Source organism: Malus sylvestris, chromosome 9 (genome assembly GCF_916048215.2).
Source record: "Malus sylvestris chromosome 9, drMalSylv7.2, whole genome shotgun sequence".
Taxonomy (NCBI): domain Eukaryota; kingdom Viridiplantae; phylum Streptophyta; class Magnoliopsida; order Rosales; family Rosaceae; genus Malus; species Malus sylvestris.
The window spans coordinates 31,416,786-31,471,657 of NC_062268.1; the positions used below are offsets into that span (position 1 = coordinate 31,416,786).

Below are 54,872 nucleotides of genomic sequence, written 5' to 3' on the forward strand. Positions count from 1 at the left end.
GCGTCTTGCGATTGCGACCGAGGAAGGAACACGTCTCGGCCTCTTGGGTTCTCGAACCTGAAGACAAGGTTACTATTCTTACGAAGTTCACGAATCGCCGTCGTCGGATTCGGTCACCGTGATGTTATTCGTCAGAGTAAACTCACGCCGAATTGACACCAAAATGTAAGGGCACAAATACTCAAAGCGAATATAAGTCTTTATAGTGAACGTGGTTCGGCCGTCTGAATGCCGAACTCTGAATCCCACTTGAGAGTATCCAATCATAAAACAACTCGGCATGCAATGCGCCGAGCTTAGTAAATTGTAACACCTCACTTCGCCGGGAAGGCTAATGAGATGACCTCAATCAATAAGGATTCAGAAATCCTTCTCGACCAAGACTTGGATAGGTAACCAACCGTCCTCGCCGCAGTGCTGTTGATGCAAACGGAAGATACTGCGAGATCGGCTGATTCTACGGCGACAGAGCTATCTATGCCGACTTAAGGTGTCACCGGTTGCTTTCACAGTGCTGTTGATGCCAACGGAAGATGTGTCAGCAAAAAAAGAAAATAAAAATCTCAAGTTGTTGAGAGAGTTTGCGTAGGGCAGTTGTGTGTTAAATTTTTGAGAGCCTTGAATGATGCACAGCCTCTTCTATTTATAGCAACGGATCCCCCAAGGTCGAGTTAAAACCCTATTCAGACTAGGACTTCTTCTCCTGATCAAACACTGACTCGACCAATCCTACTTTCATTATGACTGTGAACCTAGCCCCTTATTGAACCGGATTCGCTTTCGGGTTATTAATCCTGCCGAGACTCCTTATTGCACCAGGACTCGACTTGTCTTACGTCATGACCTAGCCGACCTAGGTTTGGAGGCCCACGTACTGAACAATCCATAGTACCCTTATCGCAAGGCCTTCCGGGCCGAGAATGATTCTATACTCGGCCCAAACTATCATTTTGGGCCTAAACAATAATAAACTAACTCTAACCCTTAATAAGTAAGAAAAGGAAAACCTAATTCTAACAGGCTGGGCCCAAAACCCAAATGATAAAATTAACCCAAATATAAATATTTTCCAACACTTTTTTCTTGGTCAAGGAAAATTCATTCCTAACTACAAAGATACAAACTAACAAACTAAAGGCCCAAAAACAGAAAAACATAAACAAGCAAAAAATGGGCCAACCTAACAAACCAACAAGAGCTCAACCAAACAGCTGAGGCCCACAACAACAACAACAACAAAGCCTTTTCCCACTAAGTGGGGTCGGCTATATGAATCCTAGAACGCCATTGCGCTCGGTTTTGTGTCATGTCCTCCGTTAGATCCAAGTACTCTAAGCCTTTTCTTAGAGTCTCTTCCAAAGTTTTCCTAGGTCTTCCTCTACCCCTTCGGCCCTGAACCTCTGTCCCGTAGTCACATCTTCGAACCGGAGCGTCAGTCGGCCTTCTTTGCACATGTCCAAATCACCGGAACCGATTTTCTCTCATCTTTCCTTCAATTTCGGCTACTCCTACTTTACCTCGGATATCCTCATTCTCAATCTTATCCTTTCTTGTGTGCCCACACATCCCACGAAGCATCCTCATCTCCGCTACACCCATTTTGTGTACGTGTTGATGTTTCACCGCCCAACATTCTGTGCCATACAACATCGCTGGCCTTATTGTCGTCCTATAAAATTTTCCCTTGAGCTTCAGTGGCCTACGACAGTCACACAACACGCCGGATGCACTCTTACACTTCATCCATCCAGCTCGTATTCTATAGTTGAGATCTCCATCTAATTCTCCGTTCTCTTGCAAGATAGATCCTAGGTAGCGAAAACGGTCGCTTTTTGTGATCTTCGCTAGATTGCTCCGGTCATTAGTGTGGATAAGTATATAAATGGATAGAGATAGGAAAGCAAACACAAGATGTACGTGGTTCACCCAGATTGGCTACGTCCACGGAATAGAAGAGTTCTAATTAATTGTGAAGGGTTTACACAAGTACATAGGTTTAAGCTCTCCTTTAGTGAGTACAAGTGAATGATTTAGTACAAATGACATTAGAGTACAAATGACATTAGGAAATATTGTGGGAGAATGATCTCGTAATCACGAAACTTCTAAGTATCGGAGTGTGGTATCATCTTGACTTGCCTTATCTGTCTCATAGGTAGATGTGGCAGCTTCTCTGGAAGTACTCTTTCTCCATCCAGGGGTGGTATCTTTAACTGGTAGAGATGCACAAGGTAATGTATCAATTTCACTTGAAGCTTACTTGTAGTTTCAGGCTTGGTCAAGCGCGATACAAACCATGTAGTAGGAGTCCCCCAAGTCGCCGAGCTAGGGGATCTGCTGAAAGAGGTGACAGACAAGGTAAGCAATCAGAGCTCCGGCTGATTGTTCACCTTCTCCCCATCTTGCAGCAGCATGAAGGATAAAGAGAAGAAAAATGAGAAGAGATGATATGGGATACTTTTGCTTTTGAAGAAGTAACTTTCCACAGGCTTATTCTTGAACTGAGCTGGAGGGTTTTCTGGTTTCCTCCAGAGTATAAGGCCGACTGAAGAATTTGAGGGTCAAAACAAGTCCATCAAATCTAGAGTACGTTCGACCCTGCTGATATGGGATACTTTTTCTTTTGACAGAGTAATGGATGTATAGGCACGTGTGCTGTTACGCTTGTCTCCACATGCTTCCTTGTATCCTTCGCACTTGCCCTATCTGTTCCTCAAGCAGATACGGTATCTTCCCTGGAAACATAAGATGTTGAAGATGAGTACTCGAGAGCAATGCCAGGTAAGTAATCAGGTAAGGGGTTCCAGGCAGTCAGTTCCTGGTTGGGAGCTTGATTTAAAGTGCTGACTGATTGCTCTCTTTCTCCTTGTCTTGCAGGTAAAAACAAGGCCAAAGGAAAAGACAGGGAAAAAGCATGATATGGGATACTCTTGCTTTTAACCCTGATGATATGAGATATTCTTGCTCTAGTATAGCTTGTTTGCAGAGGTATTATCGGGGGAAAGAAAGCTGAATATTTCAAAAGGCTTCGTTGGGAGTGCCCTCTCAGATATGAGGAATGGTTAAGCATTTTTGCAGGTCTGCCTGTCCGTTGGGGATGAAGGTCAACATATATAGGAGTCTCCCTAACAACAAGTAGTAATGCTATTCCTTTACCCTGCTTGGTCATAGCACGGTAGTGGGAGCTGCCAGCTTCACATGTTTTAACTCTGTCAGAGCACTTTGAAAAAGTGGTATGTGGTATCTGGCTCTCGAGATTCGGAGAACGATGCTTCTTCGATTTTTGAGAGAGCAATCATACTGGGGGTTTGGCTCTCGAGATTCGGGGAGCAGTGTCTCTTCGATTTTTGAGAAAGTAATCATGTTGGGAGTCTGGCTCTCGAGATTCGGAGGGCGGTGCCTCTTCGATTTTTTTTTGTAAGCAATCTTGTTGGGAGTGTTTTCTCGGATGTGAGTAAAGGTTGGGCATGTTTGCTAGTCTACCTTGCCACGAGGCACAGAGGTTGACACACAAGGACTTTCCAATTATCCAGCAGTGGTACTGTTCCTTTACCCTTGTGGGTAATAATATGGTAGCTAGACCTTCAAAATTTATGTGTCTAAACTTTGTTAGTGCTGTTTCTTTGCTATTCTTTTACCTTTCTTGGTTAGAGCGATGTAGTGGGAGCTGCAAGCTTCACGTGCTCAACTTTGGCAGAGACTTTGGCAAAGTTATCTGTGGTACCCATGAGCTATTGTTGCGTGTGGGAAGTGGGTGATTGAACAGTAAGATTCATGTGCTTTCGACTTCACCAGAAGTCTTCGACAGAATGCCCATAATTTCCGCAAAGCTGAGTGTGCGTGTGACAGGTGCTGACAAGGCTAGAAAAGTAGGTGCCTCTTCGATTTCTGAGATCGGCCCTCGTGATCTCTGAGCAGCCCAGCTTTTGAGAAAGCGAGCGCCTCTTCGATTGATTCGGAGAACGATGCCTCTTCGATTTTTGAGAAAGCAATCATGCTGGGGGTCTGGCTCTCGAGATTCGGGGAGCAGTGTCTCTTCGATTTTTGAGAAAGTAATCATGTTGGGAGTCTGGCTCTCGAGATTCGGAGGGCGGTGCCTCTTCGATTTTGGAGCAAGCAATCTTGTTGGAAGTGTTTTCTCGAATGTGAGTAAAGGTTGGGCATGTTTGCTAGTCTACCTTGCCACGAAGCACAGAGGTTGACACACAGGGACTTTCCAATTATCCAGCAATGGTACTGTTCCTTTACCCTCTCTTCGATTTTTGAGAAAATAGTCATGTTGGGAGTCTGGCTCTCGAGATTCGGAGGACGGTGCCTCTTCGATTTTGGAGCAAGCAATCTTATTGGGAGTGTTTTCTCGAATGTGAGTAAAGGTTGGGCATGTTTGCTAGTCTACCTTGCCACGAGGCACAGAGGTTGACACACAGGGACTTTCCAATTATCTAGCAGTGGTACTGTTCCTTTACCCTTGTGGGTAATAATATGGTAGCTAGACCTTCAAAATTTATGGGTCTAAACTTTGTTAGTGCTGTTTCTTTGCTATTCTTTTACCCTTCTTGGTCAGAGCGATGTAGTGGGAGCTGCAAGCTTCACGTGCTCAACTTTGGCAGAGAACTTTGGCAAAGTTATATGTGGTACCCATGAGCTATTGTTGCGTGTGGGAAGTGGGTGATTGGACAGTAAGATTCATGTGTTTTCTACTTCCCCAGAAGTCTTCGACAGAATACCCATAATTTCCGCAAAGCTGAGTGTGCGTGTGACAAGTGCTGACAAGGCTGGAAAAGTAGGTGCCTCTTCGATTTCTGAGATCGGCCCTCGTGGTCTCTAAGGAGCCCAGCTTTTGAGAAAGCGAGCGCCTCTTCGATTTCTGAGATCGGCTTTCATGGTCTTTGAGCAGCCCAACTTTTGAGAAAGCAAACACCTCTTCGATTTATGAGATCACCATCGTGGTCTCTAAGCAGCCCAGCTTTTGAGAAAGCAAACGCCTCTTCGATTTCTGAGCAGGCGCCTCTTCGATGTCTGAAGCTCCGTCGAGTGCAGCTTTTTATAGGGGCTGGCATTAAGTTCCAAAGCACACTTGAATCTCCACCAGTAGAAGCTCCATTCTTGCACTTCTAAGATCTTGATTTGTCCGACTTCTTCTCTCTTCAACACCTTTGAAAATGTCTAGCCCCTCCGACCGTCGTTTTGACTTGAACCTTGTTGAAGAGGCAGCCCCGCCTTCTCCAGACAACATATGGCGCCCATCCTTCGTCTCCCCTACTGGTCCTCTTACCGTTGGGGATTCCGTGATGAAGAATGATATGACCGCTGCGGTGGTGGCCAGGAACCTTCTCACTCCCAAAGATAACAGACTACTTTCCAAACAGTCTGATGAGTTAGCTGTTAAGGATTCGCTGGCTCTCAGTGTTCAGTGTGCAGGTTCTGTGTCTAATATGGCCCAACGCCTATTTGCTCGAACCCGCCAAGTTGAATCATTGGCGGCCGAAGTGATGAGTCTCAAACAGGAGATTAGAGGGCTCAAGCATGAGAATAAACAGTTGCACCGGCTCGCACATGACTATGCTACAAACATGAAGAGGAAGCTTGACCAGATGAAGGAAACTGATGGTCAGGTTTTACTTGATCATCAGAGATTTGTGGGTTTGTTCCAAAGGCATTTATTGCCTTCGTCTTCTGGGGCTGTACCGCGTAATGAAGCTCCAAATGATCAACCTCTTATGCCTCCTCCTTCTAGGGTTCTGTCCAGTACTGAGGCTCCGAATGATCCCCCTTCGATGCCTTCTCTTTCTGGGGCTCTACCGACTGCTGAGACTTCTCCTAAGCAACCTTTGTGAAGGCTCCATCTTGTTTGTTTATTTTGACTCATGTATATGTACATATTTGTAGCTTATCGGGGATATCAATAAATAAGTTTTCCTTCATTTCAACGTATTGTGTTAAATACACCAAAGCCTTCTTCGCTAAGTTCTTTGAATTTTCTTTTGTTGAAGCTTGTATGTTGAAGCTTTCTGAGTGGAGCATGTAGGTTGGGGTAGTGTTTCCTTAATTTTCCGAGTGAGGAAAACTTCTCGGTTAGAGACTTGGAAAATCCAAGTCACTGAGTAGGATCGGCTATATGAATCTTAGAACGCCATTGTGCTCGGTCCTGTGTCATGTCCTTCGTTAGATCCAAGTACTCTAAGTCTTTTCTTAGAGTCTCTTCCAAAGTTTTCCTAGGTCTTCCTCTACCCCTTCGGCCCTGAACCTCTGTCCCATAGTCGCATCTTCTAATCGGAGCGTGAGTAGGCCTTCTTTGCACATGTCCAAACCACCGTAACCGATTTTCTCTCATCTTTCCTTCAATTTCGGCTACTCCTACTTTACCCCGGATATCCTCATTCCTAATCTTATCCTTTCTCGTGTGCCCACACATCCAACGAAGCATCCTCATCTCCGCTACACCCATTTTGTGTACGTGTTGATGCTTCACCGCCCAACATTCTGTGCCATACAGCATCGCCGGCCTTATTGCCGTCCTATAAAATTTTCCCTTGAGCTTCAGTGGCATACGGCGGTCACACAACACACCAGATGCACTCTTCCACTTCATTCATCCAGCTTGTATTCTATGGTTGAGATCTCCATCTAATTCTCCGTTCTTTTGCAAGATAGATCCTAGGTAACGAAAACGGTCGCTCTTTGGTATTTCTTGATCTCCGATCCTCACCCCTAACTCATTTTGGCCTCCATTTGCACTGAACTTGCACTCCATATATTCTGTCTTTGATCGGCTTAGGCGAAGACCTTTAGATTCCAACACTTCTCTCCAAAGGTTAAGCTTTGCATTTACCCCTTCCAGAGTTTCATCTATCAACACTATATCGTCTGCGAAAAGCATACACCAAGGAATATCATCTTGAATATGTCCTGTTAACTCATCCATTACCAACGCAAAAAGGTAAGGACTTAAGGATGAACCTTGATGTAATCCTACAGTTATGGGAAAGCTTTCGGTTTGTCCTTCATGAGTTCTTACGGCAGTCTTTGCTCCTTCATACATATCCTTTATAGCTTGGATATATGCTACTCGTACTCCTTTCTTCTCTAAAATCCTCCAAAGAATGTCTCTTGGGACCCTATCATACGCTTTTTCCAAATCTATAAAGACCATGTGTAAATCCTTTTTCCCATCTCTATATCTTTCCATCAATCTTCGTAAGAGATAGATTGCCTCCATGGTTGAGCGCCCTGGCATGAACCCGAATTGGTTGTCCGAAACCCGTGTCTCTTGCCTCAATCTATGCTCAATGACTCTCTCCCAGAGCTTCATTGTATGACTCATTAACTTAATACCCCTATAGTTCATGCAATTTTGTACGTCGCCCTTATTCTTGTAGATAGGCACCAAAGTGCTCGTTCGCCACTCATTTGGCATCTTCTTCGTTTTCAAAATCCTATTGAAAAGGTCAGTGAGCCATGTTATACCTGTCTCTCCCAAAACTTTCCACACTTCAATTGGTATATCGTCTGGGCCTATTGCTTTTCTATGCTTCATCTTCTTCAAAGCTACAACCACTTCTTCCTTCCGGATTCGACGATAAAAAGAGTAGTTTCTACACTCTTCTGAGTTACTCAACTCCCCTAAAGAAGCACTCCTTTCATGTCCTTCATTGAAAAGATTATGAAAATAACCTCTCCATCTGTCTTTAACCGCGTTCTCTGTAGCAAGAACCTTTCCATCCTCATCCTTGATGCACCTCACTTGGTTTAGGTCCCTTGTCTTCTTTTCCCTTGCTCTAGCTAGTTTATAGATATCCAACTCTCCTTCTTTGGTATCTAGTCGTTTATACATATCGTCGTAAGCCGCTAACTTAGCTTCTCTGACAGCTTTCTTCGCCTCTTGCTTCGCTTTTCTATACCTTTCACCATTTTCATCGGTCCTCTCCTTGTATAAGGCTTTACAACATTCCTTCTTAGCCTTCACCTTTGTTTGTACCTCCTCATTCCACCACCAAGATTCCTTTTGGTGTGGGGCAAAGCCCTTGGACTCTCCTAATACCTCTTTTGCTACTTTTCGGATACAACTAGCCATGGAATCCCACATTTGGCTAGCTTCCCCCTCTCTATCCCACACACATTGGGTGATTACCTTCTCTTTGAAAATGGCTTGTTTTTCTTCTTTTAGATTCCACCATCTAGTCATTGGGCACTTCCAAGTCTTGTTCTTTTGTCTCACTCTTTTGATATGTACATCCATCACCAACAAGCGATGTTGATTAGCCACGCTCTCTCCTGGTATAACTTTGCAATCCTTACAAGTTATACGATCCCCTTTCCTCATTAGAAGAAAATCTATTTGTGTTTTTGACTACCCACTCTTGTAGGTGATCACATGTTCTTCTCTCTTCTTAAAGAAGGTGTTGGCTAAGAAGAGATCATATGCCATTGCAAAATCCAAGATAGCTTCCCCATCCTCGTTTCTCTCCCCAAAACCATGGCCACCATGAAAACCTCCATAGTTGCCTGTCTCCCTGCCCACGTGTCCATTTAAATCTCCTCCTATAAATAACTTCTCCGTCTGAGCAATTCCTTGCACCAAGTCTCCAAGGTCTTCCCAAAATTTCTCCTTCGAACTCGTATCCAACCCTACTTGAGGTGCGTACGCACTAATCACATTGATAAGTTCTTGTCCTATTACAATCTTGATTGCCATGATTCTATCTTCTACCCTCTTGACATCTACAACATCTTGTGTCAAGGTCTTGTCCACGATGATGCCAACACCGTTTCTCGTTCTATTTGTGCCCGAATACCAAAGTTTAAACCCTGAGTTTTCTAGATCCTTTGCCTTACTACCAACCCACTTAGTTTCTTGTAGGCACATAATATTTATCCTTCTCCTCACCATAACTTCCACTACTTCCATAGATTTTCCCGTTAAGGTTCCTATATTCCCCGTTCCTAAACGCATTTTGCTCTCTTGAACTCTACCCTTCTGTCCTTGCTTCTTCACCCTCCCCCGTCTAATAGGATCAAAGTACTTCTTTTGTGTGTCCCGTGCATCTTAACCTGCACAAATCCATGCCCACAACCGATTGCCTTGCCAAACTCATCATCCAACCCCAAATAGTTCCCCGAGCACAGCCACAAAAGTAAAGATAACCAACAACGGAATGAAATGAGTCGCCTCTTAAAAAAAAGAAGCCTATGGAAAACCATGAGCAACACTGTTAGAAATGATAGACAATAGAGAGAAGGTGGTGGTGTGGTTGAAGCACCAAAACGCTACGCACAATCCCCATGGAAAGTATGATTGAAGATCACAGCTTAGATGAACAAGGAGGAGAGACGCCAATGAGGAAAGAAAAGGAGAACAAATTGAGATGGAGAGCAGGGAAAAAGCAGCATAAAAGGGGAAATTAGGACACAAAGAAAGAAAAGGGAGATCGGCCACCAACCCTAGCCAAAGCTAGAGTCGGCACCACTGGATTTGATTAGGGTCGAAAACCCCCACGCAACTGTGGGATATACTCTCACAAGTAGAGAGAAGGTCTCTCACAATTAGGCCTTATATTTTCCAACACTTGTAAATATCATAACATTGACAAAACTTATGCGAGAAAATTGGAGCAATGATCTCTAAATTTTGGCTCAATTAGAGCTTTTGTCTATGAATTAACTGTTAGTGCTAGTTCCTGAACTTGTTATAATGTACAACAATGATCATTTGGCTAACTCTATAAGAACTTCCATCCAAAATAAAGGGTTTAAGGGGGCCAAAAAAATTGTGGAAGTTCAATAGAGATAGCTAAAAGGACCATTGCTCAACATTATTACAAGTTGAGGGAACAATATTCACAAATTTTTAGTTTAGAAACCAAAGTTCCAATTGATCTAAAATTGAAGGATCATTGCTCCAATTATCTCAATTTATGCAGAGGACTTCAATCGGAATTTTTCAAAAGTACTTGCACCTGTCTTATTCAGTATGGAGGGTATCAAAACATGGACTGTGGCTTTGCTTTAAATTTATTATTTATTTAGAAAAAGAACCCGGAATAATGGCTTCTAATGGATCATGGAATAATCTATCCAAAATTACAGGACGAGAAAAGGAGTTGTGCAGGGAAGGGAACAGCTCCACCCAAGACCCAGCCCAGCAACTGCAGCCGACGCCCTCGCAGTGGCAGAAAACTCAGTGCTGCGTATGTCAGTGACAAGTGATGACGTTTGGGTTTCTGCCATGAGTAAGGCACTTCATCGAGCTAACTAGGAAACGTTCATTGCTCCTCAAGTACAATGGTTGCAGCAGAAACGCTTTCTTTTGGCGTTGAAGAATTTTCAGCAACGTGGTTGGCAACATGTCACTTGAATTTATGCGACCAAATGTAATTGATAGTGTTGTTTTCTTTTAGTATTATCTTACAGAGGTGATTTTCACACACACACTCCTTATTCTAGCTGTCGAATTGAATAAATCAAACAGAAACAACAGACATGATTGTAAATCAATTCCCGTTATGTTTATCATTTAATAAAAAGAAAATTACCAACATTTCGATACAAACCAATGGAAATCTTGTTCTACTTGTCCATATTTTGATTTCACTAAATCAAATTGGTATCTTTGTACCATAGAGATCAATACAGGAAGAATTCCAATAAATATCACATGTATTTCCAATAAAATTAATTAAAAGAATGGGGGTGTATAAAAAGAAATACTGATGATGAAACAATGCTACCCAACAAAATTGCTCAAACCTTTAAACTAACTAGAATTACCGTTTACATTGGAAGCACGGTATATCTTCAGTTTTTGACCACGCAAACCATTCCAGAAGGCAGCTGCACTTATTGCCTTCTTACCCGGAATCTGAACCTCCAATACCTAAATACGTTGTCAAAAGCATACATTCAGTTTGAGAATTGACGGACCAAATGTATCATCCTATACATACCTTTTCCAATATGTATTTAGATTGAAGACAGTAAAATTAAATTAGACTCGCCAAATGAGGTGTTAGTACGCATCAGCATTTAATTTGTTAGAAAGAAAGAGAGGGACAAAGTGTGCGTAGCTTTGGAAAAATCTAGATTTGGTAAGTAAATACGAGGAGCGTAGCAATACGGTCAGTTAGATTGTTGATCCCATACTTTGAATGTTTAGGGAGGGGGGAGGACTTAAAGGGCTATTGGGATAGAAGTTGTTTGATCATAATTTTGGCCAATGACTTGCAGAAATAAAAGACAACAAATTTATAGCTCACAGAGAAATAATGTCAGGAAATGAAAATACATGAGCTCTGCGTTATAACCGCTAAGCTAGCAGTAGCAGCAAGACTAGACAATAACAGAAGCTGACAGAGACAGGAGGTACCTCAAGCGCTGTGCCCCGTCCACAGGGAAATACTAATGCAGGCTTTATAAAGGTGATTTCATCCGCTTGGTTGACCTGAACATTGCTCTGGCTGCAGACTTTAGTTGTCATAATTTTGAATTCCATGATATTCTCTTGACCAGTTTTGTTGTCAATAATGACAACTTTAGCTCGAGTTCCAGGCCACCCTGCAAATGCACGAATCTGTAGGGGTTGTGATTCATGACTCCGTTATCCAATATGAGGCAAAAGAAGAGAGCATACCTTATTATGTAGAACTGAAGCCTCCTGATCAAAGGACAGCCACGATTCTTCCGGAGCAATCTATGCAAAACACAAATGAACTCAAAATTAAAATCAAAGGCAACCCTAGAAAACATATCTGGTCCCCATTGTGTCGTAGCATAGAAGTCACTTCAACTGCAATGTCTACCTTGGGAGCTAAGGTAGCTTTAGAGTCATCCTGGGGACGTGCTTTCACCTTAGCTGACCCATCAAATATAGAAGGAAGCTCGTTGATCAATAGTTTAGATCCTGCAAAGTATAACAGTAGGTTACATCAGTGAAGTGTAGTTGAACCAAAGCTGCACTAAATTGGTAAATATGGCTGCACTGGCGTAGATCCGACTTAAAACCAATTCGCACAGGTAACTGCTCACAGAATATGTACAGGATAATGACACATGAGAAAACAATATATGCCAAGGACTAAACACCATGTTTCAGGAAGACTTAAGGAAATGTATAATGCTTAATGTCAAATAAGATTCTCAGCTTGATAGCTTAGTAATTTATATTCTGCCACTGAACTCTAAGCACCAATAGATTAGACTGCAGTATTAAACTAAAGTATAAGTAAGTTATAAACTATAATTAGCAAAACCGAAATTAAAACTATAGAACATATCAGAAAAAGGGGGAGTAAAAGGAACAAAGCACACCTTCATTAAATAGTAGTGCAAGTAGATCCGGTGCCTGCATGAGAACCAGAATAAACATTTACTAAAAAAAAATGCGTTGAAAATGGCAGCAACCCTGAAACTAGGCTCAATAGGGAAGATGAAATTAGTCTTGAACTAGGCTTTAATACACCTAAAAGTTTCATATTTCCCCAAAATATAAACTCAATTTATGGCCGCAAAAAATCTCCCTAACCAAAAGAAATGTTTCCAATGTACTCTCACTGTTACTATTGAAGTTTGCAACTATGCGTGTGCATGGGTGTGCATCCACTCATATTGCACTCACTAAGATTAACCTTTTTCCTCCCTATTTGGTGGGGAAGTGCTATTAACTTGTAGGCCCCAAGATACACATGTACATACAAACCATCACATACCATGGACCTTGCACCTCAAGGATGTCAGATACTACTTGATCCAGACAAATTGTTACTGACTCAAACCCAGAAATAAAACAGCTCAGATGAACATCAAAACATCAACATCGTTACGCATGAAGATCAACTTTTTTTGCTCTTCTTTTTTACCAGGAATGTAGTTTACTTGTGGGTACATAGATATATAGAACGTGTACATAAACCATTGTGTATTAAAAATCTGGTACATTTTTTATTTCTTTGATAGGAGAAGATGTTGTACCTAAGGCATGTTAGTTGCTAACTTACTACTTCATCTGTCCTGACAAATCATTACTGACTTTGACCCAAAAATAACACAGATGAGATGGGTCCTAAAACTTTTGCATCCATAACTTCACTAGATAAGCATCATTCATACCTTAATTTGATCATCAATTTCCATTCTTTCACAGGCAATGACAGGCCCAGCATCCAGTGCACGAACAGTGAACGCTAAGGATACTCCTGTTTCATTAACACCATCCTAATTCAAACAAGAAAATGTAGAACTTCTTATTCAGATATAATAAATGTGACTATAAAACACATGCAATACTTTATAGCCTACGAGATAGGGAACATCAAAACCTAAAAACCTGCAAGGCTCTTTGAACAGGTGCAGCTCCACGATACAATGGAAGCAAACTTGGGTGTATATTGACCGTACCTGAGAAAATTGTCACTTTGGATTGAGAAATAATGCTACCAGCTGATTAGGTTTGAAGATAGCAATCTCAAATTTAGAAATTCATTTATGCTCACTCAAGATATGCAACTCGCGAGTTCACATTGTGAATAAAAGATGCCGTATCAAAGTAAAAACAAGCATGGTGGAATTAAAGCATACACTGCAGTAAATAATCATTAACCATCTATTATGATCTTTAGACCACCAATTGTCTCGAAAAGGTTTAAAATGAATGCAGAAAAAAAAAAATCTTGATCTGCTAACCAAATTATTAGGAACAAAGTTCATCTGCCAACCTTCCTCCCCCTCAAAAGTTAACTTAAATATCCCAGGTACAGATACTGAATAATCTAATAAGTGTGCAATATCCCTTAAAAGGCAAGCTCTAAGAGCCAAGAAACATTTCGAGTTCAATTACTAGTCTCATGCCTCCATATCACTGATTTACCCTTGGTACATGACTACTAGCTGGACAGGGCGTCTCATATTTGAAGCATTGAGAGGATTACCCAAATTGAAGGAATCAGAATGAGCAACTCTCATTCATCGTCTGGATTGCAATGAGAATAAGGTTGGTTTCTGTTAAGATGTTTTTCGTTTCTTCTTAATTCTTTCTATTCTAAATAAATGTTGGAATGGGGACAAATGGCAACAATTCCCCATTCCAAGTAACCGTGCTGAGATTATACCCATCTGATTCCAAAGTCAAATGCAGAAAAGTGCATGGAAAATTGATATGCAGCAGAGAACAAGAATTCACTTTTGTCAGGGAAATTCATTCGACTAACCCAATGTTGGGATATTGAGAAACTTGGTAGGTAAAATGTTCCCATAAGCAGCAGTGATGCAAAGTTGTGGCTGCAAAGCTCTTAAGTCGGACAAAAACACTTCCTGCACAAACATTAATAAAAATGAACCCTCTTCATCTAAATTCACTCCTAACACTATCAAAATCTTTGAGAGACAATAATCTAATGAGCACTGGGAATATATGGAAACCCATTTTAATCATATAGAGCAATAAGAAGCAGTATTGGGTTGTTTCTAATGCACATGACCTTTGGCATAAGAAAACCTAAAATGCAGCTCTACAGAAGGTGTAGTACCCAATATCGGAGATTTCTACAGATAACTCCATGGTGCTCATAAGCACATCTCTAGTCACTACATGGATTACCCGTAAGGAATAAATAAAGAAATCATTTCCTACAAAAATATGATAGAAAATTACCTCTCCAGCCCGTTCAGGTGTGAAAATAAGGTTTGAAGGGAAGCCTCTGTCAAGAGCATGCTGTGCTAAAGGAGAAGGCATCAACTTTTTCCCCCTAGACTTTCTGGATGGTGGCTGTGTAACAATAGCTGCAACCTAAATCAGAGCAAATTATTCATTCCTAATCTAAGCAATGACTCTGTATTTTTACACTATATCAATAGCGAAAGTATGCATCACCATTTTTCTTGGCCTACGTCAGTCCCTACTATCTTCCCCCGAAAAAAAAGAGTAAATATGAAAACAAGTTTGACATAAAACTGATATGAAATATTAGTCAGCTCATATGCAATAAGCCTAGGTTCGACAAGTTTGGCATAAAACTAATCCAATTGAACCTTTAAGATGCCTTATGATGCTGCAACACAAGAGAAAGCAATGACCGAAACACAACACAACCAGCTAAATGATATGTCTACTGACTATCTAAATTCCACAGCACCAGAAATTAACCCCATTCACAATTCAATCCGGCACGAACGCTTCTTGGACATAATGTGCTTAATAGGCATGTAACATCACTAAACTATGTAACCCAATAAACCAAACTCAAAAACAATCAAATTGTGGAATTCTAATGGCATCATAAAGTGAAGAAAACCCAAAATGAAAAAATGAAAAATAAAGAAGGAAGAAGCGAGAAAAGAAAACCCGTTTGAGGTAAAGTTGAAGGCATGGAGAAGGGCATCCATTGAATACCTCAAAGAGTGAGTCTGCGGCAGTGGATGCATTGAGAAGGGCATCCAGAACAGTTGATGACACCTTCAAAACCAGTAGACATTTCATCACCTCATAACCACAAATGTATAAATATATATATATATATATAGAGAGAGAGAGAGAGAGAGAGAGAGAGAGAGAGAAAAGGCAGCACCTGAGGAGAGCCTAAGAAGACGAGGGGCTTCTTGTTGGAAGCGAAGCATAAGGTAGAAGAAGAAGAAGATGAAGATGAAGTTGCGGCACTGAAGCACCAGAAGCGACGAAACACCAGCGACGAATTCATGCTCACAATTTCACTTGCCTCCTCGTACAAACCTACCAACTGAGAGAGCTTTGGAACTATATGTACTTCTGCTTATCCGCTTCTTGCAATTCTAACTTCGGCTTATTTTCTTTTGTGCCCGATTCTCTCCCCTCGTCTTTCTCTCCCCTCCTGTGCCCTCCCTTCATCCACAGCCGTCCAAAGCATTTACAAGTCGATCAAAACACAAGATTGTGCCACGTAAGAAACAAATGAGGCGCTGAAATAAGATAGTCCACAAAGGCGCCATCAACCACGGTGCTGCCGAGGCCCAATACGATGAGGTCGAACCAGTGGAGCCTCTTCTGCATGTGGGAGCCGGAGCGAGCTCGGACGGCGCTCATTTCGTCATCGGAGACGGAATTGGCCTGGTGACCGAGGCGGGAAGGTATGTGAGCCATGGATCGGAGGTAGGCCTCGAGGCTTGAGAAAGAGGACAAGAAGCTATTTCGACACTGACTGGATTGATTGCAGCCATGGCATTAGTGATGGAGGCAAATGTTGGAGACGACGGGGGGAGAGAAGTAGAGGGGAATATAATTGGGGTTGTAGGAGGTTGCATAGCTTTTACCCATTGGATCTGGTTTGAATGGTCCCGATTATAAGGAGGGAGATAGGAGGGAGAGAATCCGAGTCTTCTCAAGCTCCATTTTAATGTTCTCTTTTTTGATCGAACGTTATTTTACTTATAAGAGACCATCTACGGAAAAGAGGTTGAATTACGCCACATAATAGCGATATTTAAAATATAATACATTTGTGTTATCTTAAAACTCTATTTTATTTAAGTTGAAATTTAGATCTCTGATTTAAGGAGAGTTGTGGTAACCCTTATGTTATTTACTTAATTTGATGTAGAAATAGGCTAAGGGATTTGTTTAAATACGAGTGTGCCACTATTAGACACTAGAAATTGAATGATTTGCTTCTTAAAGAAAAGTAACACTAACTTCCAATCAAGTAATTGTGCTCCAATGAATAAATTAACTTAATTTTATCTTTTCAATGCCTCTGATGAATGAGGACTTGACAATTCAACTAGTTTAGAGGGTAATTTAGCAAAAAAAAAAAATTTCAAGTGGCTATATGAAACAAAATATGTTTAGGTGATAATTTGACATGAAATAGTGATGATAATGATTCAGACATAACTCAAATTTTAGAGTAAATCTTAACGGTTTTGACGGTAGGTGGTATTTATGCAAACAAGTTTAGTTTAGGTGGCAAATATCACAAAACAAAATTTCAGTGGTCGAGTATAACACTGTCTAAATTCAAGTAGTATTGCTAAAATTTTCCTTCCTCTTTTTTGAAGCAAGCCTAACATCACTTTATCTTGATGGCACTGCAAACTTGACATAGAAAACTATAAACTGCAAACATGTGTGTGATTTCATTAGAAGTACAACTAGATGAGAACCCGAAAGAGAAATAGAACATATATAATACTGAGAAACACACACCATAATACCAACATTTATACAATATAACATGATATAGTTTGCAAGTTCGACAGATTGAAACAGTAAAGAGAAAGAACGAGGACGATATACTTAGCGCTTTTGTGCTTTCCTCCGTCTAGATTGTACTTTTTGCCATTTCTTTCTAGCAACTAGTTTGCTCTTTGGTTTCAACTTCAACTCAGGTGAGAACTTATAATTAGGATCTCTCATACGCGTTTGTATATCCTTGAAAAACTGCATATTCAGTTTCTTAGGCCCTCCCTGTCTAAGCTCTGCATATTCCGGCCCTGATACTATATTTTCAAATGCTCCTACCAAAATATCCAAGTCACTCATGACCTCCCACACGTTAATATAACGCCCGTCTGGCCCTTTCTTCAACTTTTTCAAGGCATTCTCAACTGCAATTTTCCTAGCTTGCTTTCCAGGGGACAACTCCTCTGGTTCCTGCTCAGCTTTCAATAATTCGGAAATTGTCCGATACTTTGATGTTTCTTCAAACTCAAATAGTTTGTCTATATGTTTATCACTACTTTCATTTGGGTAGGCTTCAATAGGAATATCGTCGTCATCATCATCTTCACTCCCAGTCCACAGAGACTTCTCCTCGTCGCTTCCAGACCAAACACTTCTCAACTCATCACTATCATCGGCATCAATTAGGTCAGAGTGCTCCCTCGCCTGTTGTCTTACTTTTCGAATCTCTTTTTCAAGACGACTCTTTTCATCCTTTTCATTGTCACTTTCGTCTTCACTCCCTGTCCATAAAGTATCATCTTCATCAATCTCTTTCTTCCAGGCTTCCCTGAATTCCTTGTCACCAGGTTTTCCATTTCCAAAGAGATCATAAGGTTTATGACCACCATGAGCATATGATCGCGAAGCTGCAACAGTTCGAAACAGTCATACAGGGCACAAGTACAAAAGTCAGAGGGAAAATGCACGTCTATTTATACACCTTTTTCTGCAAATCTAAACTTGTAAGGAAACCTATTTTATATAGAATGCATCATATTATGTAACATGTATATTAGTTTACAGAGCAACATACTTGGCTTGAACTGCTAACCAAATTATTAGCATACACTGCAGTAAATAATCATTAACCATCTATTATGATCTTCAGACCACCAATTATCTCGAAAAGGTTTAAAATGAATGCAGAAAAAAAATCTTGATCTGCTAACCAAATTATTAGGAACAAAGTTCATCTGCCAACCTTCCTCCCCCTCAAAAGTTAAACTTAAATATCCCAGGTACAGATACTGAATAATCTAATAAGTGTGCAATATCCCTTAAAAGGCAAGCTCTAAGAGCCAAGAAACATTTCGAGTTCAATTACTAGTCTCATGCCTCCATATCACTGATTTACCCTTGGTACATGACTACTAGCTGGATAGGGCGTCTCATATTTGAAGCATTGAGAGGATTACCCAAATTGAAGGAATCAGAATGAGCAACTCTCATCGATCGTCTGGATTGCAATGAGAATAAGGTTGGTTTCTGTTAAGATGTTTTTCGTTTCTTCTTAATTCTTTCTATTCTAAATAAACGTTGGAATGAGGACAAATGGCAACAATTCCCCATTCCAAGTAACCGTGCTGAGATTATACCCATCTGATTCCAAAGTCAAATGCAGAAAAGTGCATGGAAAATTAATATGCAGCAGAGAACAAGAATTCACTTTCGCCAGGGAAATTCATTCGACTCACCCAATGTTGGGATATTGAGAAACTTGGTAGGTAAAATGTTCCCATAAGCAGCAGTGATGCAAAGTTGTGGCTGCAAAGCTCTTAAGTCGGACAAAAACACATCCTGCACGAACATTAATAAAAATGAACCCTCTTCATCTAAATTCACTCCTAACACTATCAAAATCTTTGAGAGACAATAATCTAATGAACACTGGGAATATATGGAAACCCATTTTGCAGCACTATTGGGTTATTTCTAATGTGCATGACCTTCGGCATAAGAAAACCTAAATTGCAGCTCCACAGAAGGTGTGGCACCCAATATCAGAGATTTCTACCGATAACTCCATGGTGCTCATAAGCGCATCTCTAGCCACTACATGGATTACTCATAAGGAATAAATAGAGAAATCATTTCCTACAAAAAGATGATAGAAAATTACCTCTCCAGCCCGTTCAGGTGTGAAAATAAGGTTTGAAGGGAAGCCTCTGTCAAGAGCATGCTGTGCTAAAGGAGAAGGCATCAACTTTTTCCCCCTAGACTTTCTGGATGGGGGCTGAGTAACAATAGCTGCAATCTAAATCAGAGCAAATTATTCATTCATAATCCAAGCAATGACTCTGTATTTTTACACTATATCAATAGCGAAAGTATGCATCACCAATTTTCCTGGCCTACGTCAGTCCCTACTATCTTCCCCCCAAAAAAAGAGTAAATACGAAAACAAGTTTGACATAAAACCGATATAAAATATTAGTAAGCTCATATGCAATAAGCCTGGGTTCGACTAGTTTGGCATAAAACTAATCCAATTGAACCTTTAAGATGTCGCAACACAAGAGAAAGCAATGACCGAAACACAACACAACACAACCAGCTAAATGATAAGTCCACTGACTGTCTAAATTCCACAACACCAGAAATTAACCCCATTCACAATTCAATCCGGCACGAACGCTTCTTGGACATCATGTGCTTAAAAGGCATTTCACATCACTAAATTATGAAACCCAATAAACCAGACTAAAAAACAATCAAATTGTGGAATTCTAATGGCATCATAAAGTGAAGAAAACCCAAAATTAAAAATTGAAAACAAATAAAAAAATTAAATAAAAAAGGAAAGAAGAAGAAGCCAGAAAAGAAAACCCATTTGAGGTAAAGTTGAAAGCATGGAGAAGGGCATCCATTGAATACCTCAAAGAGTGAGTCTGCGGCAGTGGATGCATTGAGAAGGGCATCCAGAACCGTTGCTAACACCTTCAAAACCAGTAGACATTTCATCACCTCATAACCACAAATGTATAAATATATATATATATATATAGAGAGAGAGAGAGAGAGAGAGAGAGAGAGAAGGCAGCACCTGAGGAAAGCCTAAGAAGACGAGGGGCTTCTTGTTGGAAGCGAAGCATAAAGTAGAAGAAGAAGAAGAAGAAGAAGAAGAAGATGATGAAGTTGCGGCACTGAAGCACCAGAAGCGACGAAACACCAGCGACGAATTCATGCTCACAATTTCACTTGCCTCCTCGTACAAACTTTGGGACTGTGTACCATGCTTATCCGCTTCTTGCAATTCTACTTCGGCCTATTTTCTTAGGAGACTAATCAAATTTTAAGTTTTAACGATAAAAATAAGATAAATAATATCAAATTTTATTTTTTTAATGTAAATATATTATTTTTTATTAAAATAAATAATACAAAAGAGTTTTTCGTTAAAGTTTATTTTTCTTTTGTGCTCTCAATCTCAGGCCCGATTCTCTGCCCCTCATTTCATCCACAGCCATCCAAAACATTTACAAGTCGATCAAAACACAAGATTGTGCCACGTAAGAAACAAAGGGAGGGATAGCTCTTACCCATTGGATCTGGTTTGAATGGTCCCGATTATAAGGAGGGTGCACAAAGGGAGGGAGATGAGAGGGGAGAGAATCAGATTCTTTTAAACTCCATTTTAATGTTCTCTTTTTTTATCAACCGTTATTTTACTTATAAGAGATCAACTACGAAAAAGAGATTGAATTAGGTCACATAATAGCGATATTTTACGTATAATACATTTGTGTCATCTTAAACTTTATTTTATTTGAGTTGAAATTTAGACCTTTGACCTTCAACCGTAGAAGGAGAATTTTGGTAACCCTTAGACCAAACCCAATCTTGGGCTAAATGCAATTTTTTAGGTTTTATTCCCCTCCCAACCCAACGCTTGCTAAATGAGTGGACTAAAAGCTAAAAGCCGAACAAAGATCAAATTCCCTCGAGGATTTTGCCCAGACAATGGTGTGGACACCACTAGCGGGACCCCATCAACATGGCCCACGGGCATGTCTCCCAGGATTTATTGAATTCAACGGTTGAGATCGAATATAATTAAATCTAACGGTAAAAAAAGATCTAACAGTCCAAATTTAAATCTAACGGCTAAAATAATTAAAAAAATTATTTAACTCAAAATTCATCCAAATTTAGTGATTTTTCAATATTTATCAGAATTTAAATATTTTTAGGTTAAAACGTTCATAAAATTAAATTATGATAGTGTACATAATTTTTTTAAATTACTTTAAAAGAAAAAAATAGCCTAAATTTATTCTTTAATAATCTTAGGCTAAAAAATTTAGGCCAGAAGAGTTGGAGCAGAAAAATTGTTTCTGGGCTAAACCTAAATTTTTTGGGCTAAAAATTTTAAGTTTTAGCCCAAGGTTGGAGATGGTCTTAATTTGATGTAGAAATAGGTTAAGGGATTTGTCTAAATATGAGTGTGCCAATATTAGGCACTAGAAAGTGAACAATTTGCTCCTTAAAGAATAGTAACACTGACTTCCAGTCAAGTAATTGTGCTCTAAGGAATGAATTAACTTAATTTTATCTTTTCAATGCCTCGAGTGAATGAGGACATGACAATTCAACTAGATTTAGAGGGTAGTTTGGGAAAAAAAAAACATTTCAACTGGCTATGAAACAAAAAAAATAGTTCAAGTGATAATTTGACACGAAATAGTGATGACAATGATTTAGACATAACTCGTATTTTAGAGTAAATCTTAGCGGTTTTGACGGTAAGTGGTATTTATGCAAACAAGTTTAATTTAGGTGGCAAATGTCACAAAACAAAATTTAAGTGGTCAAGTATAACACTATGTAAAATTCAAGTGGTATTGCTAAAATTTTCCTTCCTCTATTTCAAAGCAAGCCTAACATCACTTTATCTTTATGGCACTACAAACTTGACAAAGAATACTATGGGACTGCAAACATGTGTTTGATCTCATTAGAAGTACAATTGGACGAGAATTCGAAAGAGAAGTAGAACATATATAGAACTGAGAAACACACACCATAATACCAACAGTTTTACAATATAACATGTTACAGTTTGCAAGTTTGGCATATTGAAACAGTAAAGAGGAAGAATGAGGAGGATACACTTAGCGCTTTTATGCTTTCCTCCGTCTAGATTGTACCTTCTGCCATTTCTTTCTAGCAACTAGTTTGCTCTTTGGTTTCAATTTCAACTCAGGTGAGAACTTATAATTTGGATCTCTCATACGCGTTTGTATATCCTTGAAAAACTACGACCCTCCCTGTCTAAGCTCTGCATATTTCGGCCTTGAAACTATATTTTCAAATGCTCCTATCAGAATATCCAAGTCACTCATGACCTCCCACACGTTAATATATAGCCCATCTGACCCCTTGTTCAACTTTTTCAAGGCATTCTCAACTGCAATTTTCCTAGCTTGCTTTCCAGGGGACAACTCCTCATGTTCCTGCTCAGCTTTCAATAATTCAGAAATTGTCCGATACTTGGATGGTTCTTCAAACTCAAACAGTTTGTCTATATGTTTATCGCTACTTTCATTTGGGTAGGCTTCAGTAGGAATATCGTCGTCATCATCATCTTCACTCCCAGTCCACAAAGACTTCTCCTCGTCCCTTCCAAACCAAACACATCTCAACTCATCACTATCATCGGCGTCAATCAGTTCAGAGTGCTCCCTCGCCTGCTATCTTACTTTTCGAATCTCTTTTTCAAGACTACTCTTTTCATCTTTTTCATTGTCACTTTCATCTTCACTCCTTGTCCATAAAGTATCATCTTCATCAATCTCTTTCTTCCAGGCTTCCCTGAATTCCTTGCCACCAGGTTTTCCATTTCCAAATAGATTATAAGGTTTATGACCACCACAAGCATATGATCGTGAAGTTGCAATAGTACAATACAGTCATACAGGTAGCACAAGTACAAAAGTCAGAGTGAATGTTTGTATTACAAAGCTTTATCTATGTAACTTTTTTTCTTCCGCAAATTTGAACTTGCAAGGAAATCTATTTTATATAGAATGCATAATATTATGTAACATGTATCTAAGTTTACAGAGCAACATCACATACTTGGCTCGAAACTGCGACTACAAATTCGTCATTTTATCTAGGCCATAGAATTCACACAGAACGCAGTGGCGTTCTAGGATTCATACAGCCAACCCTACCTATTGGGATAAGGCTTAATTGTTGTTGTTGTTGTTGTTGTAGTTTAATTCTAAAACAATTCAAATTCAATCAAGAAACACACATAATCATACTCACTATAAAAACACCACAGAACAGGAAATAGTGGAAGTTCGGAATATCGCTTATGCACTTTCAAGTGGTTGTTTCCTTGTTGTCGAAAACAAAATGAATCCTCGTTTCACAGGCTAAAGGTTTCAATGACAGAACGAAATAGTGATGGCAATGATTCAGACATAACTCATATTTTAGAGTAAATCTTAGCGGTTTTGATGGTAGGTGGTATTTATGCAAACAAGTATAGTTTAGGTGGCAAATGTCACAAAACAAAATTTAAGTGGTCAAGTATAACACTGTAAAATTCAAGTGGTATTGCTAAAATTTTCCTTCCTCTTTTTTGAAGCAAGCCTAACATCACTTTATCTTTATGGCACTGCAAACTTGACATAGAAAACTATGGGACTGCACACATGTGTGTGATCTCATTAGAAGTACAACTGAAAGAGAATCCGAAAGAGAAGTAGAACATATATAGTCCTGAGAAACACACACCATAATACCAACATTTATACAATATAACATGTTATAGTTTGCAAGTTCGACAGATTGAAATAGTAAAGAGGAAGAACGGGGAAGATACACTTAGCGTTTTTGTGCTTTCGTCCATCTAGATTGTACTTTCTGCCCTTTCTTTCTAGCAAACAGTTTTCTCTTTGATTTCAACTTCAACTCAGGTGAGAACTTATAATTTTGATCTCTCATATGCGTTTGTATATCCTTGAAAAACTGCATATTCGGCTTCTTAGGCCCTCTTTGTCTAAGCTCTGCATATTCCAACCTTGATACTATATTTTCAAATGCTTATATCAGAATATCCAAGTCACTCATGACTTCTCACACGTTAATATAACATATATTTGGCCCTTCAACTTTTTCAAGGCATTCTCAACTGATATTTTCCTAGCTTGCTTTCCAGGGGACAACTCCTCTGGTTCCTGCTCAGGTTTCAATAATTTGGAAATTGTCCAATACTTTGATGTTTCTTCAAACTCAAACAGTTTGTCTATAGGTTTATCACTACTTTCATTTGGGTAGGCTTCAGTAGCAATATCCTCTTCATCATCATCTTCACTCCCAGTCCACAAAGACTTCTCCTCATCGATTCCAGACCCAACACTTCTCAACTCATCACTATCATCGGCATCAATCAGGTCAGAGTGCTCCCTCGCTTGCTGTTTTACTTTTCGAATCTCTTTTTTCAGGATGATTCTTTTCATCATTTTCATTGTCACTTTCGTCTTCACTCCCTATGCATAAAGTATCATCTTCATCAATCTCTTTCTTCCAGGCTTCCCTGAATTCCTTGTCACCAGGTTTTCTATTTCTAAAGAGATCATAAGGTTTATGACCACTACGAGCATATGATCGTGAAGCTGCAACAGTTCGATACAGTCATAGAGATAGCACAAATACAATAAGTCAGAGGGAAAATGCACGTCTATTTATACCATTTTTTTCCGCAAATCTGAACTTGCAAGGAAACCTATTCTATATAGAATGCATCATATTATGTAATATGTATATAAGTTTACAGAGCAACATCAGATAATTGGCACGAACTGCGGGTACAAACTCGTCATTTTATCCCGTGATAGTTAAATATTTAACTCAAAATTCACCCAAAAACTATACAAACACCCACACAAAACTCAATTTTCTCCTACAATTCTTCTAATTTATCTTTCTACCATTTCTTTCCATTTCCAAATTGTTCAACATGGCAAGAGAGCATATTAGAGGTCATAATTGGGCATGTGAGGAAGATGTTGCTTTATGCTTGACATGGGTTTCTGTTAGCGAAGATGGTGTAGTTGGCACAAATCAAAATAAAAAAGTTTTGTTGGATAAAATCATTGCAAAGTTTCAAGTTCAGCTTCGGCGTTGATCAATTTTGCATCCTCAATCTCAATCCCTGCTTGGTATTGTGTCATCTACATTACCATGCTACGCCTTTTTCTATCACCCATTGTTGAGATATGGAGGATTTTTACGAGACAAAAACTCTTTGAAAGTTGAAAGATTGGTGAATATAGAGGATAATTGAAGGTTGAAAGGTTGTGTGAACAACTAATATTGGCCATGTGTTTATATAGAGGATGATTTATGTAAGTTGAACGGTTGGTGAAAGTTGAAAGTTTGGTGTTGAACGGTTGGTGAATTGAAAGTTTGGTGAAAGTTGAAGGCTTGCTTTGTGGAAAATTTAGTGATTTTTCAATATTTATCGGAATTTAAATATTTTTAGATTAAAATGTTCAAAAAATTAATTTACGATAGTCTACATATTTATTTAAAAAAAAATTAATTTAAGAAAAAAATTAGCCTAAATTCATTCTTTAATAATCTCAGGCTAAAATTTTAGGTCAGAAGGTTTGGAGCAGAAAAGCTGTTTCTAGGCTAAAAACTAAATTTTTCGGGCTAAACAATTTGGCTTTTAGTCCAAGGGTTGGACATGGTCTAAGGAGGGAGATAGGAGGGAGAGAATCTGAGCCTTCTCAAACTCCATTTTAATGTTTTCTTTTTTGATCCAACGTTGTTTTACTTATAAGAGACCATTTATGGAAAAGAGATTGAATTAGGTTGCATAATAACGATAATTTACATATAATACATTTGTGTTTATCTTAAAACTTTATTTTATTTGAGTCGAAATTTAGATCTCTTGACTTAAGGAGAGTTTTGGTAACCCTTATGTTATTTACTTAATTTGATGTAGAAATAGACCAAGGGATTTGTCTAAATACGGGTGTGCCACTATTAGGCACTAGAAAGTGAATGATTTGCTCCTTAAAGAATAGTAACACTGACTTCCAATCAAGTAATTGTGCTCTAAGGAATGAATTAACTTAATTTTATCTTTTCAACGCCTCAAGTGAATGAGGACTTGACAATTCAACTAGATTTAGAGGGTAATTTGGCTAAAAAAAAAAAAACATTTCAAGTTGCTATATGATACAAAAAAAAGTTCAGGTGATAATTTGACACGAAATAGTGATGACAATGATTCAGACATAACTCATATTGTAGAGTAAATCTTAACGGTTTTGACGGTAGGTGGTATTTATGCAAACAAGTTCAGTTTAGGTGGCAAATGTCATAAAACAAAATTTAAGTGGTCATGTATAACACTCTATAAAATTCAAGTGGTATTGCTAAAATTTTCCTTCCTCTTTTTTGAAGCAAGCCTAACATCACTTTATGGCAATGCAAACTTGACATAGAAAACTATGGGACTGCAAACATGTGTGTGATCTCATTAGAAGTACAACTCGACGAGAACCCAAAAGAGAAGTAGAACATATATAGTATTGAGAAACACACACCATAATACCAGCATTTATACAATATAACATGTTATAGTTTGCAAGTTCGACAGATTGAAACAATAAAGAGGAAGAACGAGGAGGATACACTTAGCGCTTTTGTGCTTTCCTTCGTCTAGATTGTACTTTCTGCCCTTTCTTTCTAGCAACTAGTTTGCTCTTTGGTTTCAACTTCAACTCAGGTGAGAACTTATAATTTGGATCTCTCATAGCGTTTGTATATCCTTGAAAAACTGCATATTCAGTTTCTTAGGCCCTCCCTGTCTAAGCTCTGCATATTCCGGCCCTAATACTATATTTTCAAACGATTCTATCAGAATATCCAAGTCACTCATGACCTCCCACATGTTAATATAACGCCTGTTTGGCCATTTTTCAACTTTTTCAAGGCATTCTCAACTGCAATTTTCCTAGCTTGCTTTCCAGGGGACAACTCGTCCGGTTCCTGCTTAGCTTTCAATAATTCGGAAACTGTTCGATACTGTGTTGTTTCTTCAAACTTAAACAGTTTGTCTATATGTTTATCACTACTTTCATTTGGGTAGGCTTCAGTAGGAATATCGTCGTCATCATCATCTTCACTCCTAATCCACAGAGACTTCTCCTCGTCGTTTCCAGACCAAACACTTCTTAACTCATCACTATCATCGGCATCAATCAGGTCAGAGTGCTCATTCACCTGCTATCTTATTTTTTGAATCTCTTTTTTCAAGACAACTCTTTTCATCCTTTTCATTGTTACTTTTGTCTTCACTCCTTGTCCATAAAGTATCATCTGCATCAATCCCTTTCTTCTGGACTTCCCTGAATTCCTTGTCACCAGATTTTCCATTTCCAAAGAGATCATAAGGTTTATGACCACCATGAGCATATGATCGTGAAGATGCAACAATTCGAAAATATGATTGTGAAGCTGCAACAATTCGAAACAGTCATACAAGTAGCACAAGTACAAAAGTTAGAGGGAAAATGCACGTCTATTTATACACCTTTTTTCTGCAAATCTGAACTTGCAAGGAAATCGATTTTATATAGAATGCATCATATTATGTAATATGTATATAAGTTTACAGAGCAACATCAGATACTTGGCTCGAACTACGACTACAAACTCGTCATTTTCTCTCGTGATAGTTAAATTTCTAAAACAATTCTAACTCAATCAAGAAAGTTAGGAATATTGCTAACAATGAAAATCTAAAAACGCCACAGAACAGGACACAAAGAAGGAATTGTGATACATAATTACACTTAAATCTAAAAATGCCATAGAACAGGACACAAGGAAGTTAGGAATATTGCTCATGCATTTTTCTCGACGTCGTTTCCTTATTCTCGACAGTGGAGGTAAACCTCATTCCGCAGGCTCAAGGTTTTTCACAATGACAGACATGTCAATGAAACCAGTAATCTCGAGTTGAAAAATACATAGACAGACAAACAGACAAGAAAGCCCACTGAAAGACCAATCTTCCATTATGTGGGGCATTTTATCGAGCACGTAGATTGCATATCATAACTCCAACAACATAAACACAAACATACATATGATTGATTAATTAATTGTAAAATTTTGAAAAATTGAAGCGCTCGTAGGAAACCAACCTTGAAAATTTGAAGAAAACCCAAAGGTGCAAATTGGAGTTGCTAAAGGGGTTACAGAAGATGCAGAATCCGACAGGTTTTGCAAGGTGAAAGAGGAGGAGGAGAGAGAGAGAGAGAAATGAGGATTAGGGTTTTTGCAAATACAAGAAAGGAGGGAAAGGCGAGAACATAGCCTCCGAGCCATCGTATCATATCATATCACCATCATCTTCTGCGCCTTTTGGGGTTTTGTTTACTCATCAGCAAGGTGGGAGCACTTTTCCTTTATTTCTCTTTAAATTATAATTTGGCATTGTCTATTAATTTTTAATTGTATTTTTTACATACGATAATATTTACATTAAAAATGAATTTGAATCAACTTTGCCATTTACTAAAATAAATTGGTTAGGTCATTTCCAACCGAAAGGTCTAAAGGGTAGAAAATAGCCCGAAAATTGTTTACAACTGAAGGCTAGACCAAATGGCTCGTGGGCTCACGGGACAAAAAAAGGCCAAATGGCCAATCGACTGGCCATCTTTAGCCAGCCAGCTAGCCTGTTGGCTAGGCCCAGTTTCCTGTTTTTTTTTTGTTTTTTTTTTTTTTTCATTTGCCCAGCCCACTTTAGGGTTTAGGGTTTAGGGTTTAGGATTTTTTTTGTCCCAGCCCACTTTTTTTTTTTTTTTTTTTTTTTTTTTAATTTCTAATATTTTCCTACACTATTTCTCACATATTTTTCATCATTCCATAATATTTTACCTCATTTTATTTCAATTCTTCACATTCCATACTATAATCCTTTGGCTCTCAGTTGGAGATGGTTTTTTGTCACAGGGCTATGTTTGGCCTATGGCCCTCTAGCCCCTCGGTTGGAGATGGTAAGAAATATAGCATTGCACTGTTCATTAAAATATTAATTTCTTGGAGAGCCAGAGGGCTAAAACGAGCCATCTGGCCCTCCTTTGATTGGAGATGGCCTTAGTATAACTTAGGTAAAATGATATTTAACCGAGGAATAAATTTAAATGATATTTACACTAGGAGAATAAATTTGGATTAAGTCGTTATCTATACATTTAGTACTATGGTCTAGTAGGATTCATCTTCACTTGTAAGTAAAAGGCATTAAGTTCAATTCTTGTCAAATGCAAATTTGAACTATATTATTAGTCGTCATTTATGAGCATAAATTTACATGTGGTCCAATATCTTAATAGATAGCGTGTTGAGTGTCAACCCATTGCATGTAGTCCAACTTTTAGTACCCATCGTTTGAAACTCACTCTCCCTCAAATTATGGTTGTAGTTTCAAAACCAACCCTTCTCAGTCCATAGTAATAAAAAAAAAAAAAAAAAAAAACCTCGTCATCTATGTGTCAATACTCAAAATGCTCATTTCAAATTTCAAAAAATGACTAGTTTTTATAGCATGTTGTCAATACCTAATCAATGTCACTAATCTTTGGTATAAATTGTCCATTTTCAATTTTTCTCAATCATCAATTAAAATTCATTTGAACCAATTTTTCCTTTTTTGTTTGTAGAACCCAAATTCTCTGTATATTTGTTGTATTTTTAGTAAAAAAAAGTGTGCAAAAATAACTTTCAGTTCAACTTATGAAGCACAAATTCCGATTGATGGATCAAACGTTTTTACTCTTTCAGCAACAGATTCAAAGTTTTTTCTCTCCTCCGTTAGGAAGAAAACCGAATCTTTAATGCATCAAGTAAAATTACCTCATGTAGTCTCAAAACTGAAATAAAATTTTGGATGAATGGTTAAACCATATTAAGGGCACCAGTCCCATCCGTCTTAACATTTAGCACAACATCAACATATATATAACATCAATCCTTATCACTTTACATGGAAATTTCAACTGTATATACAAGGTTTACACAGACAAAACCAGGCCATCGTTGAAGGATATCATACTGATCCCTCCCTGTTACGCCGGAAACTATTAATGCGACAGCATCTGCAACCGAAGTCATAAACTGCTGGCTTCACTACAACTTGGGTTGTCCAACTTCAGAATCACGAGATTAAACTATTGATGAACGTCGGGGGCAGAGGGAATTAAGTCTTAAATTACTGGTGCTTCACTAGAACTTAGGTCATCCAGCATTTCAACCACAGGAGCATACTGCAAATGTTTAACGTTTGGGGATATGAGAAAGAACGTGTGGGAATAGTGATGACAGTTCAATTTAAAAACAAATAATCACTGACCTCATCATCTTCTTCAAAGTGCATCCCATCAACTGCACTGTCATTCTGGAATTCCCATCCAAGATTGTTTTCAAGCAACTCCTTGAGCTTCCTTGTCTTTAAGAATAAGAAATACGGAACTTAGGATTCTTCTCTGACACAGTTATTCAAAAGGAGACAACTTGCGATAATTCAAATTTCAAGCGCTCTTCGTTAATGAATCTATACATATACATCCTGCGTTACTTTAATTTTCTACCGTAGAACACAACTGTATTCTCTGACCAAGTTTACTTTAAAAACACAAAAACAGATGACTTCACTAGAAATGCTTCTTATGCAGAGCAATGGTCTTGGCATAGCAACAAAATGGTAGAGCAGAAAATCAACTCAGGACTCAATTTATATGAAAAAACCCATCAAATGGCGGTAATAACATGAATAAACTTTGATGTAGCAACACAGCACATAAAGAGGGTTGCAATAATCTTCTTGGGCAAACGTGCAGGATTTAGATGTTTACATCTTTCTCATTGGCCTCTCGGTATTACACCACTCACACATATTTTACTGTTTCTATCCTGTATTTCCATAATTATACAAACAAATGCTGTCTTGGAAGGTGAGTGCCATGGGTTACGAAGTTAATTCAACAGATAGGTTCTAAATTGCTAACGGATGAAGGGAAGGCTAGGTCAGTGAAAAGTCTTATTACGAGAAGATCTGGGTTATATGCAATTATAATTTTAAACACAAAAGGTAAAAAATCCAATCTGTTCCAGATTCCACCATTTTCCATCCGAGTTAGTGTTAAACTGATGCATAAAGAGAACCATACCTTATCATATTATACACTCCTTTAAAGTAACAAAATAAAGGATTCTGTTTATTTGTGTTTGCACATGCATATCATGATAAATACAATGGAAAGTGTGAAATAAATTATCAGTATTTGAATCATCTATAAGGTAAAAACAAGAACTGTACAGAATTTCAAGAAAGAGCATATGATTCTTTTGATACCTTCTTTTGCTTGATAGAATATAAAAGCTTAAATTAAAAACTAGGCTTAGATTGCATACCCATGACAGAAGATCTCCGTCAACAACTGAGGCATCTTGCACCAACAAAAAAAATTCCTGGAATCACATTTATAAGTTCAGTCAATAAACTCAAGGTTCTACACATTTGACGGAAATGATGCTTTTCGTTCGTTGAATTGCTTTTTCATTAGAATAACAAACTGAATGCAAAAAAAGTTACAAGAAAACCATGAACGAACTTGATCAATGGAAAACCATGAACGAACTTGATCAATGGAATGCAGAATCAAGCACTCAATTATTGGTATATAACCTTGTACCTTGAAAAGACGGTGCAAAAAGCTATCAGCAGAAAACCATGAATCATCTAACAATGATGACGCAACGCTTGTGTCTGCGCAACCTTTCTGAAGTCCATGTTTCAATTGATAGTAGATGACCTTAATAAACTGCGAGATTCCATCACATGTCATTTATCAGAGTAAATGAATGGACAAAAAAAAAGGAAAGCATTGTTCACTGTTAGTTTACAACTTTACAGGAAAAGAAAATTAGTTTAGATCAAGAATAGCTAAATATGTTACTTCTCTGGGCAGAAAAGTCAATAACCTAGAATTTATTGCATTTCCTTCTCTTTTTTAGGAGAAACAGAATCATTTTGTTACAACGAAAATAAAGATAAAACCCCAGTGGACACACCAGCTACTCAAAAATATGTGAAACCTCTAAACTATCAGCTGCTCAAAACATCATAAAATGTCCCAGGATAACACGAAAAGAACAATACAACATATCTCCATCCCCTTTCAGAAACCTCCTATATATCATTATTGAAAATTTGGGAAAGTTTTAACACCCTTCAATCCCGGTTCTTCCATTCTCCAAAACCTTTAACTTCCAAAATAATAGCCGCCAAGTACTACTCCACACAATCAATTTCCTTTTCCCAATTTATCACACAAACCAACCCCTCTTTTTTCTTCTTCCGCACTTCCTGAACAACCTCATTTGCCATACCTACTGCACCAAAAAAAATCACTATGATGCTAGATCATCTACAAGGCTCTCAAAGGCTAAGTGGGACAGTTAGCCAACTTGGCTTGGGTCTTAGCCGGCTGGAGGTTTTAGTTGTTTCCTTATACTTTATTGGTCTTGTTTAGATTTAATGTTTTACTTTTCGTTGGTAGATCATGGTTATGCTCCTAGGCTTTCAAACTGATAATTTTATCCCAAATCACCATGACGATTTGTTAGTTATCTGGCAAAAAGTTCTAGTTATAAATAGCAAAGTATGGACATTACCTTTGCAAATAGCTGACTTCTTGTACGGAAAGGCTGCAATAATGATAGAATTGTCAGAAACTTATTTCAGCTTTCCTGTTTTTCAGTATCAATTTCCTATGATGCAAACGTCACTACAAAACTCTATATTTTAGTATAAAAAAACTTAACATAGTAATATGGGAACAGGAAAGACTTTATATTCATTTATTTGTTAATGATTATTGTATTAATGATTCCCCATTTAGCTGATTATGCAAGTATCTTAAAGAAAAAGACAGTTCAGATAATTAAACTACAATGCAGATTGCAGAGAGGCCCCACTAAGTAGAACAGTATCATTCGGAGGATCCCTATCCTGGAGGGGATTAAATATATGTATGCATGTAACATGGACATGTATATATAAATTAAAAAAACTCATGCAGAATGCGGAAAGAAAAATTACAATTATACAAATTTGGCAGTGTGAATAAATCCCAACAATAAGTAAAGTGAAACACAGCGACCAATACTTACAGCTTCAGTGCATCCAAATAAAAGACTGACCAAGGACTTCCATTGTAGAAATGCTTCAAGTGATTGGCCCATCTGAATAAGCTCGAAATGTCATAAAGATCTGAGTATCTGACAGTAGTAATTAACATAAAATTATGACCAAGTCTGCATTCTCCACGTCCACGTACCAAAAATGCAATAAAGGCAAATTGCAGCTCCGCAAGAAGCAGGTCCTCAGAACCACCATAATCTTCTAGCAGTACACTTTCTAACAATTGTGTCTAGACATCCAGTAAAAAGAAGAAAAAAAAATATCGGTGAAAGCATACAGATAAATCAGCTATCTGTAAACATTTAAATAAAAAAACCAACAAAATAACTTAAAAGAGGAGACGGGGGTTCTTACCTTGTCAAGATTCAAAGAAGTAAGTTGTTGGCACTGGATTCCTTTTTGTTTGATAACACGGGGAATTGATGTGTAGTAACATCCTCTCGTCTGAGACTTGTCACTAGGTGTTGAGAACTTGCTAGCATTCAACTGCTCATCCAGAGCTTTCTCCGTCATTGTGTTAGGAGTGTTTATACGCATTGCAGATTCAGATGCAATACTAATTTCTCCTCCAATGGGCTCTGTACAGTAAATCGGCCGTTTAAAATTCAAAGGTTATAGGACAAGAACAGTGAGTTTATTAGAAAGCCTTCGAATCAAATTCAGGCACCCTATTTAACAGCTCTATGTCATGAAATTTCATTGAGTAAAACAATCCCCTATATAGCAGCAAGCTTTAGAAGATACGATCAACTGTTTTAAGGTTAGGTTGTTCAATTGGCTTAGTTGAATCAAGGCAAATCTTTTGAGTAGACTTATGACTTGATGTCCTCCATAAAAACATGTACTCTATTCTGAAGACTTTCCAACACTTCTAAATGAACAAACAAATGCATGAATCTAGAACCACTCGTAACCAGCATCCCCAAAAATTTCCTCCCAAACTTACCCATTAGTCATTACTTGCCCTGCAATATTCTTGGCATCTTTTTGCATATTAGAGACAAATTGGGAAACACATAAACGTTACCTCTTCTTCTTTGAATAAAATAAATAATATTATATATCATATATAATATCAACTCTATGATGAGCAATACTGAGCAAAGTTCTTGCTTTCCAAATCATGGGGGAAGGATTGTAAATGGAATGAAATAGCTCATTAATCAGTCTGCTAAAGTAAAAATTTCACCTAAGCGAAAGGACCTGAAAACTAAATCCCAGAACTGTCCATTCAATCTAAAAGATTGTAATGAGATACTTCCATCAAAGAGAGTAAATAATAAATTTCCATATCATTTAATTTCTCCAGAATAGAATTCCAATTGGTTGGAAAGCAAGGGACAGAAAACATATTGACCAGGGATGTATAGATAAAAAGACTACCCTCTCCAGTAATTCTCCCCGAAAACTCAATTTTCCCCATTACCCACCACAAATGAAGTTTGAGAAAGAAGGAAACAATGCCCAACGAAATGTCTTTTCAAGTTCAAGGATTTGAGCCTACATTAAAATTCAATTTGAGCCTACATTAAAATTCAGAATCTTATTTTTTTTTCATGTCAAAGAGAATCTTATTATTTGATGTGACCCACATTTTCTTCTTTTAAAAATATGTCAAGGGACTCCTTTTCCATAGCAAATCTTTACAACCACTTTCCAAGTAGAGCCATGCTTCTACGATGATTTCATTCAATGGTATGTTTTATAGAACTTATGTTGAAAGTGAGTCACCACTTCAAATGAAGAACAAACAAAGCTTCTTTTGACTGTTCAAGAAATCAAGATCATTTTGTGCTTCTCTCCTCCAGTCACTACGCTCTAGCAATTTTAACCAAAAAAGGCCGTTAAAGACCTCCCTGCCGAAGAATCAAGCTAAAATATTACAGACTCCAAATAGTTTCTAGCATGCACTCTCAAGTGGGAAGAAAGTTCATAGCTAAGCATGTGAAAGGAGCCTAACAGCCTTCTATTTGTTTATTCCTGATTGAATTCCCTCCATGTCCTTGTCTATCGGGTGGTTCTTTTGGCAGATTTTCTCTCCCTTCTTCTTTTATGAACATGAGGGCTAGTCAATTATTAGGACATCTTGGTAAGTAGAGGAAGTGTGAAATAATCTGCACTATACTGAGCTAGACCTCAATACATCCTACCTAAAGTGAATTAGGCCTGGTCATGTCAGTGCAAAACCTTGGAGGAAAGGAAGAGCTACTTCATCTGATAGTCTTTAACAACTAAAAAAAAGTGCCAAAAATTATGAAATTGTGTCCAAGTGTCACTGTAAATATAAACAGAAAACATCTCACATGCAACGTTCTTTTAGATTTCCTTGCAGTCTTATTGGTAGAAGTATTTCTACAAGAAATTCTTTTATATACCTTTAGAAAGTTTTGCAATAATAATCTCCATTTCTATACAGAAACTTGAACGAAAAGCTACATAGGAAAATTGTTACGAAAGAGCTATCCATGCACTGTACAGAACTTCATTACTTTCATGGTACCTTTTTCAATTCTGGTCATTACCTATTTCATCATGTCTACAAGCTCGTAGCTAATACCACTATACTTAAATATCATATGAACTCTCTGCAAGCGAGCAGATGCACCACCCTTTAAGTTTACTGGACAGGAAGTCATAACAAATACTTCGTGTAAAATTAAGACTCTCACCTTATGCCCATGTTAAGAATTTTCCTAAAACAGATTAAAAAAAATCATTTTTTAATATTTTTATATTGCTCACATGCCACAGGGGCCTATTGTACCTTATGACAAGATAAATACTCAGACAAAGAGTGTGGTTTCTATCCAAAAAAATAAAGAAAAAAAAGAGGACAAGCATTGCAGATCTGAAGATAACGAAAGTTCAATTTGAAAAACTCAGAAGGAGAGAGGGAGAGAAACGCAGTAACAACAGCAACAGTTAAAGCATTAAATGTATTCGCTTCACAAAACTCTAGCAACAAAACTGAAGAAACCCCTGGTGGAAAACCTACAATAATGGTGAATGTAAGCTACTGAAGTTGTGAATAATGCTTACCAATCCGTTGAATGATGCTCTTTGTAATGTAGCTAGATAATTGTTTCCAATCTCCATACTGGCTTAGATTATAAGGACCAAGATGTCTGTCAAACTCCAAACTTCTAACTGCTTGGCAGTATCTCTCTTCCTGATGGAACAAAAAATATAGCAATGTGAAATAAAAATCTTATACTGAAATAAAGAAAACCGCTACTGTCTTTCCAGCAAAGAATTTTGTTTGAAACAAAATAATGAAATTCCCCTCACTCCTTTTAAAATTTAATAGTTTCACTAATACAATAAAATTGGACCAAAAGAATGACAAAGAAATTAAATAAACAAAAAGATTTTCAAAAAAGAGATATTGGCCATATTTTCTTGCTTCTTAGTACTTCGGCAGGTTATAGTTTATGCATCAACTTTGTTGTTATTTGCCTCAACCTTCTCTACTGAGTTTAGACTTTATATACTTTATGCAGCTTCTTGAAAATTGAGGTTGAATAATATCATCTATAGTGTCAGCCATCCATTTGGAATCACTTTGATTCTGTACTATGGCAGATATAAATATAGTAAGACAATATTGCAACCAACATTAATACAAACCTCTTCTTCTGGTACTTTGACTAATCGTTCGTCTTGTTGATTCCACTTACGAACAATTACCTGTTACACGAGAAAAGTGAGTCTTGCTCACAATTGTTTGGGGTAAAACAGCTCTGAAATGTTACTACCCAATTGGATTTAAGCTGACAATAAAGAGACGGCATTGCTTAACTAACCTCCGATGGCCCGGCATCAATAAAAAACCCGATAATTGGCGAAAACTCCTTGCCATCTCTGCGTGGCCAAAAACCATACACATGAAACCAGATTTTTCAAATAAAAATACAGCATAAACATGCCACAGATAGATACGCGAAAAATGTCGATTTCCATCCAATCAACTACCATTGGGAATTTTACAGAAACTATAAAACAGAATCACCCCCAAAATACTTCAAAATTTAAAATTCAAAATTACGTTCTCTGACAACATTCAACAAACATATGGTGAGCAAGAAGAGCTAACCTCGTGGATGAGCTATAGTACACAAAATGAGGACCCGGAGGAATCATCTTTATGCCTTTGAATTCCGGGCCCACAGAAAACATCTGCAAAACAGAGAATCGAGTGTTGAGGGTCAAATTTTCTCGCATTTTCTCGGCAACCAAACGCAGCACGAGCATGTGCTGGTTGGGTAAGTACTTGGTAGTAGTATTTTACCTGAGTGTCAATGCCGATGAGGGTGTGCTGAGGCACGTCGAGGAAGAGAAGCGTCACGCCGCGCTTCACAAGCTCCAGCGCCGTTTCGGAATCCATTGACGTTTCAGGAATTTTTTGATGGACTTCAAAGTTGTCGCTCTGAAGTTCTGAACACCTTCCCGCCTAGAAAGTTCTGGTAAGCGAAGTGGGTGCCCGAGAGTTGGGAAGCCTCTTCTAATATGGGCCTCGAAGAGGTATGAAAGAAGGCCCAAGATCTAAGCCCCTTGGGCATCGGCCTACTCTAATCATACTATGATAGGAAATATTGACGATTTTAGTAACAACTAAACAGTTCTATAATGAGCAAATTTGTTTGATAAAGAGGCATAACAATGGTTTTGCTTGAGTGTTAGGTGCGTGTAACTCATGACCTGATCATGAGAAATTAAATGATGGTGCAACAAATATGGAAGAAAATTCATACACAATTTGTCGAGCAGATTCAAGACACATTTTGAACCAAGCAATCTCTATTATATAGGTACAAACATCTACATAAAGAGTTGAAATCGTGGCAAAAAGCCCTCCCAAAAACCAAAGCAATTTATCAAAGCGACAATAATCTAGCCAATGAGGTAATAATATTTTATTGTTAATAAATTTCAAATGTAATTAACATGTTATTATTTGAACCTTTAGGTAATTAAGAGTAATTATTAAATTAAATTATTTCAACAATTTTTCTTCAGCAACTACAAGCACAAATGTGATTCAATTTTCATAACAACATATCATTTACAAAACATGAATATTGAAACATTGTAAAGCATACTCCAACAAAATTATGTTATACGTTGGATATCCTGACACCACACATTGGATGCCTTAAGTGGTAGGTTACTGAAAATAATATTGTTTTAAATACTAATGATATGCTTTTACTTTATATTTGAAATAAGTTATTAAAATTAGTTATTTTCAATTACCAAAAAAAAGAAATAGTAATTATTATTAAACAAATTTACAACAAAAAGAAATATTTGTAAATACTAAATAGTAATTATGAAGAATTGACCACCGACTAGTGAGAGAAGACGGTAGGCGATCTTCATCGCCCCCAAATCTCTGCAACTCTGCCCGCCCTCATCAATGCCCGCAGCTTTCTGACAATGAAGCGCAAGAAATGGTCGGAGCTCGAAGAACAGACCCTTCTCACCAACTACTCGGACCTCCACAGCTCTGGAGCTCTAGCCAAGCTCAAAACCCGCGAGAAAAAGTTCAAGCCCATAGCCGACCACGTGAACTTGGCGCACCACCTCCGCGACCCAGTGACCTTTCCGTTCCGGTGGTCCTGGCGCGACGTCTCAATCAAGGTGCAGAACATGCGACACCAGTACCTGGGCGTGAAGCAGAAGATCCGGGTGTCCAAGGACGAATTCAACTGGAAAGACGGCGAAAACCACTGGGAAAATTTCTTGAGGTACAAGGAAGTGTTTGGGGATGTGGAGCTTGATGTTAGGGGGAAAAGGGGGTGTGAAAGTGAGAACCTTGATGTTTTTGGGGATTGTGGGGATTTGGGGTTTGGGATTGACTGTGACGATTTGGAAGAAGAAGAAGACGATGAAGATGGAGAGCAGTTAGAAGAAGGTGAAGATGGAGAAGAAGAGGAGAGTAGTGGCGGCGGCGATGGCGACAATGGTGTTGAGGAATTGGGTATTAGTGAAGGTGGTGAACTTGTGGGTGAGAGGGCAATTGGGGAAGTGGGTTTTGCTCAGAAAAGGAAATTGGGTAAGGTTGGATTGCATAAGAGGTTGGGGTTGGTGAGTGCACAAGTTTTGGATTTGAGGGATGTAGTGGTGAAGAGGGAAGAGAGGAGGAGAGAGAGGGAGTGTAGGAGAGAGAAAAGTGAGGTTGAGAGAGAGGAAAAGAGGAAAGAAATTGAGTTTAGGAGAGAGAAAATAAGGAATGAGAGGGAGGACTGGTTGGAGGATAGAGAATTGGAGTTAGAAGAGAGGGAGGTGATGTGGGCAAGAAGAGAATTCGACAAAAGGTTGAAGATGGAGAGGGAGCTGGACGACGAGCGATGGAGGAGGATGAGGATGGAGGAGAAGAGGGAGGAGGAGGAGTTGGAGTGGAGGGAGAGGATGGTGGGTTTGCAAATTGAGCATGAGAAGCAAATGATGCAAATGCATGCTGAGGCGTGCCAGAATCAAATGCAGATTCTTGGGGTCATGGCGAGGCTAGTTTGTCAATCTTTTGGGTCTGTAAACGATGGGCTGGGAGGCAGTTTAGGGTCATTGCCGCCTCAGGTTTTGCAGAATTTACAGCATCCAGGGGATTTGGGCGACAATGGGAAGCCGGAGGACAATTCCCCTTCTGAGTTCCTCTAAACTGTAATTTAAATACCTTTCCAGATATTACTACTGTTATAGTTCTGATGAAATGTTAATAAAGTTGATCTTTGTCATACGAGTTATCTTTGGAGCATAATGTTTTGCAACAATCAATTCTTTCCAATGTCTATACTGGCAGTGCCTATTATATGTCTGGAATGATGTATATGCGTTTGTCTTATTTTTATTAATATGATACTCGTTTTTCAATTACTTAGGGTGCTCATGTTTGCTGAGTTTTCTGTCATATCAGTTCGAACTGAATAATGTTCATGTAACAAGTCATACAACTATGTATTCTCCAGAAGACGGAATCATGTCACCTTTAGGGTGTTGACTTCATAGGCTGTTCCATCTGTTCATACTAGTCTTTTTTAATTGATTATGAAGAGGTTTTAGTTATTTATAGTCTGCTATTGTTACTAGAAAAAGCAGTGGTAGCTATAATTGTTATTACACCAGAGTGCTGCTTTGCTTCAACATTTGATTGTTTAACAGGGTTTTAGGATGGTGTTATGTATTAAGAAAGGGCATATGGAGAAGAAAACAGAAAGAAGAGAAGTATATTTCACATGGTAGAAATCATTACATGTTAAAAGATAATCAAATGCAGTTCTGAACATAGGATTGTCAGTAGCTGCATATGCCACAAACCACATGCTGACCCCTCAGGTAATTTAAAAAATATTGCAGAAGCAATATTTTTTCCCCCTTAATATGGGGCAATAATATTTTGCTGAATATTATATAGGCAAAAATGTTGCACAGATTATGTTATCTAAGACTAAATTCATCTTCATAAGCTATTAAAAAGGTAAAGCGGAGGGATACAACCAGTCTAATAAATCTTAAATTGCCTGGACCAGCAGCTACCAGATTACAAATCTGTTACAATAGGCTAAGCTCCCTTGAATATATTTGAAATATGGTCTAACAGGGGTATGGATTATGAGAATGTAAACCTTAGCTATACAACTAGGCTTCCCTTTACTACAGTTCAATCTACTAGATCCACATTTGTCAAAAGAAATGACCAGATAACTTGGAGGGGCGCTGTTGAATCAATCTTAGTAGACAACCAGGCCTTATGGTTTGGATCTCTGGTGGTGTCTGTTCCGGGAGTTTGGAGCATCCACAGGGATGCGTTCTCCTTTTTATCTGAGAACATATGATACCAGGGAGGGGGAGGAAGGCCAAATTTTTATGGGGATGCATAGTATTGGCTGTTTTTAAGGCAGTTTGGCTGGAAAGGAACAAGATGATTTTTGTAGATGGTGGACAGAAATTTTTTTGAACCCAAAAAAATATATGTCTGGTCATCTTTATGTCTTCAGTCTCCACAGATTTTAGGGGTTTATATTATTCTAGTCATTGGTTAGATTGGAAAGCTGTTGTATCTTCGTTCCGTGGTCTGTGTTTATGTCGTACTGATTTTGCTTCTATGATTTTTCTTATACTGTTGCTGTCCAATTTTGGCCATCTTGTCCACTCATTGTGTAGTTTTATTGTTTTATGCAATAAAATTTGTTTAGCTTTGAAATTAGTCTTTGGAAATTCCAGTGAATCAGGGATTGAGCAAACCACTTTGATCTTCTTTCTTTCAGCGGTGAGAATTCTGAAATTTTAAATTGGCGGTAGTTTGCCCTTCATTGTGACTTGATACGATAAATTTAATACCTGTATTGCTCCAATGTTTGTAGCTGACAGCATTGGCCTCTTTTTTTTTTTTTTTTTTTTTTTTTTTTTCACTTTTGTTCCTATTTGGCTTTAGGTGGTTGAGAACAGCCTGAGATCACAGCCTCCAGTTCAGATAAGAAAGGGAAAGACATTTTTGATTGGTTGGTATGCGTGTTCTTTCATGTTAGATGAGTATCCTATCCTTATTCAATATGTGAATCTTTCATGTTAGATGAGTATCCTATCCTTATTCAATATGTGAATTATTTTGTATACACTATCTTGAATTAACTATTACATGGTTAGCTGTTCAAGGGATAAAAGAAATTTTAAAATGTTTGTCTTACCTCACCTATACCGACCGATAATATAGTATCAAGATTCAAGAGTCAAGACACACCTTTGTGGACTATTGAATATGGAACACAATCATATTAACATCTTGTGATCCTTTTCTTTGCCCTCTAATCTTCTGGAGAGTACATTATTTTTTTCATATCAACTTTATTTGAGTATATATGTTGATGAATGCAAAGATGTTTCTGTTCCTTTGAGTGCACTCGGAAAGAAATTCATAAGGCTAGAAGTCCATGACAGGTGTTCTTGTCATGGGTTTGAAGGCACTTAATCCATAAAAAATGAGTACTAACACATCCATAGTTCACAGTCACACTCATGACGAATAAATGTTACTTAAGAGTTCTTCAATGGAATTGGGGATAACTGAAACAATTCTAGAGAGAAGTATATATGTAATGTAAATAAGATATGGATGATCTTTTAGGATTTCTCTGTTGTGCAATTTGTGGTGATCTGAGAGGGACAACGAGGTCATTATTTGTTATATAATTCACTGCATGCAAATTTTGTTGAATGATCAGATAAGATGACATTACAGACACATGCCCTTTGATCTAGCAAGTTAAAGTTGCATGTTTGTGGAACAATTAGGCAATCTGTATCGTGATAGGAGATTTGATTTAGAGACAATTTTGAGGAAACACATATCGGGCAAATTAGGTGGAAATTTATGGCCTTACAAAACTTTCCATCCTTATATATTTAGGTTGACGAGATAAGACACATTGAATCTAGTTTCCGCAACAATGGAAGAACCTTGCTGGTTGCAAAATGTGTACGTGTGACATTTGTTGCTTTTGCTGGGGTAAATCAGGAGCACAGTGGGACTTAGAGCATGCAGTAGGTGCTCCGCGGTAAATAAAGAGAGAAGAAATTGTCACCATAAGACACAAAAATTATCATAACTCATGTATCATATGCATGATTGAAGTCTGGAACTAAGGTTATACTTACGAACCTCATTAGCTTAACAACTGGTTGAGATTTTGTTTATAGATGATTGGTTGAAATTTCATGCGAGTTGTGGTTTTAGGGAAAAAGTCATTTTTCCATTTGCCGTTTTGGTTGAAATTTCATGCGAGTTATGATAATGTTTTAGGGAAAAAATCATTTTTTCCATTTGTCGTTTGCCCAATTTCATTCGTCAACATCATGATTTCAATTCCATATTTTCCATTCGAACATTTTCATTTCTTTGCTGCAATATAAAATGAAATGATACGGTTGATACTGTCCAACCACCGTTTCATTTTCTTGCATTTGAGTTAGGATATGTATGAATCTAAGAAATATTTAAGGTCAAAACTAATGAACTTGACTTAGTAGCCGTAAATCATAGTTAACCACATCCTATGACTTCTGAACCGAGTTGAGATTTCCATAACCAAAGGCATTTTAGACTGGTTGTTGCCTACTGTTGGTCAAATAGTAAAGGCAGTTATATTGCTACTGGGAATTTCAGGACCTCGGTAAGTTCGATATTGTTTTTTCATGTTAGTGAATGCTCTTGATTCTTCATCACCTAGACTGTTGTATTCATATGACTATGTAGGTCGTGTAGCAGATAATTGATTGAATTTGATGATTGTTAGTTCTGAAACGGCAAGAAACAACGGAAATTGTCCGATTTTCTATCCGCAGAAATCTGTGAAAGCCTGACTGTTAGATGGAGCTGGTTTCATGACCAACCAGTCCACATGAAAGCGGATCATAGCCTTCTAGATGCATTTGACAAGGAGTCCTGTTGAAGTAAGCTGCAAGCATGATTAAATGTCTATTATTTCTTATGCAATTAAAATGGTGTTGATCCTCTGTGCCGTCGTTGTTTGTAACTTTACATGTTCTCCTGTCAGTAACCTAGCTGTTCGTGAAATACAGGATTAGGATTCTGAAACATTCTATCGTTGCAGCTCTTCTATCCTCCTTTGGTAGGTAAAGCAGTTGGAGCGGCCAGAAACTTTTTTTTTAGGTAAACATCCATTTTAACTGGTTGGTGAGCTTTCGTATGTTGTATAATTATGGTTGCTTTGAATTTAAAAAGGCAGCGTGCTTTTAAATTATATAAGGATTCTTTTATTTTAGAAACCCCCCCCCCCCCCAAAAAAAAAAAAAAAAAGGAAATAGAGACAAGGGTTTTCGGGTCTTATCTTTTTCACCCACCAGTCCGGAAATTTGCAACTTCAGTGTCGTTATACCAATTCTAAAGGATTTAAGTCCCTACAAAATGCAGGGGTCCTGCTTAAACCTCTGGCTGAGATATATCTGTGGATAGGGCTTCCGTGGTCATCCTAATCTTATCACTCACCTTTCGCTGCCCCCACCTTGGTGCTCCTCACTTCCTCAACATAGGGCCATTTTAGTAATACCCGGGAGCTAATTTGTGCAATTTCGTTACAAATTCGATGTTTAACAAATACAGACTAGGAGCGATTCCTTGCACCAAGTCTCCGAATCGCTCAGATCGAGAAGGTATTTATAGGAGGAGATTTAAATGAACATGTGGACAAGGAGACATGCAATTATGGAGGTTTTCATGATGGCCGTGGTTTTGGGGAGAGAAACGAGGATGGGGAAGCCATCTTGAATTTTGCAATGGTATACCATCTCTTCTTAGCCAACACCTTCTTTAAGATGAGAGAAGAACATGTGACCACCTACAAGTGCGGGTCGTCAAAAATACAAATAAATTTTTTTCTAATGAGGAAGGGGTGTAAGACTCATGTTGAGTTGTCAATTATTATGAATCGAATTACTTGAAAGACAAATAACTTGATCTTCAAGATATTTGGCTTTTAACGTGATTCAATATTGGTCAGCAAGAATCATAGAACCAAGATATATTTAGTTGACTAATTGAAACCCCAATTATATTTGATCTTCAAGATATTTGGCTTTTAACATGATTCAATATTGGTCAACAAGAATCATGGAACCAAGATATATTTAGTTGACTAATTGAAACCCCAATTATATTTGATCTTCAAGATATTTGGCTTTTAACATGATTCAATATTGGTCAGCAAGAATCATGGAACCAAGATATATTTAGTTGACTAATTGAAACCCCAATTAAGTAAGACATTTTGTACATGCCTTGGTGGGACAACATTAAGAATAAATGGTGATTTGGTGTATTCCTCTAATTACTATAATAGGCGGAATTAGGGGAACCCTAATCACTATATTAAGGATGTCCCTGCTTTCACAAAACATACGTTCTATTTCGAGCAAACCCCTGGAACACTTCCGCTTGTTGAAAATAGAAGACTCCTTTGTCATCCGCAAGAGCCATGTCTTCCATATTCCAAAGATAAGTAAATTGTAATTGATTTATTGTAATTTTGGTTTATCAAATCCGTAATCCTAATGTCTTGTTGTTGTTCTTATGATTTCAGAAATATCTTACATGTGGTATCAGAGCAGCACAACAAGCTTAGGGTCCGATATGAAGGTATAAGCAAAAAAAATTGTTTATTGAAGATGATTCACATACCAAAGAAAATTTGCTTATCGTTTTGATTGGATGCCTTCTACTGTTCCATCTCATGAAAATTGGTTTTTGATGCTTCCGCAATTTTGTGTTGGTGCACAATGATTTTTCGTGGTCAATACCATATATAAAATTGGCAATAATTAAATGAGATAAATTATTATTTATTTATATTTTGGTAAAAATAATTTTTAATTTGGGTTTTTTGGTTATATAATTTTCGAGCATTACTTTACAACCTATTATTTGAAGCTCGAATTTTTTTCCTTATGGTCTTGGCCCTCTCGGCAATTCTTTCTGACGAGAATAACTTGTTAGGAGACAACTTGGGTAAGATTTAATTTGAATTACAATTTGTATCAATTTTGCTTTTGCATAAATTACATGAATTATAATTGTTTTCGAATACAAATTTTCCTAAAAATTAATATCGATTTTTGCTATTAGTTTCTGGGATTTTATGCTTCCTCTTAGTCTTATTCTTAATATGAGTAATCCTAATGATATTATATTGAAGGGAAGAATTGCATTAGACATGTTGCAATTTAAAAATTATGTGAGCAATCTCCTAATCAATTTAATTTGATGTTGACTAATTTATTTTGGTGTTGTATGTAGATTTACTTATCGAATTGATTTTAAAATTAATTGGTAATTATCATTTAAACTAGAGGAGATTCTAAATTTAAAATATATTCCACGAATAATTGTTTTATGGTGAGATTAAAAGTATTTTCATAATTATTGATATTGCCCATATAAAGAGAAATTATTTTAATACGTTTTCTTAAAAGGGAAATTAGTAGTCTACTTGAATTTTGGGTTGTAAATCACAATACAACTATTACGGGAATTTAAGCTATATTGAAATTGCAATTAAATTATCCGTTTTGTATTTGATTTGAATTAACTCATTTCATTTACTAATAAAATCTCTTATAAAGAATCTTTTAGAATTAAGGAGTTACGTATTTTGGATATGTATCATGCACTCACAAAGCTTGTGATTTCTTTTGGATTTTATGACTGATGGTTGAGATCAATTAATAATGTTGAGATATTGTTCCTTGTATAAGCCTAATTTTGATACATATAGATTGGTTTATTTTGTCCAAACCAACAATTTTGTGACTCAACAAATTTGTTTGAGAAATTTTAATGTTTCGGGCATTTTAAAGGTAATATAATGAAATGAACCTTTAATTATAGATTGTAAATTGGTTTTATTTAAATTATGAATAAATCTGAAATTTTGGTAGAGCTTGGGAAATATTGATGGAGCATTTCATACCTTGCAACGTGTCCTATTTGATTACAATTTTGATAGAGTAAACTTTGTGAAAAGTTGCCATGTTATATTATATAATGGATTGTTTACACAGAAAATTTTTCATCCTTTTGTACAAGAAATGCATTTATGGTAAATTTTTAAGTGTGATATGTTGCTGGAATTTTTGCAGCATAATCTGTTTGTGATATTATTTTGATATACCTACGCAACTCCTAAATTCATGAAATTTAAGTATGATATACATTGATATGTTTATTTTAAATCTTTAAATTTTCACCAGAATTGGATGAAAAATGTGTTATTGGTGAATTATTTATTCTCGGGAATGTACTGCTGAATTTTTGCCTTTTCTGCAGCATATTCCATTTCGCTTTTATTTTTGGCCCATTTTCAAATTCTCAAAAATTATGAAATTTTAGTTAAGATTAAATTTATATATCTACTTCATTTATGGAAATTTTCATGCACTTTGGAGTAAAAATGAATATTTGGTAAATTCTTCAGTTTCGGGTATGTACTACAGAATTTCTGCTGTTTCTGCAGCACATCTCATTTCGAATTTGCTTTTGTTACACTTATAAAATCTTAAAAATTATGAAATTTTCGGAAATATCATCCTTATATGTCCATTTTATGTCTGAAAATTTTCATCCATGTTGGATGAAAAATGAATATTTAGTGAATTTTTAATATCAGGTTGGTACTGCAGTATTTTTGCAGCACATTTCTTTTGGAATTAAGTTTCACTTGTAAAAATTTAAAAATTATGAAATTTTACAAAATAGTTGTGGAGTCAAAAATAATCGCAAGGCGATACGTGGATTTTTGGTAAAAAGAACAAAGTTACCCCTAAGACACACCGGTTATCCTACGCGCGAGCAGTGGACAATCATTCTTTAATCAAGCCAAGAGTGTCCAAAAAAGGTAACCAATTCCAAATTATCTCATCCATCCTCATCTTAGGTAATTACTTCATAACCTACAAATTATTCCATATAAATAGAGATTAACTGGCTAATTAATGGATTAATTCCTAATTAATCCATTAATCACCAATTAAATCACCCATTACACCCAACAATTACCCTAAAGGTCGGCCACTCTCTCTCCCAAGAGGGCCGGACATACTCTATATATTGAACCCCATTTTCTATAAAAAGGGAGGTTCCACACTCTTGCAAAACTCCCAAAAACTCTCCAAATATTTTTCTTTCCAAATTCTAACTTTGGCATTGGAGGTTCTTCGGCCAAATGCCTCCCCCATTCATCGTGGGCGTGTGAGGCTCTTGGCTTTGACCTAAGGTGTTAATTGTTTTGTAGGTGCAATTTTGTCCAAGAAGAAGAAGGCGGAAATTTGCATCCACAAATTGGTGCTTTCATTGAGAGATGAAATTCACACTCGTAGAAGACTCTCGCATAAAAAGGTTTTTTCTCTATTTTCTAGTCCACTTGTATTTTTCTTATGTTTTTATTATTAGAATTTTTTATTTGCAAAAATTCTGTGATAAAACGAAAAAGAGAAATACAATAGCTAGAAATTTAGAAAACTCCATGAGTGAAAATTCCAATATTCAAGAAATGGGACCGTGACGATCCACAAGACTAAATGTGATCATAAGGGGAGCGGCACCACCACCAAGAGGTTCCACCATGGGAACCACCGCGATGGCCACCCGCGGCGACGTCCATGGCACCACTACCACGGCCCGAGCCGTGCCACCAAAGCAAGCCCAAGCCGTGTCATCCAAGGCCTATGACACCAAGGCCATGACCTAAGCCATGTCAATCCAAGCCCAACGCGTTGCCAAGTAGAGCTCAAGCCTCGCACCCGTGTGTATCACACGCCGAGCAACCCATTTCCGTGGCCCAGCCTACTCCCGCCGAGTAGCCCACTCTCATGGCCCAACCTGCTTTCGTGGCCCAGCCTGCTCCCGCAAAGCAGCCCACTCTTACGGCACAGCCTGCTCTAGTGGCCTGCTTCCGCGGCCCAGCCTGCTCTGGTGGCCTTCCAAGCAGCCCAAGTTGGCCCAAAACTATCTCAACCATCCGGACCTACCATTGAGCCTGAGACATTTTCACCACATTTCTCCTCGGATTTGACATTTCCCAACTTAAATCTCGCGCCCAGAGTCTACCACCATTCCACTGCTTAAAGAGGCACATTCCTTCCAAGCTCTTCCAATCCAAATGGCGAACAACATTTGTCTCGACAAGTTATAGAGTTGACAAGCGCCCTAACACAACAGACGACCTTGGTGAACCAGCTCTTGCAGCGCACCAAGATGCAACGTGCCCCAAACGAGGTGTCCCAAAGTAGGACAAGGGCATATAAAGAACCTCTCCAGCAGTATCTCGACAAGCAGCCACTCGACCATCCACAAACCGAGCGTTTGGGCAGAGTACACTCTCGATTGGGCCTCCGAGATAGCGTATACTCTTGTCTTAGCGCGCGGAGGAGCGTGTACTCTCGACTAGGCCCACGGACGAGCATACACTCACGGTTGAGGATATACTCTGATAATAAACATGAGCAGCCTTCCAAGCGAAGTATTCATTCGTGGCTAAGCCCACAAGGAGTATCCTCCACATCACATCGGAGCAGGCATCATAGCAGACGGAAAGAAGCAGTCACTCAATCTGGCTCAAGTTCAGCCAGCAACCTGTGAGTTACATGCTCGCCTACTAGGAACATACCACATCTACTGCAGCCACAACATAGACGAGCTGAACATATGGAAGAACAGCTTAGACTAACACATCATAATCGGGGGCAATCGAGAACTCTGCCACCCCAAAAAAGGAAAATTTAGGAAGAAGTAGAAAGGCTCATGACCAAGCGATTGCGCAATTTCTCACGCTAACCAAGCTTCAAAAGGGCACAAGATGAAACACCTAATGATGGCGCAATAATTCAGGGAGTAACTCACTGCGCTTACACCCCTCATGTGGGTTCCACAAGTCTTAAGCAATTCACCAAACAAGACCTCGCAGCCTGAGGATTATTTCAGTTGTCCAGCAGTCCAACTTTCCTCAGCTGCACTCACGACAACGACTTTCATGCTCTTAAGTATGAGAGAATAAACTAATTGCTCTCCAGTGTGAGAGGGTAAACCAATTCCCCAACACCCAAAAGGGTATGTTCTCCAGTGCGAGAGGATAAACTAATTGTTCTCCAGTGCGAGAGGGCAAACCAATTCCCCGACACCCATATGGGTTTGCTCTCCAATGCGAGAGGATAAACTAATTGCTCTTCAGTGTGAGAGGGTAAACCAATTGCTCTCCAGTGCGAGAGGGTAAACCAAATCCCTGACACCCATTTGGGTAAGCTCTCTAGTGCGAGAAGGCCATATGGCTCAAAAGATCGAATGCTTGAAGATCAACTATGAAGCAAATGGTCAAGGGGCATCAACCATTTTTGCACTCAACAATTCGTTCATCCAACACTTCATCTTTAGCAGCTCTAATCTTGGCAGTTTCATCCTCGACTGCTCCATTTATGGCAGTTGAGAAATCAAACTTAAGCAGTTTCCTCATTTTCGGTAGGCAGCCTAGACGTGGCAGCCCAAACCATAGCCCATGCCACGCCACTTCCTCGGCCCATGCCGAGCCAATCCTTGGCTTTAATCAAGTTGAGTAGCGTAAACAATGGCCCCTGCCACACCACCTCATTGGCCTATGCCAAGCTAACTCCTGGCCCCTGCCAGCTAAAGTGTTGCATCACCTCGACTGCTGCCCCGCAACAACACTATCCAAAAAGAAGACAAGGAAAATTGAATTTTTTTTTACATCGGTGCGGCACGGAGAAGACGAAGCAAACAACAAAAAATGATCCTTTGCACGGGTAAGATGTAGAAGATTGCTAGAGGAGGGGGAACAAATATCCTCTAAGCTTTCTCTCTCTTGTAGGGTAGAATAAATCGCTCTCCTAAGTTGATTTAACAACCCATTTAAGGTGGACTTAAAAAGGCTTTGAGAAAAATTTATTTCCCTTTCCTAGAAGGATCTAATTTCATATTAAAGAGGGAATCTACATCAAAACAGGAAGCAGTCATAAGTTTCCTAGAGCAAGAAGATCTCTACACCTGCTACCCTTTCCTACGAGTAGCCCAACAGGTGTGGGGGCATTTGTGGAGCAAAAAATAATCACAAGGTGACACGTAGATTTTTGGTAAAAAGGACAAAGTAACCTTTGAGACACACCGGTTGTCCTACGCGCGAGCAGTAGACAATCATTTTTTAATCAAGCCAAGAATGTCCAAAAAAGGTAACCAATTCCAAATTATCTCATCCATCCTCATCTTAGGTAATTACTTCATAACCTACAAATTATTCCATATACATGGAGATTAATTGGTTAATTAATGGAATAATTCCTAATTAATTCATTAATCACCAATTAAATCACCCATTACACCAAAAAATTACCCTAAAGGCCGGCCACTCTCTCTCCCAAGAGGGCTAGCCATACTCTATATATTGAACCCCATTTTCTAGAAAAAGGAGGTTCCACACTCTTGCTAAACTCCAAAAAACTCTCCAAATACTTTTCTTTCTAAATTCTAACTTTGGCATCGGAGGTTTTTCGGCCAAAGCCCCCCCCCCCCAAAATTCATCGTGTGAGCGTGAAGCTCTTGGCCTTGACCTAAGGTGTTAATTGTTTTGTAGGTGTAATTTTGTCTAAGAAGAAGAAGGCGGAAATTTGCATCCACAATAGTGACCATATATGTCTAGTTCATATCTAAAAATTTTCATGACAATCTAAAGAGAATTGAGTTTTTAGTAAATTTGCAAACTAAAGTAGACTGAATTTTGGTACTTCAAAACTAGTTTTGTTATGTTATATTAATGTTTAACTGATTTGTACATATCTATTGGTACTGATTATTATACAAGTTTATGGTTCCAATGTGTCATCATTTTATGCAAATTCTTAATACTAACGACTTTTATTGACAACACTGATTAAATTTTGATTTAAAGATGTATTGGTTTGTTTTGCTTAAACCAATGTTTTGTTTGGTCATCAATTCTGATTATGATGATAATTGTCTTTTGAGAGAAAATTGGAAAGTGGCATCAGTTTACTAATTGATCATTTTGGTCCCTATCGAATAACTGAATAATCATGTTTCCTCTTGCGAGAACTCTATTGTTCAATGTCAACAACGACGTACTTTTGTGTCTGATTGAAACTTTTGAAAATCATTGAATATCCAACAAAAAATGTTATTTAATACTGTTCTAAAGGATTATTTTGAAAAATCAGAATTTTAATTTATATGGTGAATACTTTTGTCCTAATAGGAATTTCAGGAAATCACTCACCAATTATAAATTAGTATTATAGCAAATCATAAAATACTTCTAACATATTTTCATCTGGCCAAAGCTGTTGAAGTTATATGTATTTTGTGTATTTTATGTTTTGGCTAGCTATGCATGTTTTTTTTTTTGCATGATTAGTTTCTGCCCAAAGGTGTAACAATCATGCAATTTGCAGTTGGTTCAATCCTCCACAACTTGACTACTTCCATGATGAATCTTGCAGAATCGAGAATGAGTAGGTAAATTTACCAATCTTTTGCCCTAATTTTTCATGAGTTCTAAATTGGATTAAAATTATTGTTGAAAAATTGATGTTATTGAGATATCTAAATGTTTATTTTAATTGACTTTGTTTTAGAATTAAAACAGAAATTTGAGTTTGGATTCTCTTATAGGGTTTCATATTAATTTGTGACCTAATTTTTTCAATATTCATATATAAAAATTGTGATTATTATTTATGTTTTATTATGAAGCTTGCATTTTGAGGAGTGTTTACCCAAGTGGGAGAAATAATATATTATGGGCTTCACATTCATCGATTTTTGCATCCGAGGATAAGATGTAAATCATGATATTTGTTTATATTTTATTTGTTAAATGTAACTAACCTTACAAGAAATTTTACTTTGAATCACTATCGTTATTTATCAATATTGAACTGATAAATACAATACAACCAAATTCATATTCATGAAGGATTAATGGGTACATTCTACTCAAAAGTGTTTTACTTATTAATTCTTGTTTGTTGTTCAAGAAATTGAACTTGTGATTTATATCTAATTGATGAATAATTAATCTGCTCAAAAGTGTTTTCTTATTCAGTACAACTATAAATCAATGTATAGTGAAACATGAAATTGACAAGATTGCATATACTTCATTTGCTCAAAAGTGTTGAAGCTATATACGTTTGTCCTTGTATTTTATGTTTTAGCTATGCAAACCTAATATAATTAGTTTCTGTCTAAAGATGATTATGGAATTATATGCTTTTGATGCAATAAGAAAACATTCAGTTAAAGTTTTCTATTTCTGTCAATTGTTAGATGAACAAAACTGACCAAATAATTTTGTATAGTTTTTCAGTCACAAGAATCACTTCCGTACAGATATTTAGAATAAAGATGTTAAGCTCACAAATTTTATGTTTCATATTCCATGACTAATGTTTTGATTTTATAGGCATTTATAAAGTTTTTTTTTTTTTACTCTTTTAATCAGTGGGAGTAATAATTTGTTTATCTCTGCTAATCAGTGGGAGTAGGAGATTACCTTTTATGTTAAAAATTTGAAGTGTTAGTGCTTGATACTTTACGAGTAAATTCTGTTTAAATTTTGTTCATAAATTTTAATGAGAAATCTTAATCTCGTTATTATATCAAATTGTTTAAATTGACAGAAATTCGTGCAAAGAACTCATTTTAGAGTTCATTTTGTTTGGTGAAATTGATATTTAGTTCATCAAATAGTCTGCAACTGTATGCTTGGATTGAATGTGCATGTGATTATAGAGCACAAATGTAGAAGGATATGCATTTGGATTTCTATAGTTCTACATTCAGTTGAAGTAATAGTTGTCTTTTAAAGGATAATTGTTGTATCTTTGGTTCAGTGATCAATGTGATTCTTGTTGCAATCAAACTGTTGGTATTGACACTCAAAGTGGGAGAATGTAAGACTCATGTTGAGTAGTCAATTATTATGAATCGAATTACTTGAAAGATAAATAGAAACCCTAATTAATTAAGACATATTGTACATGCCTTGGTGGGACAACATTAAGAATAAATGGCGAATTGGTGTATTCCTCTAATTACTATAATAGGCGGAATTAGGGGAACCCTAATCACTATATTAAGGGTGTCCCTGTTTTCACAAAACGCACGTTCTATTCCCAGCAAACCCTATTATTACTGGAACACTTCCGCTTGTTGAAAGTAGAAGACTCCTTTGTCATCCGCAAGAGCCATGTCTTCCGTATTCCAAAGATAAGTAAATTGTAATTGATTTATTGTAATTTTGGTTTATCAAATCCGTGATCCTAATGTCCTGTTGTTGTTCTTATGATTTCAGAAATATCTTATAAGGGGGATCATATAATTTGTAAGGATTGCAAAGTTATATTGAAAGAGAGCTTGGCTAATCAAACGTCGCTTGTTGGTGATGGATGTACATATCAAAAGAGAGACAAAAGAATAAGACCTTGAAGTGCCCAAAGACTAGATGGTGGAATTTAAAAGTAGAAAAACAAGCCATTTTTAGAGAGAAGGTAATCACCCAATTCGTTTGGGATAGAGATAGGAAAGTTAGCCAAATGTGGGATTCCATGTCTAGTTATATTCGAAAAGTAGCAAAAGGGGTATTAGGAGAGTCTAAGGGCTTTGCTCCACACCAAAAGGAATCTTGGTGGTGGAAGGAGGAGATATGGACAAAGGTTAAGGCTAAGAAGGAACGTTGTAAAGCCTTATACAAGGATAAGACCGATGAAAACAGTGAAAGGTATAGAATAATGAAGAATGAGGTGAAGAAAACTGTGAGAGAAGCTAAGCTAGCGGCTTTTGACGATATGTATAAAAGACTAGTTACCAAAGAAGGAGAGTTGGATATTTATAAATTAGCTAGAGCAAGGGAAAAG

General features: G+C 37.7%; 3 protein-coding genes and 3 pseudogenes across 3 annotated transcripts; all 6 read right to left on the bottom strand.

Moving 5' to 3' along the window:
- Positions 1-10,483: 10,483 nt before the first annotated feature.
- Positions 10,484-16,363, bottom strand: LOC126634485 (uncharacterized). The gene is made up of 11 exons (XM_050305013.1): positions 15,555-16,363; positions 15,380-15,442; positions 14,642-14,776; positions 14,199-14,301; positions 13,319-13,389; positions 13,102-13,206; positions 12,304-12,337; positions 11,796-11,896; positions 11,627-11,686; positions 11,363-11,566; positions 10,484-10,873 (listed from the first exon to the last, which is right to left on the bottom strand). Exons 1-11 carry the CDS (start codon positions 15,681-15,683, stop codon positions 10,754-10,756), a joined length of 1,125 nt encoding a protein of 374 aa, XP_050160970.1. The 5' UTR covers positions 15,684-16,363; the 3' UTR covers positions 10,484-10,753.
- Positions 16,364-17,114: 751 nt separating this feature from the next.
- On the bottom strand, positions 17,115-20,448 carry LOC126634483 (uncharacterized). Its single transcript, XM_050305011.1, has 5 exons — positions 20,226-20,448; positions 20,057-20,119; positions 19,302-19,436; positions 18,877-18,979; positions 17,115-18,048 (listed from the first exon to the last, which is right to left on the bottom strand). The coding sequence occupies exons 1-5, from the start codon at positions 20,364-20,366 to the stop codon at positions 17,255-17,257; spliced, it is 1,236 nt and encodes a 411-aa protein (XP_050160968.1). The 5' UTR covers positions 20,367-20,448; the 3' UTR covers positions 17,115-17,254.
- A 1,845-nt stretch (positions 20,449-22,293) lies between these two features.
- LOC126633965 (uncharacterized) lies at positions 22,294-23,079 on the bottom strand (annotated as a pseudogene).
- Positions 23,080-24,019: 940 nt separating this feature from the next.
- On the bottom strand, positions 24,020-25,017 carry LOC126633966 (uncharacterized; annotated as a pseudogene).
- A 1,697-nt stretch (positions 25,018-26,714) lies between these two features.
- Positions 26,715-27,876, bottom strand: LOC126633967 (uncharacterized; annotated as a pseudogene).
- Positions 27,877-30,097: 2,221 nt separating this feature from the next.
- On the bottom strand, positions 30,098-38,102 carry LOC126634484 (uncharacterized). Its single transcript, XM_050305012.1, has 13 exons — positions 37,717-38,102; positions 37,522-37,604; positions 37,232-37,289; positions 37,056-37,115; positions 36,468-36,597; positions 33,783-34,006; positions 33,565-33,657; positions 33,398-33,469; positions 32,900-32,932; positions 31,918-32,046; positions 31,637-31,693; positions 30,576-30,671; positions 30,098-30,489 (listed from the first exon to the last, which is right to left on the bottom strand). The coding sequence occupies exons 1-13, from the start codon at positions 37,810-37,812 to the stop codon at positions 30,430-30,432; spliced, it is 1,191 nt and encodes a 396-aa protein (XP_050160969.1). The 5' UTR covers positions 37,813-38,102; the 3' UTR covers positions 30,098-30,429.
- Positions 38,103-54,872: the final 16,770 nt, after the last annotated feature.

Bases quoted from the DNA above. Each gene is read 5' to 3' on its own strand.
- LOC126634485 (XM_050305013.1), bottom strand. From the start codon at position 15,683: ATGAATTCGTCGCTGGTGTTTCGTCGCTTCTGGTGCTTCAGTGCCGCA. The intron at 11,897-12,303 runs GTGTGCTTTGTT...TATACTTTGCAG, and splicing joins TGCACTACTATTTAATGAAG to GATCTAAACTATTGATCAAC. The intron at 11,567-11,626 runs GTATGCTCTCTT...CAACCCCTACAG, and splicing joins CTTCAGTTCTACATAATAAG to ATTCGTGCATTTGCAGGGTG.
- LOC126634484 (XM_050305012.1), bottom strand. From the start codon at position 37,812: ATGGATTCCGAAACGGCGCTGGAGCTTGTGAAGCGCGGCGTGACGCTT. The intron at 37,605-37,716 runs GTAAAATACTAC...TCTGTTTTGCAG, and splicing joins TCATCGGCATTGACACTCAG to ATGTTTTCTGTGGGCCCGGA. The intron at 31,694-31,917 runs GTACAAGGTTAT...ATGTGATTCCAG, and splicing joins TTTTGCACCGTCTTTTCAAG to GAATTTTTTTTGTTGGTGCA.
- LOC126634483 (XM_050305011.1), bottom strand. From the start codon at position 20,366: ATGAATTCGTCGCTGGTGTTTCGTCGCTTCTGGTGCTTCAGTGCCGCA. The intron at 18,980-19,301 runs GTAATTTTCTAT...ATGTTCGTGCAG, and splicing joins CACCTGAACGGGCTGGAGAG to GATGTGTTTTTGTCCGACTT. The intron at 18,049-18,876 runs GTGAGTCGAATG...GAACTGTTGCAG, and splicing joins TCTCAATATCCCAACATTGG to CTTCGCGATCATATGCTCAT.